Below are 72,089 nucleotides of genomic sequence, written 5' to 3' on the forward strand. Positions count from 1 at the left end.
TTTGCATTCTTGATTCTAGAAGTCATCACCCCCACCTGCTGGCTTGTGACCAGAATTGTTGCTTAGGCTGGCAGAAGTGATTAACTTGCAGCAGCTGAGGACTGTCATCAAAAGTGGTGGACAGGCCCCCAAAAGTCCTTATAAGCTGCGGAAGAGACGAAGAAAAGAGAAGTAAAGGCTGAAAGACTCTGAATTGTGCCTTTGAGAACTGTGAATGGGGATGACTGGGGGGTACTGTTCTTAGACAGTTAAGTTTTAAGAGTTAACGAAAAGGAAAAAAGTACTTAAATGTCTGACTCAGTTTATATTGATCTAAATGAAGTGAAGACTTGATGTAATGAAGCTAGTGAGGATCTCCTCTCTTGGGTTTTTAGTCAGTAGTGGGTTTCTATACTTTGCCCCATATATGTAGTCCCCCTTCCCTGTGATAGTTTTTGTAGTTTGAAAATAATAATAATAAAAAATCCCCTCCGGGGGCTCGAAAAAAAAAGAAGTAGTGGTGGACAGCTTGCAATTTAGAGAGATCTATCCTGGCAACAGCTTTCTACTGGCTCAATGGCTTTTTTATCTCTCACTGAGACCTTCAACCCCATCGGGGGGGGGGGAATTGCTCCACAAGCCACAAAACTTTGGCTACGGGCCTGCATAGACCTAAGGTGACACTTCTTGGGTTCTTCTGAAACCCCTCCTGTTCCAGTGAGGTGGAGGAATGACAGGATGGGCTGTTTGCTTTGATGAGAAGACAATTTGCAGAAAAGAGTAAGTGGGCACCAAGAAACACATTGGCACACTCCTTGGCACCCTCAGGCACTGCACTCCACTGTTTTAAGGTGCCATACGATGCACTGTTGTTCTTCAGTGCTACCAACTAAGCTTTATAGTTGAGGTGGAGAAGAAACTCTCCCCCATCCGGCTTTCATCATGATAGAACTGGGCTGTAAAGCCAGCCTAAAAAGGACACAGGGCGAAATAGCTTTTCCTTTTTCCTGTTGAGGTTTCCCAGCGCTGCAACTAACTCAAATTCTGCAAGACGGAACTGCAGACCACGGTCTGGTTTGTCAGTTCCTCCCTGCCCGATCTCTGTAATTCATTAGACCCAGAAATCAAACCCACACCCTAAATAAGCTACAGCTGCCACTGGTGGTGGCGGCAGCTGCTAATGAGGGAAAATGGAAAGCACAATCAGATTAATTGGCACGCATGGGGGGCAGCAGGATGGAGGGAGGGGGCGAGAGCAGACGGTGGCTGGGGTTTTCCAGCAGCCGACTGCAGACTCTGAACCTGAGAGCTGAAATGGATTTGCCCCCCAGAATTCCAGCTCAGAGCGAATTTGTGGCAGGGTGTGAGCTTTCGTGAGTCACTGAGCAGTTCTTTCGACACAGCTAGGATGTGAGTCCATCTGTTCATGGGTCCTTATATCACAAGGCTGATGGATTCCCACTCCACATGGCTAAACATGGTGCTTCCATTGAGACAGATCAAGATGAGTAGCCGTGTTAGTCTGTCTGTAGCCGTCAAAAAGGTCAAAAGTCCAGGAACACCGGAAAGGACTAGCAAAAATTGTGGCAGGCGAGGAGCTTTCCCGAGTCACCGCTCACTTCTTCAGATACATCTGACTCACGAAAGCTCATCCCCTGACACATATTTTGTTCGTTTGGGAGGGGCTACTGGACTCTGGCTCTTTTTGACGGCTACAGATTCTCAGGTTTGATATTCTAGTCCAATATTTATATTTGATGACCTGTCATATTTTTTTTCCCAGTTAGCCAACATCACATGGGGACAGAGCTGGCCCAAGGGTTTTTGAAGCTCAAATACTTTGGCCACCCAATGAGAATGGAGCACTCACTGGAGAAGACCCTGATGCTGGGAAAGACTGAAGGTCAAAGAAGACGGGGACGGCAAAGGATGAGATGGATAGACAGTGTCATCGATGCAACGAACATGAAACTGAGCAAACTTCAGAGGACGGCGGAAAACAGGAGGGCCTGGCAGGAGCTGGTCCATGGGGTCGCGAAGAGTCGGACTCGACTGTGTGACTGAGCAACAAGAAGGTGAACTATAGCGGTTTGATTCAGGTGGGTAGCCACGTTGGTTTGAAGCAGCAGAACAAGGTGTTAGTGGGAACAACAGGATGAATCCCACCCCTGTAGCCAGATCCGATGGAAGGTAGCCAACTGGTCCAAGAGAAGACAATGGAAAGGGCCAGTAAGTGTGTAGCAGCTGCATCCCCAGGAATCTTGTACCAGTGTGCCCCATTTCTGTACACTGCTCCCCCTCCCCAACAGCACAAACAATATTCCAATTTACATGCTGGAAATCAACTTCTGAGAGATAATGTCTGGTTCTCCAGCCTGGGTGTAGTCTGAGGCCTTGTCTGACAAATCCCAGGTCAACCCAGCATCAGCTGGTCCTTCACACCACCATCTCATTTGGCCTTAAAGCAAACTTCAGAATGTAACCTCAGAGTAGGGTAACCTTCAGAAATGGAGACACATCATAGTCCACAGTTTCAAGAGAGTCTTTCGCCCCCTATCACACCCCTTTCTCTTAAGAGCGCTGAACAAGATCAGAGTCAACAGCCCATCTGGGAAGCGGGCTCCATTTATTGGCCGAAGCAGGATAGCCACCATCGGTTCGTGCTACCTTTAAGACATTGCTCATGAAAATGCTTCCCACTGATTTACATACTTGTCTTCACTATTTACTTGGATTTGACTTGCTCAGCTCCTGCACGAAGCAGGAATCTGGCGAGGAGAAGGTTTCAGAACCAAAGGGCACCTGAAACTTGGTTTACTACACTGCTTGTAAAATGAGGAATGAACCCACAAATATCCCCCCCCCCCTTCTCTCTGGAATCTGCTACAAGAAATGCCAAGACATAGGTACCAGTGGTTTAACAGCCTGGCTATATTCTCTCTAAATTACTCTTCAGCCAAAGTCTCGATACTGGCTTCTAATTGTTTTGAGAATCACCATCCTGTTTCTAACTGATTTGCTGAAGAATCCCTACCTCCTCCTTCCCAGCCTAAAGTATAAATTCATATTTTCAGTGCATAAAAGCTTCTTGAGAAATGGTGTTTATGTTAATAACAGGAGTTTTGACACCCTTTTTGTTTCCTGAAATGTTTTACCTTTACCAAGAAGAATCTTTAAGTTCACTTTCGGGGAAATGCAAGTGAAAATCTAAGTTCATGCAAACATCAATAAGAAATTCCATTAGCTGACTCAAAAGTTTGAATATATATATATATATATATATATATAAGGAGGAATGTACTGAATTAATTTCAAATGTTGCCAAAAGTTCAGTAGCAGTATTAGTCAGAGGCAGCCTGAAATTTATGTTATTAACATGCATTTTGGCATGCCTTTTGTTTCCTGAAATGTTTTACCTTTACCACGAAGAATCTTTAATTTCACTTTCGGGGAAATGCAAGTGAAAATCTAGGTTTATGCAAACGTCAGTGAGAAATTCTATTAGCTGACTCAAAGGTGTGGGGTTGGGTGTTTTTTTTAATTATAAGGAGGATGTCTTGAATTAATTTCAAATGTTGCCAAAAGTCCAGTAGCAGTATTAGTCAGAGGAAGCCTGAAATGAAACTTTTTCGGTATAATCTAGTTGTGTATAAAATGGGTGTGGGTGGGTGGTAGGATTGCTAGCCCTACACTGGCAAACTCTGGAAGCTTCTGGAGAGTCTGGGGAGGGAGGGAGATTGTTGCTGATGCTGTGACATCACAGCCTTCCCCACCACTCTAGGAATTCCCCCAATGCTTTTTACCATAGAGATATGGGGAGATTCTTAGAGCATTGCAGATCGTCAGCGGGAAGTGACATCCCTGTGTCAGTGACATCATTGAGTGATTTTAGGCAATGGCATGTGGGATGAAAGCTTGCCCTCCATGGGTGGGCACTGACAACTCTTGGAGGAAGAGAGAGGGAATGAGGGAGGAACCTCCCAACATCGATTTTTGCATGACTTAGAGCAACTAGGGTCGAGTTCAGATGGGCAGTTTGCCCAGATATAGGCTCGTGTGAGGAACGTTTCACAACCGGATTAAATGGGCCATTCGCACAGGCACATCTGTCCGGCGTTCCCCATCCGTACTCAACCTGTCTTGTAATGCTTCGCTCCCGAGTTTAAAAGGTACCTGGTGAAACTGGTAGCAAACCCTGGAAAGCGCGATTATCCCGCGTCCATCCCACACCAACAAAGTGTGAATGCCAAAAGCCACATTTTGCTTATGCGCTCATGTGCTCATGCGCTACAGGCCAACTGTGTGAATGCTCCCTTGCGCCTCCTCCCGGTATGCTCCCGCATCAGTCGCTGCAGTGTGAACGGGAAAACCTGAAACAGTTTTTTTCCGGGTCTTTTTTGCCACGACTCCCTCCCACTTCAAACTGCCCATCTGAACTCAACCTAGGAATGTACAGAGGCATATCCCCCCCCCCCATTTCTCTCATATTTAGGCATGATCAGGCAAACATTTTCATCCCACCTATTTTCTTTGCCCAACTCCTGGCCAAGGTGATGAAGTATGCATGTGCATGAAAGCTTATATCCAGAATAAAACTATGTTGGTCTTAAAGGTGCCACTGGACTCAAACTTTGTTCTGTTGCCTCAAACCAACAGGGCTACCCACCTGGATCTATCCCCATTTCCATGCCTTTCTTTGACGTGGTTACTTTAAACAGTATATGCCATTTTTACACCACTGGATGCAAAAAGCAGGTACCAGTTTCAACAGCCACTTTTCAATCGAATGTCATTAATGTGCGTGGGGAAATTGTCAATGACGCCTGAACTTTCCAATCAAACCTGAACTACGAAATCCAATAACGAAATTCAAGCCAATGGCTCACTCGTCACTTGAGGACAAACGTGTCCCTGCCTTTAGGAAAAGTGGCAGAGGAGATAAACTTGTTAGGGAACAGTCGCACACCCCACACAAAGCAACCAAGGAGAAGACCCTCTACAAAATTAATCTGGTCCGGCGCATAAGGAAATCCTCCACTGACATTTGCCGTTCCTGTCAGGCCTAATGAAAAGCTTAAAAAAAAAACCCCACCCTGTATTTGCCTATTCAACACTTCAGCCCTTCAGCCGATTTTGGAAATTATTTCTGATTTATGGCTTTCTATCTAACAGGTGTCGTCGGGCCTGTCAATTATCCCTCAAAGCAAATGCTAAGTGAATCCTAGCTGGGTGAAATTAACAAAGGAGAGAAGGGCTGGGGGGTGGGTGAAGAAAAGAGAGGATAATTTCACTAAGGACTGGACTGAACTGCTTCTGGTGATATTTATGGGCAATGGGTGTGGGGAGGAGGCGGGAGGAGAAAGATGCTGCAGGTGGTAAAAAGGTTTAGGACCCCCTACCCCCACCATGTGCAGACCACCACACTAAAACCACAGGCCTCATTACTACCACACGGGTTCCTTCAGCCCTGCTGCCATTTGGAAGCCTTTGGCTGATTAAGGTGAGGTAGGCCGTGCTCCCAAGTGAGCTTAAACACCTTGTTCATTATTCCTCCCAATTTGACACAAGAGTGAGCTTTGATCTGGGCTCATTACAGACTCAGTATTCCCCCCCCTTTACCAGCCCCCTACTGCAAGCAGATGGGGAGAGCAATTCAGACAACAGAAACAGGACTCCCCTCCCCTCTCCCCTCACACATGCACTCCCTACTGTTTCTGTTCTGAAGGACTGGAATTGGTATTGGGCAGAATGAGGGTTTCTAGGTCCAGGTTGGAGGATTCCTGGAGATTTGTGGGAGGAGCCTGCAGAGAGGGAACATCAGCAGGGTACAATGCCATAGAGCCCACTCTCCAAATGTTATGTCGGCTGACCGCCACCAGGGGCCAGCGAATACCCCAGAGCTTGACTCTGTAGGAACAATGGGGACTAGGCTCCTAGTCTCTCCACTTGGGAACCAATAGGACCGTGGCGGGAGATTTAAACCCACCAACGGGACCTAGGGGTGTCTCCCCAGGTGTGTATATGGTTGGCCAGCCGGCCGTTAGTCTTTGTCTTTGTTGTGTACCAGTAAACCATGCTGATCACTACATTGGTCTCAGTGGCTTCTACATGCGTCTAACCCACTACACTTCATCAAAGCAGCCACTTTCTCCAGAGGAACTGTAGTCTGGAGATCTTTTGTAATTCCAGGAGGTCATCCGGCCTCCTCTGAAAGCTGGCAACCCTGGACAGAGCCAGTTTGGGGTAGTGGTTAAGAGCACAGACTCTAATCTGGGAGAACCATCAGTGGTCCATCAGTGGTCCATCAGTGGTCCATCAGTGCTCTTAGCCACAAGGTATAGATAGGGACTCCAGGGCAAGGGATGCTCTGTATTCTTGGTGCTTGGGGGGGGGCAACAGTGGGAGGGCTTCTGGAGTCCTGGCCCCACTGCTGGACCTCCTGATGGCACTTAGTACTTTTGACCACTGTGTGACAGAGTGTTGGACTAGATGGGCCACTGGCCTGATCCAACATGGGCTTCTCTTATGTTCTTATGTTCTTAACCGGGTTCGATTCCCCACTCCTCCACATGCAGCTGGTGGGGTGACCTTGGGTCAGTCACGAGTTCTTTCAGAGCTGTTCACTCAGGAGCAGTTCTCGAAAGAGCTCTCTCAGCCCCACCTACAGTGCATCTGTTGTGGGGAGGGGAAGGGGAAGGGATTGTAAGCTGCTCTGGGACTCCTTTGCGTAGTGAAGGGCGGAGTATAAATCCAATCTCCTCCTCCTCCTCTTCCTCCTCCTCCTCTAATCCCTGTCCTGTCTGTTGCTTAACAAAGTAGTCGGAGAGTGATTCAGCAAAGATTCAGTTTTATTCCACAACTCGAACACAACTCCAACACGGATCAACATCTGATAGCCAGAACAGCTTTTACATTGCAGTTTTTCCGCTTTTAAACTCTCCCGGCTAATGTAGCCATGCCTACTGTACATTTACCAACCAATAAGGTTGCATACGTAAGGACCAATCACGGACATTCCCGCTCAGGGAGCTTGTTGACAAGTGATTGGTTGGTTCTTCCTAGGCTAGCAATGCGATTGGATGGATTTGGATCCTAGCCCAGGACAAAGCTTTACATGGCAAGTCAATTATGTTGTTCACATACAGTTATGCATTCAATGGCAGCTATTTGAATACATTACACTGTCCTTCGGGATTCATCCTGTTTGAATTTGGAACAATGAACTCAAATGCATCCAGGGGTCATTTCGTAGAAAAAGAGCTAGGGGAACTCATTAGCATAACTCATTAGCATATGCCACACCCCCTGACATCAGGGGCCCGGCGGTGGACCTGCAGACCAGCAGGAGTACAAGGAAGCCCCGCCAGGGCCCTCCCTGGCCCCAGGCAGGCAGGGGTGGGGAGAGGCAGGGAGGAAGCAATTTACCCTCCCTCTTCTCCTGCCTCCACCTGGCTGAATGAGGGCCGGAAGTGGGGTGGCCAGAAGCAGGGGGCAGGGCTTTGTCATGTGCCCCGCCCCACTGCACCTCACCCGGGGGAACTGCGTCCCCCCCCCGAAATGACCTCTGTTTTCAGTGCTATCCTTAGCATGTACACTCAGCTGCAAGTACCATGGAGTTCACTGCAATCTCTCCCTCTCTTTCTGCTCTGGAACACTGTGCCTTTTACTAGCGATGAAGTTAAATGTTGTAAATAATATACCTGTTTTCCTAGCTTGATGTACACAGATGTATTGATCCCATGTGGTATAGTGGTTACAGCGCTGTATTATTGCTAGGAAGAACCGGCAAAGTTCAGATCTATGCACTGGAGTGACTTTGGTTAAAATGTAAGAATGAAGTGCCTTGCACATCAGTCTGAACTCCTTGGAGTGCAGGAGTGGAAAGAGGAAAATGTCATAATTAGGTATTGAGTATATCCCCCCCAAGTGTATTCATAATTAAAATGTAGATATATTGCAAGGATATGTACTTATTTTGCAAATCCATTATTGGCATTCATAATAAAAGCAGGTGCCCAAAGGCAGTGACCACTGTTGATATTTACTCAGAAACTGATTATTTCAACCACTTACACAAAATCCCTTAAACTGTCCTTAACTGCTGTAATTGGATAAAAGTTTTTGCAATGGCTTTTTTACTCAAGCAATCAATTTGGCTGGAAATTTCCAAAAGTAAAAAATGCATGCATCCCAGGGCAGGGCATACATAGTGCATGCAACTTTTTTTTTTTTTTTTTTAATCACAGTTGGCTGTTGGGGGGATCACCTCTGAGGCCAAATGGGGGAGGGAATCTTTGATTCAAGAACAAACCAACCACAGGAAAGGATTGCATTGATAGGCCCCTCCCCTGGCAATAGGCAGCACTCCTTGTGGGAAAAACAAACTGAGGCAAATAAGTTGCCCACACATGCCAGCAACAGGCAACCAGACATTTCCTTTCCTGCATCCACAGGAGATCAACCAACTTTGTTTTTAATATGAATTGCTTTCTCTTTCCCATGGAAGACTCACATTCTCACTAAAGGTGTAGTTACTAACCAAATAAACTCCAATATTATTCTCTGTGACCATGTGAACATTTCTGTTTAAACACCAGTAGAATTTGTTTTTAATCATGGTAGTATAATCAGGGGTCATTTTGTAAAAAAAGAGCTAGGGGGACTCATTAGCATAACTCATTAGCATATGCCACACCCCCTGACATCACCGGAAGTGTGTCCTCCCCACAGCCGGCGGCGACCTCCAGCGGGCACCAGCAGGGAGCTCCAGGCCCCGCCCTCCCGCACCTCACCCGGGGGGATGGCGTCCCCCCCACATCCCCCCCCAAATGACCCCTGAATGCATCGATGATGTTAGGGCCTCTGATGTACATGAATCTGAAGCCAGAATCATAGCTCCCACAGAGATAGAGCAGAAGTTTGGAATGTCCCTTATGCTAAGAGCTAGTTAACAGTGTAGCTAAGTCTGGAAGGCCCAAGGCAAGTTCTTAGTTCAAATGTCACCTCTGCTAGAAACGCAGTAGACTTAGAGAAGTTGCCGTTTTCATAGCACCCCATAATTACGGCTTCAGGGTTGGCTGTGGAGGAGCAGGCCCCAGAAGCATGAGGGGGCGGAAGCTGTGGAAGCGGGACAAACCCTTCCAGTGACTAGGGAGGGGCTTTTGAACACACGTGAACACATGAAGCTGCCTTATACCAAGTCAGACCATCGGTCTGCCGGGATCTCCATTGTCTGCTCGGGCTGGTAGCTGCTCTCCAAGGTCTCAGGCAGAGGTCTTTCACATCACCTACGGCCTAGTCCTTTCAACTGGAGATGTCAGAGACGGAACTTGAGACCTTCCACGTACCATGACAGCCAGCATGGTGTAGTGGTTAAGAGCAGCGGACTCTAATCTGGGGGACCGGGTTTGCTTCCCCACTCCTCCACCACGTGAAGCCAACTGGGTGACCTTGGGTCAGTCACAGCTCTTTAAGAACCCCCTCAGCCCCAGCTTCCTCACAAGGTACATGTTGCGAGGAGAGGAAGGAAAGGTGATTGCCATCTGCTTTGAGAGTCCCTAAGGTAGAGTGTCCCTAAGGAGCTGCGGTGCTCAAGTGGTTAAGACGCTGAACTGCAGGCTGTAGAAGGTCGGTAGTTCAGCAGTTCGAGACCCAAGGGTGCCGCATGACGGAGTGAGCTCCCGTCTCTAGTTCCAGCTCCTGCCAACCTAGCAGTTCGAAAGCAAGACATTGCAAGTAGATAAATAGGTACCACTTCGGTGGGAAGGGAACAGCGTTCCGTGCACCTTGGTGTTTAGTCATGCCGGCCACGTGACCACAGAAACGTCTTCGGACAGCGCTGGCTCTTCGGCTTTGAAACGGAGATGAGCACCGCAACCCTAGAGTCGGATTCGACTGGCTTTCGAGCAAGGGAACCTTTGCCTTTACTTTAAGGTAGAGACAAGTCGGATACAAAAACATCTCTTCCCCCCCTCCTCCTCCCCCCTCCTCCTCCTTCCAGATGCTCGACCACTGAGCCACAGCTATTACTTCAGCTATTAATGTATGTTAATTGGTTTCCCATTCATACAAGGGGAGTGGAGGGGACAGTTCTACCGGATATTTCTGCATAAGACAGAAAATGGATAATCCAGATCCAGCTCGGTCCTTCGATGCCCCATATGCCTTCACAAAAACGAAATTATGTGGATGACCAAATCTCAATTTGGATTAACAATTTCTAATTCCAGTGCCAATAAAATCCTGCAACAGAGCAGTCCCAATTGCCCTCGTTGGGCCAGAATGCGAATCCAGATTCCTTCCCATCTGATTGTTTATACTTTTTCCATCTGGGAAAGGAATCTCTTGTTGCAATTACATCATTACTGTGTTTTTTCTAAAAAAAAAAAGAGAGAAAAAGTCTGGTAAGGTGTCAGAAACCATATAATTAAATGGCAAACGCTCGGAGCTGTATTTGACCCACTGGTGGGATACCCTGTTTTCTGCAGCCCCTGGGCTATTGAACCACAAATAAATCCCATTTTAATGAAAGGAACCTTATTTTGTCTACAAAATGTTGAAAGTCTGGGACCATAACAAGTGTGTGGAGAACGGCAGGCTCCCAGAGTCCCGGCTGCCTGGTTTGCTCACATAACCTCATATAATCATACTTGAAACTGCATATGAACTTTTATCACAGACAGCTGGAGAGAAATGAGCGACGGGATTGCTGTGAAAACACGTCCAAGAACCACAGGCTGTGCTTTGCCTGCTGCAACGGTTCTCGAAGCAAGGACCTTTAATTTTCCATTCCTTCATCACACACACACACACAATGTGCTTATCTATTCATGTGCCCTATTCCACAAGAGAAAGCCATGCAAAAGAAGGGAGATGCATTCCCAATGCAAAAGGTTTGGAGTTATGAAACAAATCCTTTCCGCACTAGACCTTAAATCCTGGTTCAGTCCTGTCCTCGAACTTACATTTTACACTATACACGAGTTCACCCCTGTATTTTTTGTTTCCACATTACACTTAAGTCACCCTGGTTTCACCCCACACTTGTCCCGGGATAAACGGATGCTGTTATAACCAGGGATAAATGCAAGGTATTGTGTCGCAAGTTGAACTCTGATAAAACCAGGGATGAGATCCAAGTGCAGAAAGGACCAGGGTGACCAAAAGAACCAAAGCCCTTTCTCTACCTGCAGGCTGCTTCTCAGCTGCAACGTGAGAGCAGGGAAATAGCCCTGTGATCTAAGATGTAGCTGACCGCCATTTGAGAAATTTGCTAACTCAGCCTGGGCTATGTCCACTATGCGAGGATGTGCTTTTTTGCATTTATTTATTTATCCTTGCATTTATATCCCGCCCTACCCCGAAAGCTCAGGGCGGCTGACAAGGGCACAATGTGCCAAGTTTATAACAATAAAAACGCAAGTATAAAACAGTAAAATGCAGTAAAATACAATAACAAATTTACAATACAAATTTAAACAAAGATGGGTAGATCTTAAACACAGCGGTAGCTTCCTGAAATCTATCATCCACTTCATCATTCTATGATGATGTTGATGATAACAGATTCATTTAAGGTTACAGAAACCCAAGAAGGTCACAAAAAGACTGCAATCAAAACTCACTTTGACAACTGGAAGGAAAAGCACTTGTATGGGCAATATTTGAAAGGCATAGAGAACAAAGTTGAGAGTGAAAATACCGGGAAGTGGCTCCAGAGTGGTGGGCACTTGAAGAAAGAAACGGAAGGACTCCTTCTAGCTGCACAAGAGCCGGCGCTCGAAACGAATGGTATGAAAGTCAAGATTCCAAAGAGCAGTGATAACACCAAATGCCGACTTTGCCCACCCAGTGGTTCGAAAGCAATTAGTTGCAAGTAGATAAATAGGTACCCACCCTTAGTGGGGTGGGGGGCACCCTGCCTAGTGTGGTGGACAACGGCGGCGGCAGTGGCAACGAAACATTGGCCCGGAGATCGGAAGTGGCGTGGCGCAGCGGGATGGCAGTGGCGGGAGCGATCCCTGCTGGCCAGAAAGGAGGAGACATCTGAGCGGCTGCCGGTGAGACGGGCGCATGATGACGTTGGACACTGGCGTAAAGCGGAGCTGGGAGGACGTTGCTGGAACCAGAGGAAGCCGTGAATCGTGCGACCAAAGGAAGAACTGCCGCCGGATCGAAATGGAGCCCGCCGGGAACGAAGTGAAGCGCCGAGCCGAGAGTGAGCGTGTCAACCCACTACCACAGGGGTGCCGGTAGGAAACCCCACCCCCATAAAACTCTGTGGCCATAGTTAGGGTAATTTGTGTGACTAGCACCATATGTAAGCCGCTCAGAGACCCCCTGAGTAAGGGGGTTTGAGCAGGATATAAAGTCTAAAGTTAAATTAAAATAAATAAATAAATAAAAGACCAAGGATGGAACAGTTGACCGCATGGTCAGTGCCTGCAGTAAAACTGCTCAAACTGAACCTGGGCTTTTTTTCTGGGGGGACATGCCAGAACGAAGTTCCAGAATCTCTTCGACAAAATTATTTTTTAAATGTTTAAAAGTTCATGAGTTTTCAGTTTTACAGATTGAAAAGTTCATTTCCCTCTTGAGAATTCCAGCACCTCTTCCCCCCCCCCTTTTCTTTAAAGGCCCTGGACTAACTATAAAGAACATCACAATATAATTGCAGCTATGTTCCACTGGAATCTTTGTAAGAAGTATGGCTCCTGCCAGAAATTCATGGGAGCACAAATTAGACAAGATCACAGAGAATGATGAAAAGATTCCTTGGGATTTCCGACTACAGATACACACCTGGAGCTTAACACCCCTGATATCACAATTGTAGATAAAATGAGACCCAGGATTTGAATCATTGACATTGCTATCCCAGAGGACAGCAAAATAGGAAAGAAAGAACAGGAGAAGATCAGAAATACCAAGACCTACAAATAGAGTTAGAGCCCCCCTGGGAGAACAAAGTTATCATGGCGCCGGTTGTCATTGGAGCCCTTGGAGCTGTGCCTAGAAGTCTCAAGAAACACCTGGACATTCTGGGCATTGAGCAAATAACACCAGCTCAGCTCTAGAAGACAATGTTGCTTGGGCGAGCAAGAATCCTGCAAAGATACCTCTGCAGTTTTCAAGCATTTGGCCAGATTTCAAATTGCAGAACACCCTCTACCAGGCCAATATCTGACTGCCAAAATTCATGATGACACTATATGGCTTTTATAAGAAAGCCCTCCTGAACATTGCTGTTCTGTACATTTTGCAGAATGACTCCCATCCTCTTCAGGCTGGTCAGTCAACAAGTTGGGCATAGAGTTGCTACATCCTTACTGTGTTCCAGCAGGGTGTTTATTTCCTTCCTGGACTTCCTGGTAACCATAGAGGTGTGTTGTTTTTTTTCAAATTCTAGAGTGCCCCCCACAACATGTCTTGCATGACACTTTGGCATGGATGGGGCTGCTTGGGGGTGGGGGGTGGGGCCCTCCCTGCCAGCCAGTTTGGAGGTGGTAGATTGGGGGACCCAAAATTGGGGGGGAACCACCCATCAGGGGGATGGCAACCCTAGTTGTGTGCCACAACAAAGGAAACACAGGTACATTGATCTTTCCCAGTTGTCAGGTGGGACCTGCAGAAAGCCCTGCTCAGATGAGTGAAGCCGTCATAGTTGGGTATAGGTGGAGAGACGGGTTTGCAGGCATGAGGGTCCAAGGCCCAGAAGTGCTTTTAATTTGATAGCCAGAACACTGCCACCATCACTGACTTTGTGCCTGTGAAGTGCTTTTGTAATGTATTCAATAGCTGCCATTGAATGCATAACGATATGTGAACTACATAATTGACGTGCCATGTAAAGCTTCATCCTGGGCTAGGATCCAAATCCCTCCAATCACATTGCTAGCCCAGGAAGAACCAACCAATCACTGGTCAGCAAGCTCCCTGAGCGGGAACGTCCGTGATTGGTCCTTATGTATACAACCTTATAGGTTGATAATTGTATAGTAGGCGTGGCTACATTAGCCGGGAGAGTTTAAAAAGGGAACAGCTTTAATGCGAAAGCTGTTCTGGCTATCAGATGTTGATCCGTGTTGGGAGTTGTGTTAGAGTTGTTGAATAAAGTTGAACCTTTGCTGAATCACTCTCCGACTACTTTGTTAAGCGAGCGACTTAACAGCTTTCAAATGTGGTGTGGGATTGCTAGGTATTATTACTGTGATGCCGATAATTGATAGCAACTTACCTGGGTGAGCAACGGATGCATCTCTCCCCGCATCTGCTCTTGTTCTGGGATGCCCTTTAAATGAAACAGCATCAATAACACCAATGGTCATTTCCTTTTCCTTTTCCTTTTTCTTCTTTGGTCTCTTGCAAGAATATGATACCCATTCATCTGTTCCACCTGAGCAGAGCATATAGTTAGCTGCCTGGAATACCACTGAAGGTAGGTTTCAATTTCCCGGGAGGTTGCAGTGATGTATTGACGTTCCTCGTGACCACTAACCTCTGGGTTTTATCACCCGAGCCCTATCATTAGTGTGTTGCTCAATCTCGACATCCCACTGTAGCTCTCCTGGTGTGGCAGTGATTGTACGGCCTGTAATGGCAGGCCTTCTTTGGGAAATAACGGGTATCAACTCATGGACAGGTTACTGTAGACCCCCAAACACCTTCAGCCTAGACGTCTCAGTTTTTACATTACTTCGCAGCTCACCTATTTCCTCTGAGAGGAGAGCTTGAACATCCCCAGTGCATCTCAAAGAATTTTTCAGAGCCAGCATGGTACAGTGGTTGGAAAGTCAGACTAGGATTTGACAGTAGGATTGACAGGCCTAGAAACAGCAGGAACTTTTTAAGTAAGGGCATGGGGAAAGCTATGCCATGCAATGTGGCGATATCCACTCCAGTTGAAAACCAGGAAGTCACCTCACCATGTTGAGTGATGCTCTAGGAATTTCTCCAATCTCTATGATAAATACCATAGAGATCAGGGGAACTGCTTGAATGGTACTCAACAGGAGGGACATCCCTTCTGGGTGAAAACCGGGAAGTGCTGTCAATGCATCAAGAGGCGCTCTATGAATTTTTCCATTTTCTGTGATAAAGACCATAGAGGAGGAAGAGGGGGAGATTGGATTTATACCCTGCCCTTCACTCGGAGTCTCATAGTGGTTTACAATCTCCTTCCCTTCCTCTCCCCACAACAGACACCCTGTGAGGTAAGTGGGGCTGAGAGAGCTCTTTTGAGAACTGCTCTTGAGAGAACAGATCTCAGAGAACTTGTGACTGACCCAAGGTTATGCCAGCAGCTGCAAGTGGAGGAGTGGGGAAGCAGACCCGGTTCTCCATATTAGAGTCTGCCGTTCTTAACCACTACACCAACTTCTGGGTGCTCATCTGGAAATAATGGTTGCTGCATCACACAATGTCACCCCCCATTTCCCCACCACCACCACTCCATTAAATAGCAGGCAAATGACAACCCTATCTGAACAGATTCATGGTGGATAATGCTCACTCTAAGCTGTGGAGTCTTGTGAGCAAAAATCTACTTTGTGAGCTACTGGCATTAAAGTTGTGAGCGAGCGATTTGGCTGCTGCATAGATTAGTTTGCTCTGGAGCCCTCCTTGAGCCAAGACAAAAACGTGTGAGCCAGAGGCTAAAAAATTGTGAGCTAGCTCACACTGACTCAGCTTAGAGGGAACACTGCCTGTCGGTGGCTATTCCCCATGGTGATAGAGGGGAACCTCTACTACAGTAACACACAGCAGATCTCTGAATACCATTGCTAGGAGGTAACACCAGGGGAAAGTCTTTATCTCTGTGTCCTCTTTTTTGTCCTTTCAAGGAAACTGATCGACTGCCGGGTGAAACAGGCTGCTGGACCAGATGGTCCCTCACTGGTCTCATCCTGCAGAGTTCTTTTCTTCCCCTGGAGTTCTTATGATGAAGACTAGGGCTATTTTTGGGCAGGAACGCACAGGAACGGAGTTCCAGCTGGCTCCTGAGTTGGCCGTGCCCAGCAGGAACTCATTAGCATAATAGGCCACACCCAACAGCAGAAACTCATTCGGATTGGCTACATTTGGGGTGTGTGGCCTAACATGCAAAGGAGTTCCTGCTACAAAAAAAGCCCTGGGTTTTGACAACAAACAAGGTAAACAGAATAAGAAGGGAAAGGTGGGTGTGGCTGGATGAGCACACTTCTGGTAACATGGGGGTGTGGCCTAATGTGCTAATGAGCAGTGCTGTCAGGGTGTGGCCTAATGTGCTAATGAATTTTGCTGTTGGGTGTGGTCTATTATGCAAATGAGTTCCTGCTGGGCTTTTTCTACAAAAAGAGCCCTGAATGAAGACTAAATACACAGAATGTTGAGTTCGGCTTGTCCAAGCTAGACAGGGTGTAGAGAGCATCCTCGAGGGAGGGATTGGAGGAGAGCTTTCCCCATTTCCCCCTTCCCGTCTCACAGGGCCCTTCTTATTCCTGTAAAACTGATGTTCGTGGTTGAGTACTTATCCAGAAGGCGACGGTCCGCAGCCAGTCCCGTTTATGGCTGCCTGAAGAGGACTGAGAGTCTGTTAAAGAAAGGAAAATTAGTAAAAAGAAACGGGAAAATTCAGTTTCTTCAGCCCTTATAAGTGCATACTATCTTTATTGCATTTTTTAAAAAAACTATCCTGGGGGGATAGATTTGAGGAGATGTGAATTCCCGAATGATATATTCCTCCCATGTAGAGAATTCATATATCACTAGTTGGTAGAGCCCAAAGTAAATATGGAGGTTCTTGGGAAACTATTGTGAGGAAACAGGTTTCCTAACATTGCCTCAGCAAATGCTGGGAGATTTCTGGTACAGTACTCGGGGAGGGAATAGTTTGGGGAGGATGCAATGTCACTTCCGGGTGACACTCTAGGCTGCCTCTCCTAGTCTCTCTGGTCCTTACTATCAAAACTGAAGTGAATTCCTAGTTCCTAGAGTGTTGCTATGTGGAGGTCACGCCCCCCCCTCAATTCCTCCGGGATGGGGAATTTGAGCTGGGACTGGTAATTCCCCAAATGGAAGTCCTATGAGGGAAGCAAAAGTGAGCTTGTACACATTTGGAACATCAGTGCTTACCTGTTGTTCACTTCAGTATTTGGGGGTTTGGAGGCATCTGCACTGGCCATTCTTCAGGGGCCGCATGTGTTCAATAAAGTGTTTGAACGCCTGCAAAAAACAAAAAAAGGGAAAAGGATGCCAGAAAGATTTCCATGGATCACATCAGCATTTCAGATTAGCAAACGGTGCGATTAAGTAGGTGTAGAGCATATATTAGTTCTGGAGAGACGTGTGTAGCGCACACGCACGCACACACACACGCACACACAAACACACTCTCCTCTTTAAGCACAAACAGGAAATCATGTGTTTACAATTAACTAGCATCAGGGGTCATTTCCTGCAGGAGCGCACAGGAGCGGAGCTCTGGCAGTAAAGAGCCCAGGGGCGGGCACATGCAACAAGCCCCACCCCCTGCTCCCAGCAGCTCTCAGTCAGAGCAAGAAGCAGCCAGGTAAGTTGCAGAGCTCCCCCCGGCCCCCCTGTCCAAGACAGTCCAGTGGCACCTTTAAGACCAAATTTTATTCAGGTACAAGCTCTTTCTCCTCTGCGAGGACAGATCTGCACGTTCGACCCCCCCCCCACTAGCTAGCAATCCAAAACAGTCCAGTGGAGCCTGAGCGGTGGGTGTTGTCTTCTGACACACTTCTGGTGATGTCAGGGTGTGTGGCATATGCTAATGAGTTATGCTAATGAGCTCCTGCACCTTTTTATCTACGAAATGACCCCTGACTAGCATGGTTCATAATTCTATAGCTTCTATATTGGGGAGAATTCTAACAGATTCAGGTTTCATGAACTGCAGGGTTGGGGTTATCAACATCCAGGTGGAGTCTGAAGACCCCCCCCCCCAAATACAAGTGATCTCCAGGCTACACAGAGCAGTCTCCCTACAGTGGATGGCATCTTCAGAGGGTAGGCTCTGTAGCATCACATCCCCACTGAACCTCTTCCCCCGGAAGTTACTCAAACTCCATCCTCCCCAAGAAGCACCCTCACATCTCCAGGAATTTCCTAAGCTGCAGTTGGCATGTCTAGTGCCTAGACCAGGGGTGTCAAACATGTGGCCCAGGGGCCAGATCAGGCCTGCGGAGGACTTCTATCAGGCCCGCAGTGGAACTGGCTGTCTTCTGCTTCTTCTTCCAGTTCTGCTGCTGCTGCGTCTTCGTAGGTTTGCAGCTTACAGATACACCCCTGAACAGCATACTCAAGACAGCTACAGCACAGACATTTTGGTGCAATAATTCAGAGCCAAGAGGTGTCAGTTATCAGACACTGTTAAATAAACAAGATATTCCAAGAGTGCTGATGTTTTACGCATGTTTGTATTTTAAGTAAAAAAACCACCTTTGTGTTTGTGTCCTTTATAAAGTTTATCTCTCCACTACCTGGCATTACATTTTATGGCACACGTGGCCCGGCCCAACAAGGTTGTGTTTATGTCAGATCAGGCCCTCATAACAAATGAGTTTGACACCCCTAGCTGAGTTTGGATTTGGCTTCTCCTTTCAAATAGAAAACAACAACAACAGTGGAGGCTGGGTTAATAAACCAATTTAAAAAAACCCTTCTGCTGCTTAGATCACCTGCACTAGCCGTGTGTGTGTGTGTGTGCACATGCCAGTGAGTGAGTGAGTGAGTGGGGGAGGGAGGAAGAGGGAGAGATAGTAAAGGGTTGTCAAGTTGCAGCAGACTTGTGGCAACCCCATAGGGTATTCAAGGCAAGACACTAGCAGAGGCAGTTTGCCATTGCCTGCTTTGTTGTAACAACCAGTGTTCCCTCTAAGCTGAGTTCGTGTGAGCTAGCTCACAGTTTTTTAGCCTCCAGCTCACAGATTTCTGTCTTCGCTCAGGAAGGAGGGCTCCAGAGCAAACTAATTTATGCAGCAGCCCAATCGCTCGCTCACAACTTGAATGCCAGGAGCTCACAAAGCAGAACTTTTGCTCACAAGACTCCACAGCTTAGAGGGAGCATTGGTAACAACCCTGGGCTTTCTCGGTGGTCTCCCATCCAAGGACTAATCAGGGCTGACCCTGCTTGGAAAGGAAGCCGGGTCGGCCATCCAAGATGTGACAAGGCCTTCCAGGTCAGGGCCCCGCTCCAGAGCAAAGATAAGGTGGAGCGGCGCTGTAGCAATGGTTGCAAATTTCGCATCCCTGAGGTTTTGAGCCAGGGAGGGGGGATCCCTGTTCCTATTTTGCTTCTCTCTCTTGTGAACGAAACCCTCCGTTCTTCCACTCTGGCACCGTTTTCTCTTTCTCTGCACTGCATCTTGATGCCGATGGCCAGTGTTCCCTCTAAACTAAGTTAGTGTGAGCTAGCTCACAGAATTTGAGCCTCCAGCTCACAGCTTTCTGTCTCAGCTCAGGGAGCATGGCTCCAGAGCAAGCTAATTTATGCAGGAGCCAAATCATTCGCTCACAACTTTAATGCCAGCAGCTCACAAAGTAGAAATTTTGCTCACAAGACTCCACAGCTTAAAGGGAACATTGCCGATGGCACATATTCTGGGACACTGTGCAATGATAAATCGGCATGATACCCAGGCTTAGAAATATTGTACAAATGGTATATAAAACCCATGAGATGTGCATAGGCCAATCAAACATGTCTATAAAACCAACAAGCAAAACTTGGTAGACAGAAGCCGAGGGAAGATCATCCTGTTTTCACTGGATCTTTAGGGGTTAATAACACAATTTTGTGCACACTTTCCTGGGAGTGTCTTGTTGAAGTCACTGACTTCCCAGGAAGCCCACACAGGGCTGGGTTAGACATTTTCCTCTTTTTTGCTGAATGAATATCATCCATTTTGTGTGATTTGGGAATAGGTTTTTATTATGATTTTATGTTACATTTTTAGGGCCATTAGTTGCTTTGTGAGCCAAGGACTGGTTGCTAAAGACGGTTGTGCATGTGTATTAAACAAGACAACTGCCAGCGCACCTTGGTAAGTAAAAGGCCCTTACAATTTAGCTAAGCAATGCAGATTTCATTGTTGGGTTGCCTACCTCCAGGTGAGACCCGGAGTTCTCCCGGGATTACAACAATGCTTGCGAGGCTGGGAAGGGGAGGAAGTATGGTTGCCAACATCCAGGTGGGTCAAACAACAAATATATACCCTGCAAAAACCTTATTTATAAATTAAAGTGTTCTGTAAGCTCCATCTTATAAAGTGCATTGTGTATTATTCATAATATTCTAAAACAGGTATATATTCATTACATGCAATATCAACAATAATAATCAGTTTGTACAATCTAATCACTACCAGTCAATTTACATCCTTTTTACACAATCAACCCCAACGGGAGTTTCTAGAATTGTACACCCGCTTCTCCTTGCTTGAAAGTCTTCTAAAGGGGGAAGTTTCCTTTTGTGGTTACATTGAAGTTTAAATTGATGTTTGTTGCTGGTCCTACAAAAGGCCCATTAAGCAGCTGACAATCATAGACGAAGCGCTCCTGTTTTTTAATATTATGAATAATACACAATGCACTTTATAAGATGGAACATACAGAGCACTTTAACTTATAAATAAGGTTTTTGCAGTGTATATATTTGTTGTTTGACTCTTCTAACACTGCAGCTCGAGTTTCCACAACATCCAGGTGGGGGCATGGAGGTCTCTCCTAATTTCAACTGATCTCCAAATAGGGTTGCCAGGTCTGATTTAGCCCCCAGTGAGGGACTTTGGGGGGTGTCTCAACCAGTGTTCCCTCTAAGCTGAGTTAGTGTGAGCTAGCTCACAGTTTTTTAGCCTCTGGCTCACACATTTTTGTCTCAGCTCAGGAAGGATGGCTCCGGAGCAAACTAATTTATGCAGTAGCCAAATCGCTCGCTCACCGCTTGAATGCCCGTAGCTCACAAAGTAGAATTTTTGCTCACAAGACTCCATAGCTTAGAGGGAACATTGGTCTCAACCTGATGATGTCCCCTTGGAGACATCCCACTCCAAACCTCACCCCCAGGAAAAATCACCAGCAGCCCCTCTCCCAAACCTCCTGCAAGATTTAATGGGCCGATCGACCAGGTGGTGCAGCTTAGAGATCAGGTGTTGGGGCCCCGCCAGCTGGAAGCACTTAAAGGGGCTCTTTAAGAGCCATGATCCTTTATGACGGAATCTACCAGCTTCTGTATGTGCTTCTACTGAGATTGGGTCCCACTGTAGCCTATTGGTTTTGAAAAAGAACTATTCGAAACATTGCAGCTTGCATCCAGACTATGCGTCTCTATGGCTTACAACAGGGGTCATTTCGTAGAAAAAGAGGTGCGGGAGCACATTAGCATAACTTATTTGCATATGCCACACCCCCTGACATCACCTGAAGTGTGTCAGAAGGAAACACCCACCGCTCAGGCTCCACTGGACTGTTTTGGATTGCTAGCTATTGGGGGGGGGGAATGTGCAGATCTGTCCTTGCAGAGGAGGAGAGCTTGTACCTGAATAAAACCTGGTCTTAAAGGTGCCACTGGACTGTTTTGGACCGGGGGTGGGCTGGGGGGGGCTGTGCAGCTTACCTGGCTGCTTCTTGCTCTGACTGAGGGCTTCTGGGAGCAGGGGGTGGGGCTTGTTGCATGTGCCCGCCCCCTGGGCTCTTTATTGCCAGAGCTCCGCTCCTGTGCGGTCCTGCAGGAAATGACCCCTGGCTTACGGATTTCAAGATTGTTTGGATTTTCCAGGAACTATATGAGTCCACTCTATGATGAATGTGTGTTAAACTGGACTATGGAATTACAATACAACAGGAGTGAGACACACTGAAATTTTGGGGACTTTATTTTTCTATTTGTCTGTATTACTGTTGTTTCTTGCAAGAACACCTTGGCTTTATATAGTTATATGACTGTATTACTGAACCTGGCATTAAATATTATTTTTAGACATTTTTGTTTATCTTTAGTCAGCAGTTTTTTGTGCTTTGTACCCACCTGGAAGTTGGCAACCCTAGTGGCTATGTGCCTGCCCAGGTTAGTGTACAAGGCTCCGTGGTAGGGTTGCCAGGTCTGAGCTGAAAAATACCTGGAGACTTTGGGGGTGGATCCAGGAGAGGGTGGGGTTTGGGGAGGGGAGTGGCCTCAGCATGGTCCAGTGCCACAGAGTCCACCCTTCAAAGCAGCCATTTTCTCCAGGGGAGCTGATCTCTGTCAGCTGGAGACAAAATTGTAAAAGCGGGAGATCTCCAGGCCCCACCTGGAGGCTGGCACCCCTGCTCCGTGGTGCATAGATACGGGCATGGAATTATTTTCTGCTCATATTGGACTGGCTATGAGATTTCACTGGGCCGTTCATGTACGCAGCCTTTAATTTCATTCTGCATTAGTTCCCTGGGACTCCCATGTGACTATTTTCTGATCCAGAGACAAAGGAGCCATTTGTAATTCAGATGGGCCCGGTTTATATTGGGGAGATTTTTTTAAAAAAAATTGGCTTTTCAGATAGTCTCTGTCATATATATGTATATCAAGGTTGGAAGTTATGATTTCTTCTACAAAAAATAAAATAAAAGCCATGCTTCTTTCAGATCTGGATGGTTCAAATGCAGGAAGGAATATTTAAATGAAATCTGGAAGATCAAGATTATTGAATTATTGGTTTGCATTTCAGGTCAGGCGAGACTCGGAAAAGAGGCCCCTTTTTTATTTAAATAGAGAGTTTAGTGGTTGAATGACTTTTCAAAGTCAGTTTGGGTTCCCTGTAGATGTGGCTGTGCTTTTCCTTAAAACTTCAGCCAGGGGAGGTGTGGAGGAGTTGAGGCAGTTTCAAAAAGTTTGAGATGCACCTGCTCTTCACTATTTTATTCAGCAATGTTTCCTCCAAGAGCAGCCTTTCATCCCCCATGTAAAGTCAGAGCAAGTTCTATGTACTACATACACTGAGGCGGCGGGGTAATTCATTTGTGGGGAGCCAAGATTTCTTGTGGAACTGCCCCAAGACGTGCAGTTGAGGGTGGAGGTTGGAAGTTGCCAACCCCCCAAATGCTACAACATGGGGGGGTCGCTCTAGCATTTCGGTGAAAACTCTATGATGACCATAGAGTTTTTTACCCAAATGCTGGAACACCTCCTGCAGGACGTGCCCGGTTCGATGATGTCACTTCTGTGGTGATGTCACTTCTAGTGAGCACTGTAAGTGATGCCGGCAGGATGCTCTGGTATTTGGGCAAAACTCCATGATAGAAGCCATCTTTACCACAGAGTTTTTGCCCAAATACCAGAGCTTCCTGCGTCACCAGCAACATAACTGCATCACTTATAGTTCTCATTAGAAGCAGGCTCGTAGCTATACTGAAGCATTCTGGGGCCTCCCCCCCCCCCGGACTTCCTACCAAGGACCCACAACTTCCCCACCTGTCAGCAGCCCCACAGGCTCCATCCTGGACTGGTGGCTGAATCGGGCAGAATCAATTTCGGCCCTGCAGAAAGACTCCCGCGTGTCAATTTCGGCAGTAGGAGCTGATTGGGGAGTCTTTCCGTCAGCCGGATGTCAATTTCGGCCCCATTATATCCTATGGGCCATTGAAGTCAATGGCAAAAGCATAGGGTATGTTCTAGGGGGCTGGAGGGAACGTGGTTTGAGGGAGAGGCTCCAAACTTGCGGAATAGATGCTGTAGCCTCTCCCCAAGATACCCACCAAGTTTCAAGAGGGATGGGGGCAACCTGTTTGGGGGACCATAGAATTGGACCCCCTGGTCCAATGTTCTTGAAACATGGTGGGTATCTTGGGGAGGGGCTCCAGCAGCTATCCTGCAAGTTAGGAGTCTCTCCCTCAAACCACCTCCCTTCCAGACTCCAGAATATACCCTTCAATGGCCCATAGGATATAATGGGGCCGATTCAGATCAGAGAATCTGAATTGGCCCACAGCAGCCCGAAAGGGGCCCGAATGGGCCATTTTTGGGGGTGCATTCAGCTCAGACAAACCGAATGCACATCCCTAAGTCACAGCATGAAGTGGTGCAAGCCAGCCAGGCGAGAGGGCTTACAGGTAAGATGCGGCCAGGGGGCTGTGAATCCTGTAGCTGAACCTGCAACTTCAGAGATTTCTCCCCTTTTCCTTTCAGTGCAAGACTGCAGACCTTGCTCACTTGCATGTGCCTGTGCCCTCATCGCCGAGGAAGCCGGCCACCAAGAGAGAGAAACGCAGCGCTCCCTCAACTTCCGCTCCTGGGTTTTTCCTTCAGCTCCCGCCTTCTCAGTCCAGCCCTGTTGCACCAACGCAGGGCGCACACAAGCCACCAGCGGCAGCAGAGCAGCCATCTCCATCCCGTCTGCTCGCCCACCTCTCCTCCTTTGGCTTGTCTCCCCAGCGGGCTGGCTGCCACTTCTAAGTCTGAGAAGTGTCGCAGCAGAAAGCCCCCCTGCGGGGTGGTGGGTGGGGGTGTGACTGAGGCAAAGTCACAGTGGAAGCAGGAAGTCAGACAGGAAGAAAGAAATAAGGAACCAAACAGCAGCCCGCCACTTTCGCTGTAGTTCCCTGCACTCCACACAGCCAATGCGGTTGCGGGGGGAAATGAGAGGAGGAGGGGATCCTTCTCACGTTACTCGGAGTCAGTGACTGTCTTCCAGTTTGGTGTAGAGAGCCAGTTTGGTGTGGTGGTTAAGTATGCGGACTCTAATCTGGGAGAACCGGGTTTGATTCCCCACTCCTCCGCTTGCACCTGCTGATGTGACCTTGGGTCAGTCACAAGCTCTGGCACAGCTGTCCTTGAAAAAGAGCAGTTTGTGTCAGAGTTCTCTCAGCCCCGCCTACCTCACAGGGCGCCTGTTGTGGGGAGGCGAAGGGAAAGGAGTTTGTAAGCCGCTCTGAGACTCCAAGTGAAGGGCGGGGTATAAATCCAATCTCCTCCTCTCTTCTCTTCCACTTACACCCACCCTCCACGATGGGGGAAATAACCCTGCTCCTGCCTACGAGTGTGAGTTTATTTTATTTTATTTTTATCAGTGCCCCCTGACTTATTTAAAGGCCCCCTGAATTAAGAAATCCTGGCTACGGGCCTGACTAGAACTGAGATCACCACAGAAGAGACATCCTCATGCCGGGCACGTCGTGCAGGGGATCTTCTAGCATTTGGGTAAAAAATTCTATGGTCACGAGATGGCACTACTACTGGTGCATGTTGGAAAGGATGTCGTAAATCCAATCTCCTCCTCTCTTCTCTTCCACTTACACCCACCCTCCACGATGGGGGAAATAACCCTGCTCCTGCCTACGAGTGTGAGTTTATTTTATTTTATTTTTATCAGTGCCCCCTGACTTATTTAAAGGCCCCCTGAATTAAGAAATCCTGGCTACGGGCCTGACCAGAACTGAGATCACCACAGAAGAGACATCCTCATGCCGGGCACGTCGTGCAGGGGATCTTCTAGCATTTGGGTAAAAAATTCTATGGTCACGAGATGGCACTACTACTGGTGCATGTTGGAAAGGATGTCGTGTCAGGACCCACAGCCAAACAATGAAGTACACACTTCCAGGAAGGTTTTACTTTTATTGAAAAGCCATACATGCGATAACACGGACACTGTTAGGAATGGCGGGATACCTATGCGCATAATAGGATATAGGGCATTCGTATGTGCCCCCCCCAGCAAGAACCAATTAGGTGGCCTCCCGCGTGCGGCAGTTTGCCGGACTCTCTAATGGTTGCGAAGCTGGGGACGAAGAAGCTCCCACGGACGATGGACACCACAAACTCTACCAGTACAACATCAAAAATAAGTGTTCCAGCTCAGAAGCAATTCAGCGCATGGGAAGGAATGCAAAGCGATTAAAAGACACCTCCTTACTCATGGCAGCTTAGCTGACATGTCACCGTGTTGCCAGTGATGTCACTTCTACTCCAGGCGAGGCCTCCCCGCCTCTGCTGGGAAGTCCCCCTCTCAGGGTGGTGGCTGCAGGTGGGGGAGGGGCTTGGTAGCAATATCCCCGTCTCAGTTGTCAAATCCTGTGAACTTCCCAAAGCCAGAACTGGCAAGCCCACCTACTGGGTTGGCGCAAGGATTCTTGTACATGAAGAACTTTGAGCAATGAACCCTGTTGTGTTCTTATTTTGAAACGTTAAAAATAAATAAATCACAAGCTTTATGGCAGAGAAGAGTGCACCCGGCTTTGGACTAAAGAAATTGGCTCTGGTCCTTCCGATAAACCATCCAGCAGGGAGTTTAGGGGACTTAGTCTCTGAAATAGTTAACGCCACCAACAAAACTCAGTCCCCGGAGGGAATAAAGTGGGAAGAATCTGTCCATCAGCTGCAACCCCCCCTCCTCAGAGCTTTCAGTGAGACGTTTAATCATATTATGGTTCCCCAAGCCATCCGAGCCAATTTAATCAAATTCTATCATGGACATGGCGGTATTGTTTTCCCAGCCTATTAGCAAAATAAAAAGTTGCCACTTATTAAATGAGGGTCCTCTTGCATGCTGATTGCCTTGCTAATTTGGGGATGATTGTTCCCTTATTTTGTTCTCCCTCGCAGCAAGAGGAGGACTCCCACACCATTGAGAAGTGAATTTATGATGCTTCTTGCAGGGCTCTTTTTGTAGCCCCTGTAAGAAGAGCTCTGTAAGCTCTTGGAGGATTGGCTACATTAGGGGTCTGTCGCCTACTATGCAAAGGAGTTCCTGCTACAAAAAGAGCCCCGGTTTTGGGGACTGCTGCAGGAAGGAAAATGCAGGGGCCCATCTCGTGGTCCCCAACTTCCTTTCTTGGATGGCTTTTGAAGCCATTCTGTATCTCTCATTCTGCTCTTAGCACTTCGCCGCAACTTGTAGGCAGGCCCATAGCTAACGTGGGCCCCTCCCCCAATCTTCAGCTCCCCCTCCCTCCCTCCTGCCCCCTCACCCCCTGATCGATCTGAGCTGGCATCTCCCTGTTTGAGCTCATCTGAGATGAGTATCTTTAGGACCCAGCAGCGACCGGTGGTTGACATAGGCTGTGGTCACATGGAGCATTAGGCACGCTAGAGAGACGGAAGATAGGCAGATTTTCCGGGCGAGATCTCACTGCCACATCTGGGAAGTGTAGAGCTCCCGTGGCGAACCCGAGGCTTCCCGCCGAAGATGCGCGGTTAAAAACTAGTACCTCGGAGGTACTATTTTCCGGTAACCGTGGGGCAAGAGCGGGCATCTGATCCTGTTTCCGGTGGTAGTTCCGGCGCCCGCCCATGCCCCCTCATATAAAGGTTTCTCTTTTTTTCAACTGCGCACGAGCACCCAACAGGGCATGCGCACACTTTGGTGTCCGGAGAAAAAAACACCCGTTTGCCACGCCGTGCCGCTTTTTTGCCGCGGCGCAGGATTGTGGTGTGCTCAGCACCTACCCCCTACCACGGGACCTCCACAGGACCTTCACGGTACATCTGCTGGCGCAACCGCACGTTATTTTGCCCCAGGGCAAACAGCCACGCTTCCCCCTCGCATTTTCCTGCCCGTGTGCCCACGGCCTGAGTCATACACACATTGCCACAGTTAGCATCTCCTGTTGGATTTTCTGCTCCAGGCTTCAGAAAAGATCGTCGGCTCAGGGAAGGAGTGAGGGAGGAAACTTGATCCCCACTCTCCTTTTTTTAAAAAAACACCACAGCTTTCCTGGACCTTTTGGTGTCTATTAACATTGGGATTCTGGCTCGCCTAAGAGGAAGGCTCTAGTGGGGGCCGTATGGGTACATGCCAAGCAGACCCCCCCCCTTGCCCTGGAGCCTTTGACAGCCCAGGGTCCTCATGATAGGTCAAGTGACTTGCTAAGAAGGGCTACCAGTTCTGGCTTGGGAAATTCCTGAAGCCATTTCCTACTGAGGAGTTTTTGCCTAAATACCAGGGCATATTCACCTTACTGATAGCGTGATGATGTCACTCCCAGTGTGCCCCAGAAGTGGCATAGCTGAGAGACACCAGGCTAGGCATCCCCTGCTGCCAACAAGTCCCCCCAACTATCTTCACCTCACCACCACCAGTGGAAGCCTGGCATCCCTGGGTTGCCAGATGCCCACTAGTCGTTGGGGATCCCTGGATGGTATTCCCAACCCCTTGCTTGGTGCTCAGTGGAGCAGTGGAGGAACAAATGGGGAGGAAATGGCATTGTTAAAAACCTGGAAGTGATATCGTTCTGACACTCTAGGGCAGGGGTGTCAAACACGCGGCCCGGGGACCAGATCAGGCCCCCGGAGGGCTTCTATCAGGCCCACAGTGGAACTGGCTGTCTTTTGCTTCTTCTTCCCATTCTGCTGCTGCTGCGTCATCGTAGGTTTGCAGCTTACAGATACACACCTGCACAGCGTACTCAAGTTTGCAAAAGCACAGACATTTTGATGCAGCAATTCAGAGCAAGAGGTGTCAGTTATCAGACACTGTTAAATAAACACAATATTGCAAGAGTGCTGATGTTTTAAGCATGCTTTTATTTTAAGTAAAAAAAAAAACCTTTGCGTTTATGTCCTTTATAAAGTTTATATCTCCGCTACCTGGCATTACATTTTATGACACAGGACTCAGCCCAACAAGGTCTTATTTATGTCAGATCCGGCCCTCATAACCAATGGGTTCGACACCCCTGCCCGAGGGATTTCCTCAGTCTCTATGGTTATGCACATACAGCAAAGGGGGGGGGGGATGGCACTGAACATAAGACCATAAGAACATAAGAGATGCCAATGTTGGATCAGGCCAAAGGCCCATCCAGTCCAACACTCTGTATCCCACAGTGGCCATGCTTGTAGCCGCCACCACTTCCTGTGGCAGTGAATTCCATGTGTGAATCACTCTTTGGGTGAAGAAGGACTTCCTTTTATCCGTTCTAACCCGACCGCTCAGCAATTTCATGGAGTGCCCACGGGTTCTTGTATTGTGAGAAAGGGAGAAAAGTACCTCTTTCTCTACCTGCTCTTTCCCATGCATAATCTTATAAACCTCAATCATGTCATCCCTCAGTCGTCGTTTCTCCAAGCTAAAGAGCCCTAAGCGCCTTAACCTTTCCTCATAGGGAAAGTGTTCCAACCCTTTTATCATTCGAGTTGCTCTTTTCTGCACTTTTTCCAAAGCTATAATATCCTTTTTAAGGTGTGGTGACCAGAATTGCACACAGTATTCCAGATGAGGTCGCACCATTGATTTATATAGCAACATTATGATATTGGCTGATCTGTTTACAATACCCTTCCTAATAATCCCCAGCATAGCATTGGCCTTCTTTATTGCAGTCACACACTGTCTCGACATTTTCAGTGAGTTATCTACTACAACTCCAAGATCTCTCTCTTGATCAGTCTCTGCCAGTTCAGACCCCATCAACGTGTATTTATAGTTAGAATTTTTGGCTCCAATGTGCATCACCTTGCACTTGGCCACATTGAACCCCATTTGCCATGTTGACGCCCACTTGCCCATCTTTGACAGATCCCTTTGGAGTGCCTCACAATCCGCACTGGTTTTCACCACCCTGAACAACTTCGTATCATCCGCAAATTTAGCCACTTCACTGCTTACTCCCAACTCCAAATCATTAATGAACAAGTTAAAAAGTAGTGGACCAAGTACTGATCCCTGTGGTACCCCACTGCTTACCCCCCTCCACTGGGAGAACTGCCCATTTATACTCACTCTCTGTTTTCTATTAATTAGCCAGTTTTTGATCTGGAATGGAATGATCAGATCATCCTAATGACGTGAGAGCGTGCTTGAGTGATCAGACAGGGGAAAATCTGTTCATGGCCCGTTGGAAGTAGTGAGAGCTGGACTTTCTGCGGTGTCTTTTAACTCCACTTCTGTGGTGGAGCACCGTGGGTTGCCGACAACTGTGGAACATTTCCCAGATGTTACTGTCTGACCATGCCCATTAGATCCATCAGGCATTCGCAGCTATGCTGGATCTAAAGGCCTGTGTGATCGCAGCCCTAGTCTGAATGCGTCCTCAAGGCAACTGGAACCCACTCTCCCCATATACACAAATATGAATTTATTTAATGAATAGGAGCCAAAAAACATGGCTGTTTATCATTATTATTATTACTCTCAAATGTGAGAAACCCTGTGCTTTTTGATGACGCTGAGAAAAAAAAAGGCACACACATAAACACAAACTGCTACATGGATTCTCCTCTCTCCGGGAACGTAATGATTCATCTTATCACACAGTGCCCCTTAGTTGAAATACTTTGTTAAACGGGTACGGCGGAGCTGAAATACATCTCAGATATTTCTGAATGAGCAACTAGGAAACATATGTTTCCAACCTGCAGTCGCGAGTACTGTAAAATATGATTGAAACCACATGATTTCTTTTCTGCGCTCTCTTTTTTGAAAAAATAAAAAAACGGACGGATGTGAAGTAAATGCAGAGAGTCACAGTGAGGCCTGAAGTACTCATAGTTTATCGTTAATATTTTTTTCCAAAAAAACAATGAATTGGGCCATATGGCACCCAAATTATATTGCTCCTCTCTGGAACTTAAAGGGGGCAACTCTTTAATATTTGGGGGTAATTTGGAAGGCCCTCCGGCTATCCTCGCTACCAGCTGGCTAACAGGCCTCAAAGCCAATTTAACCAGTTAGTGAAATCCCTTCACTCATCTGTGGGGTGTGTTTTGTGTGGAGTTGCCAACTCTGTGTTAGGAAATTCCTGGAGCTTTTGAGGGTGGAGCCTGGGAAGGGCGGGGTTTTGGGGAGGGGAGGAGCCTCGGCAGGGTAGAATGCCATAGAGGCCACCCTCCAAAGCAGCCATTTTCTCCAGAAGAACTGATCTCTGTAGGCTGGAGGTCAGCTGTAATTACGGGAGATCTCCAGGCCCCATCTGGAGGCCAGGTGACCTAGTTTTGGGATTGTGGTATATGTAAGATTCGAGGCCACCTAATACCCATTATAGCTTTGGATATTATAGCTTTGGAAAAAGTGCAGAAAAGGGCAACTCGAATGATAAAGGGGTTGGAACACTTTCCCTATGAGGAAAGGTTAAGGCGCTTAGGGCTCTTTAGCTTGGAGAAACGACGACTGAGGGGTGACATGATCGAGGTTTATAAGATTATGCATGGGAAAGAGCAGGTAGAGAAGGAGGTACTTTTCTCCCTTTCTCACAATACAAGAACTCCTTGTGGGCACTCCATGAAATTGCTGAGCGGTTGGGTTAGAACGGATAAGAGGAAGTCCTTCTTCACCCAAAGAGTGATTAACACTTGGAATTCACTGCCACAGGAAGTGGTGGAAGCTACAAGCATGGACGGCTTCAAAAGGGAATTAGATAAGCATATGGAGCAGAGGTCCATCAATGGCTATTAGCCACAAGGTATAGATAGGGGCTCTGGGGCAAGGGATGCTCTGTCATCTGGGTGCTTGGGGGGGTCAACAGTGGGAGGGCTTCTAATGTCCTGGCCCCACTGGTGGACCTCCTGATGGCACTGGTATTTCTGGCCACTGTGTGATACAGAGGGTTGGACTGATCCAACATTGGCATCTCTTATGTTCTTATGTTCACCAATAGCAGAATGATTCAAAGATGGTCCAGAAGGCTTCATGTGGAGTTCAGGTGCATGGGTGGGGCCAGTCCCTTCCGGCCAGAAGTGTTTAAAGAGGTCCCTTTAAGCTCTTCTGGCCAGCGGGCCCCATGTGCCCGATCTTCAAGCGGCATGAAGGGACCCCTTTGCTTCTAGCTGGTGGGGACCGGCCCCACCCGTGCACCCGGGTGTAAAGCCCGCAGTCGCCCCTCTCCCTCCTGTCTACAAAATTTAAGGGGCCTTCCAGCTGTCTGCTGGAAGGCCCTTTAAATCTATCTCAAGAGAAGGGAGAGGTGTGTCTGTGGGTGTTCAGCCTTGGGGTCAGGGCTTCCCCACAGGCCAGCTGGCTGGTGGCAGGCTGAAGCCCAAGAAATCTGGTAGACCCCTGCCAGGCCGGTGGGTCTGGCAACCCTACCCCCAGGTCCTGTTTCCTGCCACCACTAGAAGTGGCTGCAGGAGAAAAAAGAAAAAAGGACTTGTCTGCTTATAGGGAATTCCTAGAACTACCTATGAATGAAAATGAGAAGCTCTAGGAACTGACTGAGTCTCTATGGTAAGAGCTTCCAATTTTACCATGGGGTTTCTGGTGGTTTCCAGAGCTACCCCTTTCACTTCAGATTAGCTGTAGGAATCGCCAGGAACTCTTTGATATGATAAGAACTTCCTGTAAGTAGATAAGTTCTTGTTTTTCTTTTTGATTTTTTCTCCTTTGATGCCCCCACCTCCCACACACACACACACACACACAACTTTTCTGGTGGTTGCCAGGCCTGGCAATGCTGCATCAATAGCCACTGTTGCTCCCCAGGGCTCTGAGCGACAATGAGAGAAAATCAAAAATAAAAATGCTGCCCAGCCTCTTTGCTGGTACATCACATCTCGAAGTGACAATGGGCAGCTTTCGCGTTTTCAGCAGGGTTCTCTCCAGATTTGAGGGAAAAGAATGTCACTTTGTAAAAAAAGGAAAAATAAAACAAAAATGGCCCATGGAGGAAGCTTAAGAGCCAGTTTGGTGTAGTGGTTAAAGTGTGCGGACTCTAATCTAGGAGAACCGGGTTTGATTCCCCACTCCTCCACTTGCACCTGGCTGGATGACCTTGGGCAAGCCGTAGTTCTGATAAGAGCTGTTCTTGAAAAAGAGCAGTTTCTGTCAGAGCTCTCTCAGCCCCACCTTCCTCACAGGGTGTCTGTTGTGGGGAGGGAAAGGGAAAGGAGTCTCCTCCTCCTCCTCCTCCTCTTCTTCTTCTTAAGGAGACATGAGATTATAAAAGCATCTAAGATTCAGTTACAAGAAAACAAGCATGGAAGGGGGAAGTCAATCTGGGTCGTGGTCACACACACCAGAAAAAACGGGGGTGGGGGAAGTGAGGCTATTTCCTCTGGAGGAATTTGACCCACGGTTGCATGCTCACCCCTCCCTTTGATGCTGCGGGCGCAGTCCGTCAGTGTGTGATCAGACACAACTGTGGGTGAGCCGGGGTGTGTGTGTGCCATTTTTTCCCCATGCGCTTAACCGAGGAATCGATGAATTGCACCTCCACACCGGGGGCTCCCTATGGAGTTTGCGATTATGCGCATACTGAAAAAGGTGAAAAAACAACGGCATGGAGTCGGGATGGCCTGATCAGACCACCCCGACACCATGAGAGCGCACTGGAGCGATCAGACACGGGGAAGTCCATCCGTGGCCTGTTGCAACCCATTAACTACCGGATTTCCCCCGGTGTCCTTTCACTCTGCTTCTGTGGTGGAGCAGAACGGGTTGCCGACGGCTGCGGGGCGCTTCCCAGATGTTGTTGTCTGATTGCACCCTTTAAATCCACCCGGCATTGGCACCTAGGTTGGGTCTAATTGCCAGGGCTCTTTTTGTAGAAAAAGCCCAGCAGGAACTCATTAGCATAATAGACCACACCCACCAGCAAACCCCATTAGCATGTTAGGCCACACCCTGACCACACCACTCATTAGCACATTAGGCCACACCCCCATGTTACCAGAAGTGTGCTCATCCAGCCACACCCACCTTTCCCTTCTTATCCTGTTGACCTTGTTTGTGGTCAAAACCCAGGGCTTTTTTTGTAGCAGGAACTCCTTTGCATGTTAGGCCACACACCCCTAATGTAGCCAATCCTAATGAGTTTCTGATGTTGGGTGTGGCCTATTATGCTAATGAGTTCCTGATGGGCGTGGCCAACTCAGGAGCCAGCCGGAACTCCGTTCCTGTGCGTTCCTGCCCAAAAATAGCCCTGATTGTGCCCATGATCACAGCCCTGGCTCAAGTTTCCAAGACTTTATAGAATCCTGAAGGGGATCTTGGAGTTGGCAAGGTTTCAGTTGTTCTCCCCTCCGGTCATTCCTCGTGTGCCACCAACTTTTCATACTCTACTGCTTTTATATTGGCAGTATTATTACTCGTGGTAGTAATATATATTTTTTAAACTGTGTGGCAAAGTGTCATTTCTTTGGATAGCAGTAATCATGTATCGATTGTGACCAGAACTGAATCTAGCTTCAATTTGTCTTTGATTTATGGGCAAGGTCAGGCAAAATCCCCCAGTATTTCTCATTTAACAAAAAATCATTTCCTAGTAGTCTTTGCATTGATTTGCACGAAAAAAAAGCTACCGCCTCCGAGAGACAAAACCCACATCCAACATGTGAAGTGTGAGAGCTGGAGGCAGAACTATGACATCCCAGAATTCCCTGTTTACAGTGACTTCCCTTTTGGGTAGTGCCAGGGGAAGGACAGAATCCATCCACATGGGATCTGCTTGGACTAGAACGCTCCATTCCATGTGGACGGTGGGGAGAAAGAACAGGAAATGGCATCTAATCTCCCCTCTTGCTCACCCACCCCCCATTACTCTTGGTGAACTCCACGGCGTTGTTTATATTTGAGGTGACAAGACAGAAACCAGAAGTGGGAATGTTGGAAAGAAAGAAGCATGGATGTGCGAGGGTGGGGGGGGGAGTTCACTCTGGCCTCAAAGAGCCATCTCTGGAAGCCGATTGCTCTCCTTCTGAGAGTGCACATTTGGCTTCTCACAGCCGACCACACTTCAACCCATGTCATGTGCGGAGATTCCAGGGCTGTGATTCATCCTGACATCGGAGACCACGGTCGTCCTCCTTGCCAAACATTCACTTTGCAGAATGTGAGAGAAAAGGCCCCCGTTTCATTCAGACACCATCGTGATATATTTTTCTCCCTCCTTCCCCCATCCTGCATAGTTCAGAAGGGATATTTCCTATGAGAAACTTTCCTCTCTCTCTGCAGTGATGATGGAACAATTCTAGGATCCTCGATCTATATATACATATTTTCTTTCCCGAAGTTCCTTCTCACAATTCATGGCAGGCGAGCGGAGATTACCACCACAATGGGGGTGCCAGGAAGAAGGAGAACATGGCTACAAAGCCATCGATAACCTCGCAAGGTCAGGCACTAATAAAGAAGGAAAGGGCACACTTGAAATATGGCTTCCAATTTTAGTTTTGGTGACAACGATAATCATAATAAAAAGGATCAAAGAAATGCAGGGGGAAAAGATACGGGATCCGAACGGTGACTCTGAACAACCAGATATGTTTGTCTAGGATCTTTAGTTTCACTGGCAAGATGTCTATCCTCCCTATAGTGTTTTTTTTTTCTTCCTCCCCTTATCTCCTTCTTTGGAGAATGGCCCTTATCTAATATCTCAGTACGTTTTACAACCCCATTTTGGAAAGGTCTCCCTGGTCACACGCACCTTAGGCTAAAAGGAAGGCCTGTTGATTGTATGTTTTGCTTTAACATGAATGCCCATCAGAGAACAATGCAGAATTTAATTACACGATTATTTCCAAAGAAGGGGGGGGGGGATATAACAGGGCCTGTGGCAGCTACAGGCCCCTTTGTCTGTGTGCCAGGGAAATCCAGACATTTTTCTCATCAAAAGGAGAGCAAAAAAGGATCTCTTCCCTTAAAAGGGGGATATAATTTTAAAGTTAAATTAAAAAGAAAACACAAGTTCCACTGGTAATTGTCTAAATATAATACCTGCATTCATGGGGCCTCGTGCAGAGCGATAAGCAATTTGAGGCCCCGGTCACACGTAGGGCTGCCAAGTCCCCCCAGGGGGCGGAAAACCCCCTGCTCCCGAGGCCCGTTCCCTGATGCCGGGGAATTGGGCCCCGGGGGGAACCCCGCCCCAGCCTGCTCGTCACAGGGAAGTGACGTTATGACGCTGGGCACGCTGGGGGCGGGGCCACGGCCATACATGGGAAAACTGGGGGCATGCTGGGGGCAATTCCCGCACGTGCCGGGATTCACCCAGGAGTCCCCCGCCGGCAAGGTAAGTCCAACTTGGCAACCCTAGTCACACGGGCTGGAAAATGCGGCGGGGGGGGGGGAACATGGCTGTTAGCCCTGGAGCAAAGTAAGCCGCGGCAGCCCAATCACACGTCCCATCGAGGTCCCGTGGTTAGGCCGTGAGGTGCCAATCACATGGCTATCCTGCAGCCCGGGAGAGTTTAAAAGGAGCTATGCTCCACTGTTGTCGTGTGTTGTCGTGTCGTCTGATGCTGTGTGATCTTTGGAAGTCCTCGTTCTCAATAAAAGCTGATTCACTTTGTACTGACTTCGTTGTCGAGTTGCATACTTAACAGGACCTGAGTTTGCCTTGGCATGACATGGTGCTGGAAACGGCTATCGAGTCGCGGCCAACTTCCGGCAGTCCCGCAGGGTTTTCGAGGCAAGAACAGAGGTGGTTTGCCATTGCCTTACTCTGCGTAGCCGAGGGTTGCAAGATCCAGGTTGGGAAATACCTGGAAATTTGAGGGGTGGAGCCTGAGGAGAGTAGGACTTGGGGAGGGGAGGGACCTCAATGGGGTATAATGACATAGAGTCTGGCCGCGGTCACACACATAAGAACATAAGAACATAAGAGACACCAATGTTGGATCAGGCCAAAGGCCCATCCAGTCCAACACTGTATCCCACAGTGGCCAGAAATACCAGGTGCCATCAGGAGGTCCACCATTGGGGCCAGGACATTAGAAGCCCTCCCACTGTTGACCCCCCCAAGCACCAAGATGACAGAGCATCACTTGCCCCAGAGCCCCTATCTATACCTTGTGGCTAATAGCCACTGATGGACTTCTGCTCCATATGCTTATCTAATTCCCTCTTGAAGCCGTCCATGCTTGTAGCCGCCACCACTTCCTGTGGCAGTGAATTCCATGTGTAAATCACTCTTTGGGTGAAGAAGTACTTCCTTTTATCCGTTCTAACCCGACCGTTCAGCAATTTCATGGAGTGCCCACAAGTTCTTGTATTGTGAGAAAGGGAGAAAAGTACCTCTTTCTCTACCTGCTCTTTCCCATGCATAATCTTATAAACCTCAATCATGTCACCCCTGGTGCACTTTCCAACTGGATTTTATGATGTGAACTGTCAAAATGCATCTGGGAAGCATACCACAGTCATCAGCAACCCGTGCTGCTTCACTATGGAAGCGGAATTAAAAGACGCCAGGGACAGTCTGGTAGTAAATGGGTTCCGACGGGCCACAGACAGACTCTCCCCTGTCTGATCAGTTCAGCGTGCTCTCAAGCCATCGGTATGGTCTGATCAGGCCATCCCAGCTTGGTACTGGGCCCCCTCCCTTTGCAGTATGCGCATCATTGCATATTCCATAGGGGGCCCTTCAGTGTGGAAGTGCGATTCCTCGTTAATGCGCATGGGGAACAAACGGCCCAAAAAAAGAGAGGCTCACCTGCAGTTGCATCTGGTCACACAGGGATGGGCTGTGCCCATAGTTACAAAGGGAGGTGTGAACTCACAACTGTGTGTCAAATCCCTACAGAGGGAACAGCCTTGATTCCCCTCCACTTCAACTGGCGCATGCGACTGTAGCCTGAATCATCTGCTTTCAATCCACTTCCGGTGCACTTTCCAACTGGATTTTACGATGTGAACTGGCAAAATGCAGCTGGAAAGTGCATTGAGCGTGGATTAAAAGTGGATTATTTAGTGTGTGTGACGGCAGCCTCCTCATCTTCCAAAGCTGCCCTTTTCTCCAGGTGCACTGATTCCTGTCTCCTGGAGATCAGTTGTAATAGTGGCAGATCTCCAGCTACTACCTGGAGTTGTATGTAGAAACAACAGAGAGATCACGGGTAGGATGAAGACAAAACAGCCGTGATGTATAATGAAAATATATATTTAGACTGCTGTGTTGCAGTGAGTGGTATTTCGTCAACAAGTAGTCAAGATGTACGCATCCACACTAACGGAATTTGCATATACTCCGGCCCCGGTCACACGAGAGGGTTTGGGCCGGTAAAGGGACGGATCGGGGCTGCAGCAAACGGGCGCGATCCCACCGCAACATCTGGGAAGCGTTGTGCGCCCGTTCCCGATCCGCCCCTTCCACCCAAAACCCCACAGCAAAAAAGAACCACCTACCGAGGTGGTTCTTTCCGATAGGTTGCATCAATGCCGGCCGTCGGATCGCCGGCGCGTCTTTCTGCCGGTGCATCCCCAGCCCCCCGGTCGAACTGTGCATGCTCAGACATGCGCAGTTCGGCAGCCTCCCCCTCCCGATCGTCTCTTCCTCCCTGGCATCTGATCGTGCTGGGGAGCAACGGCGCCACGGCTCAGGGGATCTGTGGGATCCCGCCGCGGCGTCTCTATTTTGGTGCGGCTTTTAAAAGCCACACTTTGGCCCGTTTTTTTCCCTGCTGTGTGGCAGGGACCTCCCGTTTCACATGACTGCTTTATCTAAGTGTGCTGCATGAATAACATTATGTTACACGTCAACAATTGTAATCCGTGAATTTAACACAAAACATTCTTCCCTCTTCAGTGAAACAAAACATTAACGTGCTCATAGTCTCAGCATATAAAGATTTTGGCCGAGTTCAGACTGGCAATTTGAAGTGCTAGGGAGTTGTGGCAAAGAAAACCCGGAACAGACCTGGAACGGCTAGGTCACGGTATTCCCGTTCACACCACAGCGAATGAAACGGGAGGATACTGTGGAGGAAGCGCAAGGGAGCGTTCACACTGTTGGGCTGCCCTGGTGGGCTGTTTCCACGCTGGGCTGCATGGGCACAGCAGCAAATAGGGCAGGGTCACGCAGGCGCCAACGGCACCTGGCCGCAGAAACAGTCGGTGCCTATTATCAATTACTGTGGGTTGTTCCCGCCTTAGCAGCGCTTGTGTTCACACTCAGGGAACCGGAATCAACCCTCTCTACACACAGTTTGCTACCACTTTCACCTGGTATCTTTTAAACTCGGGAGGGAAGCGGCACAAAATGGCTTGAGTACGGCTGGGGGACGCCTGAAAGGCGTGTCTGTGTGAACCCACCCCTTTAATCCACTACTGAAACGCTCCTGAAACGTTTGGCTGCCGGGCCAAACTGCCAGTCTGAACGCGGCCTTTGTTTCATTGAAGAGGGAAGAATGTTTTGTGACAAGTTCACGGATGACAATTGTTGACGCAGCACACTTAGATAAAGCGGTCTTGTGAAACGGGAGTATATGCAAATTCCATTAGTGTGGATGCGTACATCTTGACTACTTGTTGGCAAAATACTACTCACTGCAACACAGCAGCCTAAATATATATTTTCATTATACATCGCGGCTGTTTTCTTCATTGTTTACTACCTGGAGGTTGGCAACCCTAGCAAACCTGGACTTCCTCCGCGGTCTCCCATCCGAGTGCGAATCAGGGGCAGCCCTGCTTAGCTTCTGAGATCTGAGGAAGTCACTTTTTTTTTAGGAAGTGGGCTGTGACACATGAAAGCTCATACTGAAAGAAATATTGTGAGTCTTCAAGGCGCCACTAGATTTTTTATTTCTTTTGCTGTATAAGACTAAGACAGCCTCTGAAATCATCTTAAGCTACACGTTAGAACCCTGACCTGGATGACGCAAGCTAGACTGATCTCATCAGATCTCGGAAGCTAAGCAGGGTCGGCCCTGGCTAGTACTTAGATGGAAAACCACCAAGGAAGCCCAGGCTTGCTACACAGAGGAAGGCCATGGCAAACCACCTCTGAATGTCTCTTTCCTTGAAAACCCTCTCACTATAAACTGGCTGTGACTTGATAGCACATTACACACACAAGAGGAAGGAAAAGGAGGCCTTGCTGGTGGTGGGAAGGCCTTGGAACGGAGTCTGCCATCTTTTTTTGTTGTTCAGTCTCACAGTTGAGTCCGACTCTTCGCGACCCCATGGACCAGATCCCGCCAGGCCCTCCTGTCTTCCGCCGTCCTCTGAAGTTTGCTCAATTTCATGTTCGTTGCATCTATGACACTGTCTGACCATCTCATCCTTTGCCGTCCCCGTCTTCTTTGACCTTCAATCTTTCCCAGCATCAGGGTCTTCTCCAGTGAGTGCTCCCTTCTCATTGGGTGGCCAAAGTATTGGAGCTTCCGTTTCATTATCTGGCCTTCCAGGGAACAGTCAGGATTGATTTCTTTTAGGATTGACTGTATTATTTTCATTTGTACCGCCTTTCTCCTTAATGAGGTTCCAAAGTGTCTCACCTCATTCTCTTCTCCATTTTATTCTTAAAACAACCCTGTGAGGTAGATTAGGCTGAGGATTTGTGACTGCCTCAAGGTCATTCAGCAAGCACCCACAACAGAACGGGATTCGAACCCGTGTCCTCTGGATCATAGTCTGATACTCTAACCACACACTGATTGGTGTTTCATTTTGTTTCATTGGCTGCCCTGTATTGACAGTTGAAAGACAGCCACCGCAAGCACCGAAGGGGAAAAATAAGGATCGCCTCTGAGTTAGAGATGAGACAGAATATCGAAAGCTGTCTGGTCCTATTTGAATATCCCCGTTTTGGTGTTATTGCTTCCTCCTGAGTCTTTTATTTTCATGCTAGTTCCTTTCTTCATTCAGAATGTTTCTCCCCCCCCCCTGCCAAAATGTAATGCATTTTTCAATGTTATTGGTCAATGGTCAATTGTGTGTAAATGGTGTATGATGTATAAATGGCGTGAAATGTAAAAACGATGTGCGCGGATGAAAAGTCCCCAAGAAAGAGAAGAATCAGCAGCAGCAGTGACAACAAGGGGAAACAAAATATGATGACAACGCACAGAATCGTGTCAGTTCACCTTTGTTGTTGTTGTTCAGTCGCACAGTCGAGTCCGACTCTTCGCGACCCCATGGACCAGCTCCCACCAGGCCCTCCTGTCTTCTGCCGTTCACCTTACCCTGATTTTTATTCAAAACTGAGGGAAATACATTTTTAGGGCTCTACTCAGGTGAATCATTTGTAGGATCACCGAGGGAAGTTCACATTGGCTGCTGTTTGTTACGAGCCAATGTTGTGCTAGAGGGCTCGTGAGCTGATTAAGTTGTCGGTTGATTGAGCTGAACAAAGTTGGAGTCCAGTGGCATCTTAAGACCAACAAAGGCCCCTGCCACACAGGGGGGGAAAGTACGGCCAAAGTGCGGCTTTAAGCCGCAACCAAAAGAAACACGTGGCAGCGGGATCACATAGATCCCCTGAGCCACCGCGCAGTTCCTCCCCAATCAGATGCTGGGGGGAAGCTGCTGAAGAGGGAGCGAGGCAGCCGAACTGCGCATGTGTGCGCGTGCGCAGTTTGGCCGGGAGCCTGAATTGCTCCAGACGATGAGCGTGCCGGTGATCCCACGGCCGTGCTTGCTGCGGTACTGCAGGTAAGTCCTCCTCTAAAGGAGGTTCTTTTTTGCAGTGGGTTTTCCGGGTGTAGGGACAGATCGGGGACGGGTGCGCGCCACTTCCCAGATGTTGCGGTGAGATTGCGGCCATTTGCTGCGCCCCCGATCCGTCCCTCTCCCGGGCCAAAATCTCCCGTCTGACCGGGGACAAAGTTTGATTCAAGGCATAAGCTTTCATGTGCACGGACACCTCTTCAGATACATGGAAATGGAAGTTACCGGTCCATACATATAGGTAGAAGGTGAGCAGCAAATTAGCATAAGCATAGTAAAGGGTGTTTAACAGATGCAAGGGCCAAACTGGATTCACAAGCTTCATTTATATGGTCACCATTTGTTAGGGTTTAATTCTGAGGGGAAACATAGTGAAGGAAATAAATATATCAAAATCGGAGCTAGAGGGGCAGATCTACCCTTCTTAATTGTGGCTTGCTGAGAGTAATTAACTGAGACCTTGCTGCTACGCTCTATCCAGCTCCTCTCAAGCACGGAGGTAACTTTATAGCACCCTTTTCTTTGAGGTGAGATGACCAGCTGTGCAGTATATATCTCCTCTACCCCCAGACCAGAGAAACACATTTCAGTCTACCATTCCAAACAACATTACATTCAAAGCTTATTTTGTAGAAAAAGCCCAGCAGGAACTCATTAGCATAATAGGCCACACCCAATATCAGAAACTTATTAGCATATTAGACCACAGCCCTGACAACACAGCTCATTAGCATATTAGGCCACACACCTATGTTACCAGAAGTGTGGTAATCCAGCCATGCCCACCTTTTGCTTCTTATTCTGTTGACCTTGTTTGTTGTCAAAACCCAGAGCTTTTTTTGTAGCAGGAACTCCTTTGCATGTTAGGCTACACACCCCTAATGTAGCCAATCCTAATGAGTTTCTGCTCTTGGGTGTGGCCTATTATGCTAATGTGTTCCTGATGGGTGTGGCCAACTTTGGAGCCAGCCGGAACTCCGTTCCTGTGCGTTCCTGCCCAAAAATAACCCTGATTACATTGAACTATTTATTACATTACATCACATTACAATCACTATTCCAATCTACCCTTCCAAATAAGAAATGAAATGAAATGAAGAGGGTATATAGCCCTTCTTGGCGAAAATTTATATGTAAGCACTGAATGAGGTTAGCATATGTAGTGAGATAAGAAATCAATATCCCTGTTAAGTCCTGGGGGGTTCCATTGTTCCGAGTGCTGTAATAACTTGTAACTCAGCCGTTTCCCATTCTAGTCTGTTCTTGAAGTTCCTTAAAGCAGCTACTTTGAGGTCACCCTCAAAGGTTTATGAAGTTGTCAGTGATGCTACATGCCCTTTGGTCTCTCCCTGCTGCCACTGGTGAACTCTGTCTCCCAGGATCAGCCATTGACTCATCTTCAGTGCATTCATGGAATATTTGCAAATACTGTAACTCCTCTAATGGAATGCCAAGAATTGCAGCTTCTCAGAAGTAATAGGGACAGAAGAGACACAAATACATATTTGGAGCATTAACAAGATCCGTTTCTGTCACTGGAACTCATAGCAGTGATACAGTTTTGAAAATTTGCTCAAGCCCCCCCCCCCAAAAAAAGTGCCAGTATGGTACAGAGGGTAGAGTGTCAGACCAGGTTCTAGGAGTTCCAGGTTCGAATCCCCATTCGGCTCACTCGGTGACCCTGAGCCATTCATTCTCTTTCATACCTTCCTCACAAGCTTGTTGTGAGGATAAAATGGAGGAGGGGGAGGAAATAATGTTGTAAGCTGCTTTGGGTCTCCTTTGGGGACCAAAGCCAGGTATCCATGTCTAAATAAATAAGTGTCTGATGTGCTGTTCTTCTACTATTTCGTAATCTTTACTTGATGCAAAGTCAGGTGGTTTCCAAATATGAAAATAATGACTGCAGCAGAACGAGACTCAGTGCGAGGAACGAAAACAATAAATACGCAATTGGTGGAATCATTAAGAGATAAAAATGTTGGTGGGTGGGGAAAGGGGAGATAACTTGGATGAACTCCGTGTTCATCCATAATGGGCTACTGCATAGTTGAGCCTGTCCTTCTAGAAAACAAAAATTAATTTGCTTTGGCCAAATTAAAATTAATTAAAATTATGCAATGTTGCCCTTGTGTTAATTTTAATGGCGAGGTTGTTGTGATTTAAGGCTACAATTAGTTCTAGTGTTTGAAAGAGAAGCACTGTAATCGAGACAGGACATTTTAATAATCCTGGTTATAAACATTTAATACATCATCTTTAGGGACTCACAAACACATTGTAATTAACTTTTACAACTGAAATAAATCAGATTGCATTAGCATATTGCAAAAGGAAAAAAAAAATCATTTGCATGATTGAAAACAGCTTTGGAAAATTATGTGTAACAGGGCTTTCATGTAAACATCAATGTGAACGGCTCTGAAACTTGTACCGTTTTATTACCGGGTGTTGTGTTTTCTCTCTTTTGAAGAAAAAAAGTTTAAAAGAACAGAACTAAGAGTATTGTCTTTCCTCCTCGGAGAATGCTTCCTCCTCTGCTATCATCACTGACATATAAATCACCTCCTACTAACAAAGGCAGAAAGTGTCCATAATGACCAGGCCAATTTAACAGCTTTTAACCACGGGATTAAGACTTTTCTCATGAAGACACACAGAATTTAGGGGTCATCTAATAATAACTGACTTTTGTTAGGATCACTATAACCCCCAGAGACCCCCAGACTGATCAGTGCTATTCACAGGGGTGGGGGCCCCTGAATCCTACAAGATATTGGCATGAGTGAGTCTTGAACTGGTGACCTTCCAGTGGTCTGCATGTAAGTGGAGGGAATCCTTCATGACCCCATCCTCAGGCAGACAATTGGCTGACTTAGGTCAGGTTGGCTTTCTAACCTGGCTGTAATGTCTTCTAAGAGAGATTTATATGTAGGGCGACCAGCCACTGCCTCCAATCAGATAGAGGCCAGAGGAACAGGAACATGGGGGCACCGTCGCCGATGACATGACGTCACTTCCAGCGAAAACCCAGAAGTGATGTTACACCACTCTAGGAAATGCTGGAATCTCTATGGTCTTACCACAGAATTCCCAGCGATTCCTAGAGCACCAGTTCCCCAGAAGTAAAATCACGCCCTCCCGTGATGGCAGTTCTCCCCCCCCCTCTTCCTTTTTCTCCAACTGGCCATAGAAGTGGTAGCAGGAAATGGGACCCGGGTTGGGGAATCCCCCACCTCTGACAGGAAGATGCCAAGCCTGCCGGTGTGAATTAATATTCCACAGTCCAGTTTATGTCTTCTCTCTGTTGCTTTCTTGCGCTCTCTCTCTCCGGCTTCTGTCAGTTACCATCTCCCTGTATCACACTTCACTCTGCATGCTACTGTGTTATTTCAGACATATAGTCACAAGCAGAAATGGCTTTCAACGGGGGTTCGTGGAATATAGATGCAGCTATGACTACGGGCCAATATGATTCAAGGGAACCTCCATGTTCAGAGGCAGTATACCTCTAAATATCAGTGCTCAAGGAAGCCTAGGCCTATTTTTTTATTTATTTATTTACTTTATTAGGTTCATGTCCCGTCCTATCCTAACAATGGGCTCAGGGCAGCCTGCTTTGTGGGGAGGGCGGGGTATAAATTTGACTATAAATAAAAAACAACAACAACAATTAGGCTTGAAATAAATAACAGTACCATATGATAAAACCAAGTTTAAACAATTAGACAATAAAACGAGATGGCAACAAAAACAAGACAAAAACTCCAGGGAAGTCCTTAATGCCTTAGGTCCTTAATTCTGGGGCAAGTGATGCTCTGTCTTCTTGGTGCTTGAGGGGGTCAACAATGGGAGGGCTTCTAGTGTCCTGGCCCCACTGGTGGATCTCCTGATGGCCCCTGGTATTTTTGGCCATTGTGTGACAGAGTGTTGGACTGGATGGGCCATTGGCCTGATCCAACATTGGCTTCTCTTATGTTCTTATAAGAGGGAATTGGATAAGCATATGGAGCAGAGGTCCATGAGTAGCTATTAGCCACAAGGTATAGATAGGGACACTGGGGCAAGTGATGCTCTGTCTTTTTGGTGCTTGGGGGGGGGTCAACAGTGGGAGGGCTTCTTATGTCCTGGCCCCATTGCTGGACCTCCTGATGGCCCCTGGTATTTTTGGCCACTGTGTGACAGAGTGTTGGACTGGATGGGCCATTGGCCTGATCCAACATTGGCTTCTCTTATGTTCTTATAAGAGGGAATTGGATAAGCATATGGAGCAGAGGTCCATCAGTGGCTATTAGCCACAAGGTATAGCTAGGGACACTGGGGCAAGTGATGCTCTGTCTTTTTGGTGCTTGGGGGGGGGTCAACAGTGGGAGGGCTTCTTATGTCCTGGCCCCATTGCTGGACCTCCTGATGGCCCCTGGTATTTTTGGCCACTGTGTGACAGAGTGTTGGACTGGATGGGCCTTTGGTCTGATCCAACATTGGCGTCTCTTATGTTCTTATGCCTCCTGTTGGATGAATTAGTTTGATGATGTATTTCTCTGGGCAGAGGAGGCTGAGATGGATTGGACATCCTCTGTCTCAGCCAAAGGCCTGGCGGGACAGCTTCGGGTTGCAGGCCCTGCGGAACTGTGACAAGTTCCACAGAGCCCTGATCTCACACTGGGGCCTGGGGTTCTCCTGCTTTTGCAAAATCTCCAGCTGACCGAGATCAGCTCCCCTGGAGAAAATGGCTGCTTTGGAGGGTCTACTCTATGGCATTGTGCCGTACTGAGGCCCCTCCCCTCCCCAAACCCCGCCCTCTCCTGGATCCACCCTTAAAGTCTCCAGATATTTTCCAATCCAGACCTGGCAACCTATCTCACATGGAAGCATGTTTCACCTGGCTGTGATTGAGGCTAAGTGGACGTCTTTTGGCCATGGCTTACCAGCAGGTGTTGGTCAACAGAGTGCGAGGCTCTATGGGGCACATATGTGGAGACATGGTCTGGTAGGTAGCTTGGTCCCAGTCTGCATAAGGCTTTAAAGGTCAGCACCATGACCTTGAACTGGATCCAGTACTTGATTGGCAGCCGGTGCCACCACCAGTGGCACTCAATTGGCAGCCAGTAGCACCAGCTCCTTGGAGCTGTGGTGGCTCAAGTGGTTAAGATGCTGAACTGCAGGCTGTGGAAGGTCAGTAGTTCAGCAGTTCGAGACCCGAGTGCCGCATGACTGAGTGAGCTCCCGTCTCTAGTCCCAGCTCCTGCCACCCTAGCAGTTCGAAAGCAAGAAATTGCAAGTAGATAAATAGGTACCACTTCGGTGGGAAGGTAACAGCGTTCCGTGCGCCTTGGTGTTTAGTCATGCTGGCCACATGACCACGGAACCGTCTTCGGACAGCGCTGGCTTTTCGGCTTTGAAACGGAGATGAGCACCGCGACCCTAGAGTCGGATTCGACTGGCTTTCGAGCAAGGGAACCTTTACCTTTACTAGCACCAGCTGAATGTGGGCCTGTACAGACATCGCCATAAGTGCACCGCCACATTCTGCACGAACTGTAGTTTCCAGGTCAAGTTCAAGAGCAGTCCAGTGTAGAGTGAGTTACAGTAATCCAGCCTGGAAGTGACCCATTGCATGGATCACTGTAGCTAAGTCCCGGGAGGTGAGATAGGGAACCAGCTACCTGACCAGCCAATGATAAAAGGCTGACCTGGCAACCGGTCACCACCCAAGAGGAGGCCTTGCCTTGAAGTGTCAGTTTGGTGTAGTAGTTAAGTGTATGGACTCTAATCTGGGAGAACCGGGTTTGATTCCCCACGCCTCCACTTGCAGCTGCTGGATGACCTTTGGCCAGCCATAGTTCTGTCAAAGCTGTTCTCTCAAGGACATTTCTGAAAAGAGCTCTCTCAGCTCCACCTACCTCACAGGGTCTCTGTTGTAGGGAGGGGAAGGGAAAGGAGTTTGTAAGCCACTCTGAGACTCTGCGTGAAGGGCGGCGTATAAATCCAAATTCTTCTTCTTGAAGTGTAACGTACTCTTCTGTAGCCAGTCTTCATCTTTTCTTGAAATCCCTCAGTTTAATGAGAAAAGTCTTCACTTCAGATTTCCCTGTGGACAACATTTCTTTGGTGACTTTAAAATGGGTTGTCTTTCCTTTTGGAGTGAGTAGCCTGTATCTGATATGGCCATACACTCAAGGTGATAATAGTAGTGACAAAACTCAACCATAAAATACTGGTCTGTGCTGTATCTTTGCAAAAAAATCAAACGGTTGGGAGATCCATCAAAGATCTCCTCTAGCTTTACAAAGCAAGTCTTCAGGGCTGATCGTAATGTCAACTGCTTATTTCATTTGCTTGGAGCTAAAATTGCAGCATAATGAAGATCTTCATTACCAGTTATCATTCAGTTTCCTGAAACAGAGCATTTGCCAAATTTCTGAAGTGAGCGCTGAAAGATATCCTAGACATTTTCTCCCTGTGGTCCCGATGCCCACGGGGAGCGTGTCATTTCCTCCTGTGGGCCGTTCCTTATTGATTTCAGAAAGCAGTAAGTTAATTAATGTGTGAAGTGAAGCCTATTGCATAATTAACAGGACATTTACCTAAAATCAATAACCTAATTGCCACACCTACTGTACATCAGGGATATTGTTGATCGTATTGAGAAAAACTCATTTGTATCTCTGTGTTAACGCAACGATTGGTGGCTTTGTTCAGGAGGCCAACCAGATCTGTAAAGTGATACTTTATTGAGCAACCAATTGAACTTTTTCAGCCCTGCAAAGTATAAATGGCAACTGTAGGGCCGAGGCAACCAGTTGGCGTATTTATAATACCCTTTATCCCTTGCCATTTTCTTAGTAACTCACTGGACAGTGAAATGTGGACAGAAAGATTTCAGAAGACGTTTTCATGGTCTTCACAGTCAAAAGGAGGTCCTCTAGTTTTCTCTTGGATTCGATGTAAGTTGGTGTAGAGAGTCCGGCTATCTCTGTTGTAGTGTGCAAGCAGGCTGCAAGCTGAACTGCCAGGTGAGCGAGTATCCCTGTAGGAATACCAGAGTTGCCAACCTCCAGGTGGTGTCTGGACATCTCCTGCTATTACAGCTGTCCAGGTAACAAAAAAAAACAAAAAACAGTTCACGCGGAGAAAACTTTTGTTGTTGTTGTGCAGTCATACAGTCGAGTCCGACACTTCACGATCCCATGGACCACATCACGCCAGGCCATCCTGTCTTCCACCATCCTATAGCCCCTTTGAAAGTTGGACTCTATGGCATTATGCCCCAAACTCTGCCCTTCTGAGGCTCAACCTCCAAAATCTCCAGGTGTTTCCCAACTCAAACCTGGCAACCCTAAGGAATACTCAAAAGTACTATATTACTACTAGTATACTACTATGACTACTACTTTAAGGCTATGACTACTACTTTATTTCCCAACAGAGCTGGCAACACTAAGGGATACTCAAAAGTACTATATTATTACTAGAGTACTACTATGGCTACTACTTTAAGGCTATGATGACTACTTTATTTCCCAACTCAGAGCTGGCAATCTTAAGGGATACTCAAAAGTACTATATTACAACTAGTATACTACTATGACTACAACTTTAAGGCTATGACTACTACTTTATTTCCCAACTCAGAGCTGGCAATCTTAAGGGATACTCAAAAGTACTATATTACTACTAGTATACTACTATGACTACTACTTTAAGGCTATGACTACTACTTTATTTCCCAACTCAGAGCTGGCAACCCTAAGGGATACTCAAAAGTACTATATTACTACTGGTATACTACTATGACTACTACTTTAAGGCTATGGTCACACACACTAAACAGTCCATTTTCAATGCACTTTCCAACTGGATTTTGGCAATTCACACAGTAAAAATCCACTGAAAGTGGATTGAAAGTGGATTATTTAGTGTGTGGCCTTCGTGTGTTAAGTGCTGTCAAGTGTCTTCCAACTTCTGGCGACTCTATGAATCGATGACCTCCAAAACGTCTTATCGGTAACAGCCTTGCTCAGGGATTGCAAACTGAGGGCCATGGCTTCCTTGACAAAGTCCATCCATCTCCTTTTGGGTCTTCCTCTTTTCCCGCTGCCGTCAACTTTCCCTGACATTCTTGTCTTTTCCAGTGACTCTTGTCTTCTCATAATGTGGCCAAAGTAGGATGCTTTATTATTATAAATGATTTCACTTGGTTGGTGGTCCTGTGCACATTTAAGCCAATACAATATTTTGCTTTGTTCCTGGGACAATAAGCACAACTTCCCTTTTGCCGTACATAGAATAATATATTGTATGACCCCGTCTCATTTATTTTCTGACTTCCCCCAATGCATTGTGGTTTTCCTTCCAGTATCTGTGCGAGTTTTATCAGTGAATCTTATTTTCTCTCTTCCTCACCCTGGTGGAATGTCTGCCTTGGGTCCGCTGGACTTTTCAGAGAGACTGGGGGGTGGGGGAAAGAAAAGCACAGCTAATCTTTCCAAATTAGCGCAGCTCTGAATCTGGAGCGTCTCATTAGATGCGTGTCTAAGATTTATCAGCTTTCATTTGCCTAATATTGGGCCTAACTTTCGGCTCCTGGCCCTTCCAGCAGGGGGTAAGTGCGAATGGGAAGGGGTCTTTTGTCACTGCCAGGCGGCCTCGCTAATTTGCTCCGCCTAATAAAATTACAAATGAACGCAGCTTTACTTGTGCTGCCTTTATAAGTTATAATAACCTTGGCCCCCCATAACCTCCTGCCAGCTGAATTAATCAGATCGTATTAATATTTCTTCTTACTTTCTTTTAACTGGTTCTTCTCTTAATTAAAGGGGCCAAAGATGTAAACAGGGTAGGTGACTGGAATGTTGGCGTCGGGGATATAAACAAGGCTCATTAATAAGATGGATGTCCCAGCAGACGGCAAAAATTGCTTAGTCGGCAAGCGTGCATTTTGCAATTTCCTTACGACTAAAAGGACTAATGCCAGATCTTTACCTTTTCTCCCTCCCCCCTTGTACCCACCTTTTTTAATGTATAAAAGATGGTAATTTGGGTGAGCTAAGTAAAGTGGAAGCTGATCTATCAATCAGCTCAGATAAAAATAGTTTGGGGTTATTAAATCTTGTCTCCCTCATCAAAACGATTATCATGCCAAACTGGGATACAAGAACATCCTCAAAGGGGGGGGGGGGAATTAAGAATACTGCTATGGTGAAATATGAAATATTTTGGGTATTCATATGTTTGTTCATTAAAATGGGGATTTTTTTTTTAAAAAAAAGAAGTTATTTGAGTGAGTTTCTAGCGGTGCTGTAGTAAGAAGACTTTCCTGGGTGTAATCCCACAGAATATATGTAAGATTCTGAGTAGACCTTCTTAGAGTGGCTCCCTCAGGCAAGTGAGTTCCTTATACATATGAACAAGCTGTACAAATGTCTCTTAAAATATGTATGAGGCCAAGAAACATCTAAAATTAGTTAGTCAGAGCTCCCAGTAGACCAGAGTTCAATGGGAGATACCAGTTCTGTTTAAAGAGGTATCTGAAATTACAGAGAAGTATGCTATTCATTGAAAATGTAACTCATTCAAATGTATATTTCAATATCTGGGGGGAAAGACTTTAGCTAGCTTCCTCGGTCAATTCTCTGACCACTGTTTCTTTCCTAGAAAAGAAGAATGGTCCCCACTTCATCCTGGATGGATGGATGGACGGACGGATGGTTGGATGGATGAATGGATAGACTGAATGATGGTGAACCCAATAGAGAATTTGGATCACCAGCACCATCCTAAACAGTGTTAATCCCTTCTAAACCCACTGAAACCAATGCATTTAGAAGGGTACAAGAGGGGGACCCGCGATACTCGCGGGGAGGGGGCCCAATATGCTACTGAGGAAGAGCAGAGGACAAGTACAAGTAACCCCAGAAAGAGTGAAGCGGCTGGGCCAAAGCCGAAAGGACGCTCAGTTGTGGATGTGTCTGATGGTGAAAGGAAAGTCCAATGCTGCAAAGAACAATACTACATAGGAACCTGGAATGTAAGATCTATGAATCAAGGTAAGCTTGACGTGGTCAAAAATGAGATGGCAAGACTGAACATCGATATCCTAGGAATCAGTGAACTAAAGTGGACAGGAATGGGCGAATTTAACTCAGAAGACCATTATATCTACTACTGTGGCCAGGAATCTCGTAGAAAAAATGGTGTGGCCTTTATAGTCAACAAGAGAGTGCAAAAGGCAGTACTGGGATACAATCTCAAAAATGACAGAATGATTTCTGTCCGATTCCAAGGCAAACCATTCAACATCACAGTAATCCAAGTCTATGCCCCAACCACTGATGCAGAAGAGGCTGAAGTGGACCGGTTCTATGAAGACCTACAACACCTCCTAGAACTAACACCAAAAAATGATGTCCTCATCATCATAGGGGACTGGAATGCTAAAGTAGGAAGTCAAAAGGTAACTGGAATAACAGACAAGTTTGGCCTTGGAAAGCAAAATGAAGCAGGGCAAAGGTTAACAGAGTTTTGTCAAGAGAACACACTGGTCATAGCGAACACCCTTTTCCAACAACCTAAGAGGCGACTCTACACATGGACATCACCAGATGGGCAACACCGAAATCAGATTGACTATATAATTTGCAGTCAAAGATGGAGAAGCTCTATCCAGTCAGTAAAAACAAGACCTGGAGCTGACTGTGGTTCAGATCATGAGCTACTCATTGCAAAATTCAGACTTAAACTGAAGAAAATTGGGAAAACCACGAGGCCATTCAGGTTTGACCTAGATCGCATCCCTGATGAATATACAGTAGAGGTGAAGAATAGATTCAAGGGTCTGGATTTGATAGATAGAGTGCCTGAAGAACTATGGACAGAGGTTCGTGACATCGTACAGGAGGCAGCAATCACCACCATCCCAAAGAAAAAGAAATGTAAGAAAGCAAAGTGGCTTTCTGATGAGGCTTTACAAATAGCAGAGGAAAGAAGGAAAGCGAAAGGCAAAGGCGAAAAGGAAAGATTTACCCAACTGAACGCAGATTTCCAGAGAACAGCAAGGAGAGATAAGGAGGCCTTCCTGAATGAACAGTGCAAAGTAATAGAAGAAAACAATAGAATGGGAAGGACTAGAGATCTCTTCAAGAAAGTTGGAGAAATCAAGGGAGCGTTCCATGCAAAGCTGGCCATGATAAAGGACAAAAACGGTAGGGACCTAACAGAAGCAGAAGAGATTAGGAAAAGATGGCAAGAATACACAGAAGAACTATACAAGAAAGACCTCGATGTCCTTGACAACCACGACGGTATAATCACTGACCTCGAGCCAGACATCCTGGAATGTGAAGTTAAATGGGCCTTAGAAAGCATTGCTAACAACAAAGCTAGTGGAGGTGATGGTATTCCAGCTGAGCTATTCAAAGTCTTAGAAGATGATGCTGTTAAAGTGCTGCACTCCATTTGCCAGCAAATTTGGAAAACGCAACAGTGGCCACAGGATTGGAAAAGATCAGTATACATTCCAATCCCAAAGAAGGGCAATGCCAAGGAATGTTCAAACTATCGCACAATTGCACTCATATCACACGCTAGCAAGGTCATGCTCAAGATCCTACAAGCTAGGCTTCAACAGTACGTGGATAGAGAACTACCAGAAGTACAAGCTGGGTTTCGAAGAGGTAGAGGAACTAGAGATCAAATTGCCAACATTCGCTGGATTATGGAGAAAGCAAGAGAGTACCAGAAAAATATCTACTTCTGCTTCATTGACTATGCTAAAGCTTTTGACTGTGTGGATCACAACAAACTATGGCAGGTCCTTAAAGAGATGGGAGTACCAGACCACCTCACATGTCTCTTGAGAAACCTGTATAAGGGCCAAGAAGCGACAGTTAGAACCGGATATGGAACAACTGATTGGTTCAGCATAGGAAAAGGAGTACGACAAGGATGTATATTGTCGCCTTGCTTATTTAATATATATGCAGAGTACATCATGCGAAATGCTGGCCTGGATGAATCACAAGCGGGAATTAAGATTGCTGGGGAAAAGATCAACAACCTCAGATATGCAGATGATACCACTCTAATGGCTGAAAGTGAAAAGGATCTAAAGAGCCTCTTGCTCAGAGTAAAAGAGGAGAGCGCAAAAGTGGGCTTGAAGCTCAACATCAAAAAAACTAAGATCATGGCATCCGGCCCCATCACTCCTTGGCAAATAGAAGGGGAAGTCGTGGAAGTAGTGACAGACTTCACGTTCCTGGGATCCCAGATCACCGCAGACTGTGACTGCAGCCATGAAATTAAAAGACGCCTGCTCCTTGGGAGGAAAGCGATGGCGAACCTAAACAGCATGATAAAAAGTAGAGACATCACCCTGCCAACAAAAGTCCGCATGGTCAAAGCAATGGTATTCCCAGTAGTCATGTATGGATGTGAGAGTTGGACTATAAGGAAGGCCGAGCGCCGAAGAATAGATTCTTTTGAACTATGGTGCTGGAGAAGACTCTTGAGAGTCCCTTGGACTGCAAGAAGAACAAATCAGTCAATCCTCAAAGAAATCAACCCTGACTGTTCCCTGGAAGGCCAGATAATGAAACTGAAGCTCAAATACTTTGGCCACCAAATGAGAAGGGAGCACTCACTGGAAAAGACCCTGATGCTGGGAAAGATTGAAGGTCAAAGAAGACGGGGACGGCAAAGGATGAGATGGTTAGACAGTGTCAGCGATGCAACGAACATGAAATTGAGCCAACTTCGGAGGACGGCGGAAGACAGGAGAGCCTGGCGGGAGATTGTCCATGGGGTCGCGAAGAGTCGGACTCGACTGTGCGACTGAACAACAACAACACAATCCTTCTGCAGTTTAATGTGTGGATAGAAAAACCCTTGTAGTCAAGTCAAGTGAGCCTTTATTGGCATAAATTATCAGAACCATTTATACATTTTAGAACCAGTTAAAAGCACATATATAAGAATTCTAAAAGAACCTTTGGCGCAGCTTTAAAGCCAAACAGAGAAACTTAGCCACTTTCTCTGTAATATCCGGGCAGAGATATCTTAAAAGTCTATTTACCTTAAGAGCATCAGAACAAACACCCGTACTGGTTAAAAGAGATTGTAAATATGTGATCCTCATGTCCATGTACAGGTTACAATGCAGGAGAACATGAGCGATAGATTCCACACATTTCTTTCTGCATGGGCAGTATCTGGCCAGCTGAGGAACCTTATTGAATCTGTCAAATAAGATGGCGGACGGCATGGCATTGCATCTGGCCAGGGTGAACGCTCTACATTGTTGAGGGACCTGCAGAGAGGATAGTATCCTCTCCTCTCCCTTGTAAAAACTGGGTGCTCAGTTTGCTGCCTTGTATACTGATGACACTTATCCTTCTTGTCTTTTCTTATAATTATTATTACTATTAATAGATTGGATACCATGGGTCTTTTCTACGAATGGAAGTGGCATTCCTTCTGTGGAAAGAGCCTCTTGTAACAGGGAAGCCTCTTTTGGTTATAGGAAAGCACGCCCCCCCCCCCACTAGCAGAAAGGATCCAGACCACCATTAATAATTACTACAGTTGGCAATCATTACAATTAGCAGCGATTAATACAGTTAACAATAGCAACAGGCATCCACACTGGGGACAGATTCTCTGGTTGCATCTTGATTTCCCTGGCAATCTTTCTGCGGAAGGACGAGTGGACCTCTGGGTTCGAGCCCTCCGCTTCTTTTACAACCGTGCTCTTCTGCTGTTGCATGGGGTATCTATCGCCGCCGATCGAAAGGACACGGAGGAGAAAAATAAACCCAAACAGACAAGGAGGGAGGTCAAGCTGTTTTCTTGAAAAGTATATATCGTCCTGAAGCTACACTTCGACCGCTTGAGATATCCCTAAGCTTTTAATAACTCCTTGTTAATCCTACCGGACAGAGAAGAGCGCATCAGACTGATGAATAGTTATAACTCCAATCAAAACTGTAATATGCCGTCATGATATATGGATCTCCCAAGATTTTTGGCAAACCTGTCTGTGGCTTACTACTCCGCTGATGAAGTTTGCAAGTAATTGTGTATGCATTTCTCTGCAAGATAAATGGTCATTCTTCCCAAGGACGCTCAACCTCTGCGAATGTGAATGTGTGTATATCTGGGCTTCGCTCTCTTTAAAAAACAAAAAACAAAAAAGCCTGACAAGGCATCTTGATCATTTCCTCATTCAGAGGCCTACCCACGGCCGAGCGCGCGGCCCCCCTCTCTGAAATGTTATTATACTGTCGTGAGCCTTTCTCCGCTCAGGATGTTACTTCATTTCCACCTTTTGTCTTAGCCTGAATGTGAATGATGCTCTTTCAGCAATATACGGGCGCTTAAACTCCCTGCTGTAGCCTAACATAAATATACAACACCCGTCTCGGCCAATAATTCACTTCAGGCCTGGAAAAACAGTGACTTCCTTTATTGGTCAGAATCTCTGGCAATTCCCAACAGCTGTATGTTTTCACCTCAGAGGATCCTTATCTTCAAGTTTCCATTTGTCTCAGCAGTATTCCAGTGGATTGCCAATAAAAATGATTCCCATTTTTATAACCCTTGAGAATGCAGGAAGCTAGCTTTCCAGAAAAACACCACCACAAATAGATGGTGCTTTATATATATATATATAAAACTTGGCCAACACAAAAGAATTACAAAAGATTATAGGAGTTGGAAGAAGGTGTAGTTCTCCAAACACATCATCCCATGAATATTCGGGTTCAAAAAGCAACGAAAGTTATTTTGGATATAGGTAAGCCCAAGTGCACATCATTCTACCACATTCAGGAACTTGAGGCAACAAGGTTCTTTGAGAAACAAGCAAACCCAAGGTAACATTGTCTTATGAATATATGGGAACATAGGAAAGCAAAGTTGTCCATGAAACAAGCAAGCCCAAGGGAACATCCTCTTACAAATATTCAAGAATACGAGACAAGCAAAGCCGTTTGCAAAACAGCAAACCAAAGTGAATTATTTCCACGAGCTGCATTTCAGATGTGCGCAAGAACAACAACGGGACTGGAACGTAGATTGAGACAAGCAGATAGCAAGAGTGCCTGCTGTTCTGCCAAGAATTAAACTGGAGATTGTAAAATCCCTTTGCAAGCCATCTGACTGAGATATACTTAAGGAGATGTAAACAGGAGGGTCAGGGAAATTTGCCAGGTTAAAGCCAGCTGTGCCACTTGGTTTTATGATTGAGCAACTGTTTTTTTTTGGGGGGGGGCATGGATAGCTGTGATATACCAGGTATCTTTATTATATTCTTTTTTTGAATTCACAATTGTTGCAATATGAAGGGATTCTTTAATTCCTCTCTCTGGTTTCCTTCCCGGCATGCAGTTTCCTCCCGCCCCCACCCCCATGTTTGAAAAAGTGTTTTAGAAGTTTTATAAAATTTGGACCATATGCTAACAAACCCCCTATTTCACTTTTCCAGTAAATTAAGAAGCCAAGGGATTGGTCTTTCCCCTGCAACTGGCATAGACAACTCATGAAGGAAATACTCATTCTGTGTAGTTTGGTGGCGATTTCCTCCAACTCCCTTAAATAGTATGCAGCTGAAGGGGGAGGACTGCATTTTCAAGGGGGTGAACAGTGTAGGGGAAGAGGAGTTATTCTTCTATCCCCCCCAAAAAAAAATCATGGGTTTTTTTTTACTTGTTTGGGGAAACATGCTTTTGTTGTTGTTGTTCAGTCGCACAGTCAAGTCCGACTCTTCGCGACCCCATGGACCAGATCATGCCAGGCCTTCCGGTCTTCCGCTGTCCTCTGAAGCTGGCTCAATTTCATGTTTGTTGCATCTATGACACTGTCTAACCATCTCATCCTTTGCCGTCCCAGTCTTCTTTGACCTTCAGTCTTTCCCAGCATCAGGGTCTCCTTCTCCAGTGAGTGCTCCCTTCTCATTGAGTGGCCATAGTATTTGAACTTCAGTTTCAGTATCTGGCCTTCCAGGGAACAGTCAGGGTTGATTTCTTTTAGGATGGACTGATTTGATCTTCTTGCAGTCCAAGGGACTCTCAAGAGTCTTCTCCAGCACCATAGCTCAAAAGAATCTATTCTTCGGCCCTCGGCCTTCCTTGCTTGGATATCTGTAAATATTCCCCTACTGCGATAAACATGGTGATGGGGGGGGGGATATTTGGCAGGAAAGATGGGTGTGAGGGGAAAGTCTACCTGCACTACTCTTCCCAGTTAAAAAGAAGTCCATGGCACTTCGTTCGGTTGGGGAAAAATAACATAGCAGCTAAACAGCGTGAAGGTCTTCTGCCAGTGACCACAAGGACCACACAAATATGATCTCCTCATGAATGGTTGGGCGCCAGGAGAAAACTGGTGTCATTTAGATACGATTTTAAATTTCTCATCCCTGCTGGTTCGATCACAAAGTCCCAATTATGCTTCTCCATTTTTATTTACTTGCTTTGTTTTTAACCTGCCTTTTTCACCAGAGGGGGCCTCTCCTCCACTTTATCCTCCCAACAACTCTGTGGGGCAGGTTAGGCTGCGAGCGTGTGACTGGCCCAAGGTCACCCAGCAAGTTCCCACGGCAGGGATTGAACCTGTGGTCTCCAAGATCCTAGTCCAAGAGTCTAACTGCTACACCACGCTAGTGTCAAAATAAACTCTTGACACAAAGTCAAAATGGCAGCAATATGCCGTTCATAGAAATACCCTCTTGAAAAGTTCAATTCTACATATTCTCTGGAATGAAAATAGTGTGGGGGATTTCATGATCTTGTCAGGCGAGTTATTCCACTAGGTGGGGTGGGGTCCACAAGACAGAATGTTCAGATACAGGCAACAACTGGCGAAAGACTGACTGGCTGGGGGCCTGATGTCGCTGATGAAGTGACGATGTTAATTCTGACACAACCTGGAAATGGCATCAACAGGTAAGGCTAAACCATAGAGTTTGGAATGAACGCTAGATTACTGTCCTTATGTGGTAAAGTGGCATGGCCCAGAAGTTACATCATTACATAAGGGTCCCTCCAAAGAGATTTGGGCAAATGTTAGATCATCAACCCTAGTCAGTAACATCACTTCCAAGTTGTGCTAGAAAGAACATCACTGCATCTCCAGTGATGGAGATTCCACCCTACTAAGCCGTGATGGCAGATGAAGGCTCCCATCAGGAGGTTTTCTGCTAATCCAGGAGATCTAATAGAACAAACACCATATAATAGTTCAATATAAGTTCAAATTATTGAAAACAGTACATAACAACTGTAATGACAACACACACCACAACAATAAAGTACAGTGCTATCTTAATACATTATTGCTGCAGTGTGTGTTGTCATTACAGTTGTTATGTACTGTTGTTTAGTCATGCCGGCCACATGACCACGGAAACATCTTCGGACAGCGCTGGCTCTTCGGCTTTGAAACGGAGATGAGCACCGCAACCCTAGAGTCGGATTCGACTGGCTTTCGAGCAAGGGAACCTTTACCTTTACCTTTATCTCAGTACAACTTGTTTCACAAGTGTGGTAAAATCCCCAGTTGGTACAAAAAGACCCAAAAATCCTTTGTAACAGAAGTTCAAGAAGATTCCTGTGGTCAACATCCTAGTGGCAGGAGTTTCCTCAGTCTTCATCAGGACCACATAAATCATCAACGGCACCAAAGCTTTAAACAGTTCAGTGTAACAGAACACAGTCACTTATTGACGAGTGTGACCACTGTCTAGTCAATTACAGATCAGCCAAATGGTTCTAGAAGCCAGGATCTTACCCATTTGCAGGACAGCACTGTCAATAAACCTGATGAGTGAAACTGTCACGGTGGAGGATATCGGCAGAGGTTGTCTTGTTAGGGCCACCCAGGACTGGATAACACTTCTGAAAGGAGCTCTTAGGCCACAAGTTGTCCATCATCCATCTATCAGTGGCATCCCCCAAAATAGCAAGACAATTGCCCAAAATATTTCCACTGAAAACTCTTTTCGTGTGCCGAGTGCCCACTGGGGCCACAGTGCCCTTTAAAATGGCAATAATAATAATAATAACACTGTAGGCTAAAACTGGCACAATTTATTTAAAACAACACAAAAACAAAAGTTTCTGGCTTTCCCCGAGCTCCTGATCAAAATGAATTATTGCCAAGTGTTTTAGTTGGAGAGGGGGGAAAAAAAGAAAACCCTAAATGGGATTTGAGGCTATTGTATTTATCTGACCATTATGAGAGCCGTAAAACATGCTGTTTCACATTGAAACGTAAGCTCTTTCCCCCCTCTTTTTAATGTTTGCTCAGAGTATTTGTAATTGTTAGCGGGCCCAGATGTATCCGAATGTCAGCGTGAAGCAAGCGAGACTTGGCGCGAGCTCACAGAAGGTAATTAGCTCAAAGCCCCCAGTGCTAAGTTGGTAGTGGAAACGCAGATGCGGAATGAAGCAGGGACAGCCGAAAAGGAAAGCGGCAAAGGTTAAAATCTATTGTTTGCAGCACTAAAGCTGCTCGGGGTAAAAGCGGGAACTCGGGCTGATGGAGTGCTAAAGGCTGGGAAGATGATTCACTGGGAATTTCTCCTGTGTAAAGTTCCGTTGATGAACGGACCCGTGGAATTCTATTATTGGAGCTAAGTCCATTCTCTGTGGCATCCCGCCAAAGGTTTGACACACCCCTGGTTGGGGGGGGGGGGAAGGTGTATTTTCCCCTTAACGGTCCCCTTGTGCAGCTAGTGGTTTGTGTTGGGTTTGTTGGGTTTCTTTGTTGTGGGTTTCTCAAAAGCTTATCTGTTATACCCCACTTATCTTCCTAAAGCAGCATTCGGGGGAGTGGGAGGTCTTACTCCCCCCCTCCATTTTATCCTCACAACAACCCTGCGAGGTAGATTAGGCCACAAGGGAATTCCTTCCCCCAAGTTCACCCAGCAAGTTTCCATGGAAGAGTGGAGATTGGAACCCGGGCCTCCCAGCTCCATGTCTGATGCTTTAACCGCCGTACCATGCTGAGGATACAGTGTCCACGGTTCTAGACTTCAACCACTGTATCCCAACTATGGTATTCCATGTTTGGTATTCCATCCATTGTATTCCAAAGATGAACTTGGAGTTCAATGTAACTTGTGAACAGGGCTCCTAAGGGGGGGGGGGCGCGGTCTGGCTGCCAGATCATCATTGGCTTCCTCATTCAAGCTGTCTGCCTTTACCGGCATGATAGTCTTTGACAAGGTCCCCTTTAGCCAGCCGGCCCCCTACCCCCCTCCCTTCCTGTGCTTCGACTGATGAGCCAGCACCCCCGGCTGAGTCTCCTCCTACACCCCAATAATACTATCTTAAACATCGGCCCGTTGAAATCAATGGGTTTAGAAGGGGGTTAAGTTTGCTCAGGATAGCCCCTCGTGAGTCTCATTGCCCACCGGCTGACTGCCATAATTGTGCTTCCCTTAAAGTAAAAGGTAAAGGTTCCCTTGCTCGAAAGCCAGTCGAGTCCGACTCTAGGGTTGCGGTGCTCATCTCCGTTTCAAAGCCGAAGAGCCAGCACTGTCCGAAGACGTTTCTGTGGTCATGTGGCCGGCATGACTAAACATCAAGGCGCACGGAGCGCTGTTACCTTCCCACCGAAGTGGTACCTATTTATCTACTTGCAATTTCTTGCTTTCGAACTGCTAGGTTGGCAGGAGCTCACTCCGTCATGCGGCAACTCGGGTCTTGAACCGCTGAACTACTGACCTTCCACAGCCTGCAGTTCAGCGTCTTAACCACTTGAGCCACCACAGCTCCTGTGCTTCCCTTACAGCTGTGGTAATGTCAGCATTGGAGGAGAACCCTGGCCCAAAGGGGGACATATTCTTAGACCCCCCCAGGAGAGGGCTGTGGAACGTCTGACTCAAATTGGCCATAGAGCTGATGGGGGGGGGGAGACACCCTTGCATTTACATACAGACATGTCTGTACTTATTCCCAATGTGCAAAGAGACTTTCGGAGACAATAAACACCATGTGATAGCTGTGATCGAGTTGACAAAGATTCCTGAGCAGGAGGGAGGCGGCAATATGTCAGGTGAGGGACTAATCTTACCCCCCGTTGGGGAATGATATGACAGAAAACTCTGGAGGAAGGACAGATGCCGCCATTTGCTGATTTCTGCAGGTTTCGTTCATAGCCTTCATCTTTTTGGACAGATCTGTTTGGTTTTCATTTCCTGTGGAGAAGGGGGGAGGCAGTCCGTGCCCTAGACAGCTGGGTGTTCTATCCCGGTTGTTTCTATGCTTGCCTGTTTCTATCGGGCAGCTTCGCTCACCCAAGCAGGGTTCATTGTCTGTGTTCCCTCTGCCCAGCTCTGCTGTCCCAACTACACGGGCTCTGTTTTGATTGGTTGGTTGGTTTTGGTTGCTGCCCGATATTTATGGACCTGCCTCCTGGAAGAGGACAGGAAGTTGTCCACCCCTCCTGGCATTTTGACACAGAGTTATTTTGAAAAACCTCGAGGGCCGTTTGAGCCGTTTGAGCCCGTTTGAGCCCAGGCAGAAAAGAATAAAAATCGAATGTTTCCTCGCTGCCTGTTAGTACAGTGTTCTGTACTTGGAATTCACTGCCACAGGAAGCATGGACGGCTTCAAAAGGGAATTAGATAAGCATATGGAGCAGAGGTCCACCAGTGGCTATTAGCCACAAGGTATAGATAGGGACTCTAGGGCAAGTGATGCTCTGTCATCTTGGTGCTTGGGGGGGGGGGGCAACAGTGGGATGGCTTCTAATGTCCTGGCCCCACTGGTGGACCTCCTGATGGCACTGGTATTTCTGGCCACTGTGTGATACAGAGTGTTGGACTGGATGGGCCTTTGGCCTGATCCAACATTGGCATCTCTTATGTTCTTATAGGGGCTATTTAGAGGGTCACCAGGCCAAGCAGTGGGGGGGGGCAGTGGAGGCAGTGTCACCAGCACAGTGACATCACGTCCGGGAAATACCTGGAAGGGATGGCGGTGGCTCTAGAAACTGCCAAAAAAAAACTTTATGGTTTTACCATAGAATTTCTGACAATTCCTAGAGCTATCACTGTCACTTCCAGGTAGTCCCTGGAAGTGATGTCATCAAGCGGGTGACATGGGTGAGTTTTTAATTTTTATAATTTATTTTAATTCTTAGTCTCCCCCAACTGCTTTACATGGCTGTAGGAAACAGGAATTCAGTGCAGGCGATTCCCCACCCCGACCAGCTCTATTCACCGGTATTTGTGATAACAAATGTGTGCTTTATCTGATTGTTGCCGGAGTGGAGTCCTGACTTGTTGGGGGGAGGGGGGAAATAAACTTACATTTAAAATAAAAAATAAATAAATTTCATTTACGTATTTCAGAGAAATGGACGATTCACATGAACTGATATTGTCAGTGACGGTGAAGTTTAAACTGGAGGGGGGGCTGATGCTCTGTGTTCTTGATGCTCGGGGGGCAACAGTGGGAAGGCTTCTGGAGTTCTGGCCCCACTGATGGACCTCCTGATGGCACCTGGAAGAAGAAGAGAGGAGGTGGAGGAGGAGGAGGAGGAGATCGGATTTATACCCCACCCTTCACTCGTAGTTTCAGAGCAGCTTACAAACTCCTTTCCCTTCCCCTCCCCACAACAGACACCCTGTGAGGTAGGTGGGGCTAAGAGAGCTCTGACAGAAACTGCCCTTTTTTCAAGAACAGCTCTTATCAGAACTACGGCTTGCCCAAGGTCATCCAGCAGGTGCAAGTGGAGGAGTGGGGAATCAAACCTGGTTCTCCCAGATTAGAGTCTGTGCACTTAACCACTACACCGAACTGGCTCCTAACTACTACACCAAACTGAGTAATGTATCCTCAGCTCCTCCTCCTCCTTCACTTCAAAAGTTGATCTCAACAACTTAATATTCCCTAAACTATTTTGGTTGGGGGTAAGGATTTAAGGGATGTGCACACAGAGAGAGAGTTGACAGAAAGGAGAATGAAATAGTATCAGTGTGGTATTCTGGGAAATACTTCCCAGCAGCAGGAGATAATGGGTGGAGTCTTTCAAAAAAAAAAAAAAGGCGCTGCGGTGGCTCAAGTGGTTAAGATACTGAACTGCAGGCTGTGGAAGGGCAGTAGTTCAGCAGTTTGAGACCCGAGTTGCCGCATGACGGAGTGAGCTCCCGTCTCTAGTTCCAGCTCCTGCCAACCTAGCAGTTCGAAAGCAAGAAATTGCAAGTAGATAAATAGGTACCGCTTTGGTGGGAAGGTAACAGCATTCCGTGCGCCTTGGTGTTGAGTCATGCCGGCCACATGACCACGGAAACGTCTTCGGACAGCACTGGCTCTTCGGCTTTGAAACGGAGATGAGCACCGCAACCCTAGAGTCAGATTCGACTGGCTTTCTAGCAAGGGAACCTTTACCTTTCAAAAGAGACGTTTGGGTGGTTTACAGTGCAGCCTTAAACACAGTTACTCCTGTCTAAGGCTGGCGTGATGAATGAGACCCAAACATGCTAGATTATCTCCTTCCACTAAAATTTCAGTGTGCGGAAGGGTCCATTGAAAACTACTGATCTTACTTAAGCAGATGTTTCCACGGGAGAGAAATCTCATTCTGCAGCATGGCCTGTCTAACGCACATGGAACTCATATTGGGGATTCAGTCCCAAGTCTACTGAAAGTGAGTTCAGATTGGGGTAACTTTGAAAAGGACTGCATAATTCGTGTAGTGGAAGTTGTTCAATGCTTTCATTGCAGTCTTCCTTTCTTAGTGAGGCTCAAGGCAGATGAACAAGTTAGAAAACAATGGAATAAAACAGTATAATGCACACAAAAAACCCCAGTGCAATAAAGCAGTATAGCACATGCGGCAAAGATGGAATAAAAATATAGAGTGTGCAGCAAACGATGCAATGAAAACAGCATAGACTGTAGTGGAATGACTTGCTGACCTATGGACCCTGCTGCATTTTGGATCTCCAAGGAAACTAAGCGCGCAAGAGGTCAACCCAAGTCTTTGCCCTGTCACACTGTTCTTGTGGCATGCCTGGATTCTGGAGGGGTTCTTTTGCACTTTTTTGGTACACTGCCACCAGCTGGTCAATTTTAGAATTAACCACTAAGAGGACCGGCACTCTCAGCTTCTCTTCTGTGTGTCTGATTAAAGACTCCATTTAGAGCTTGAGTCTTTTGCTACCCAGCGACTAGTTACCACAGGGATGGCTAATTGGACTTGCACACTCCCATTTTGAATAATGTGTTCAAACAGTGGAGGTGTAAGTGGTATGGAGAACAACTGCCAGCCATGACAATAGAAACAAATTTATTAAAAGGAATAAGTACACACACGTACCCGTCACAGGAACAAACTGAGCAAGGATACAAAAGAAAGGAGAACAATGCAACGAACAGTGCAGTAAAGACAGTGCTGTGCTTGTAGCAAACAATGCAAGAACACATAATGTCACCAACCAGGAATATGGTAATTGTAAGGTTTGGACCAGACATCTGGTAGTGAGCCTGAGACAACGGGGATACATAGACTACAGGGAGTAATAGATTGAAATATCAGTGCAGAAAAAGCATCAAAGCCTATGTAAGAACATTAACACTCACATTGCCAATTTTGTGTTAAAACTTTTCTCCACTCTCCCCCCCCCAGCATCAATTTTCAGTTTTGCCAAGTCAACATAGCTTATGAAAATCAAGTAACATCCTGTATATTTAATAGCCTCGTCTCCAAGAATAATCATTCTGGAATCAGCACGGCTTTCTTCCCTCTCTCCCCGGGCTTGACAATGATTTATGAAGCAGAAAACAAGACAGCTTCATTTTCATAAGGCAGCTCGAACCCGCTGGACAGCAGGAAGAGCTCTGAAAGTTGTTTTGACTGGGAGGCCGAAACAAACATGACATAAAAGTCAATACATCTGCAGTGTCAGGCACTCCTTTTACGGAAAGTAACTTTTCTCCGCAAGAACTGGGTGACGGCCAAAAAAACCCCGGGTTGATTCAACAATGCCTGGCACCTTTGTTGATAACAAGAGCTGTTTGTTTTCTAGCTTGGACACCCATGAATTGCACAACCGTCATTCACGATGCTCACCTTGGTGTGGTGATGAGAAGGACCGTGTTGCTGCCTTCCCTGTTTGTATTTTAAAGTCTGACTTTGTGCTTAGTCATTCGTTTAAAAGGATTATTATTAGAACAACAATTATACACCTTATGTGCACATTATTGTTGTTGTTGTTGTTGTTGTTGTTGTTGACGAAACTGATTGATCTGTGTGTATGCCCAGGATAAGATTCTCCAGTAAAATGGATGAGGATACATTCTAGTATTTGAAATCATGGCATGGAATATCATGTGAAGACACTATGGAATAGTAGGTTTTCAAGGGAGACTACCACGGTGCTTCAGTATGTTCGGATGAAGTTGTGAATGAAATGAAAATCAACTCCGGGGAGTTTCGTCAACCCACTTTTTTCCTGTACTTTTGAACCCACTTTTTCCCTGTATTTTGGGTGTGCATACGAAAGACAGAATATGTAACAGTGTGGATGTGTTATTAGCTATTATCAAATAACATTGTTAAATACAGTGGAGAAATTGTATATCATTTCATCCTAAGCGCTGAGTGTCAGCCTGTTTTCCAGTTTACTAGTGGTCTTGGGCTGTTACCATTTATATTACTGTGGACCTGCAAAATGGAGCTGTTCCGCCAGGCCTTTGGCTGATGAGATGGCTGCCCAATAAAATCTCAGCCCCCTCTGTTGAAGCTGGAGCTACCATCTCACATGGCCCAGGTAAAGAAGATTGAGAGACCTGTGGCGCCAGCTGGAAACATCTGTATGAAGATAAATAGTGTGTTCAGTTTTAATTTATGTTGCCTTAAATTATTTTAATTTTTAATATCTATACTTTATATGTTTAACATTTTGATATGTTTTGGCAATGTGCTGCTTGTGGGGAGGGTGGGATATAAATTTGAATAATAAATAAATGGCCACTATGCATTCATTTTGCAATCAAAACCTCGGACTAGTACCTGAGTAAACGTGTAAAAGTAAAAAGTAAAAGACGCCTGCTCCTTGGGAGAAAAGCAATGGTAAAAGCATGATAAAAGTGAGACATCACCCTGCCAACAAAAGTACGCATGGTCAAAGCAATGGTATTCCCAGTAGTCATGTATGGCTGCAAGAGTTGGACTATAAGGAAGGCCGAGCGCCGAAGAATAGATTCTTTTGAACTATGGTGCTGGAGAAGACTCTTGAGAGTCCCTTGGACTGCAAGAAGATCAAATCAGTCAATCCTAAAAGAAATCAACCCTGACTGTTCCCAGGAAGGCCAGATAATGAAATTGAAGCTCCAATACTTTGGCCACCCAATGAGAAGGGAGCACTCACTGGAGAAGAAGACCCTGATGTTGGGAAAGATTGAAGGTCAAAGAAGACGGGGACAGCAAAGGATGAGATGGTTAGACAGTGTCATAGATGCAACGAACATGAAATTGAGCCAACTTCAGAGGATGGCGGAAGACAGGAAGGCCTGGCGTGATCTGGTCCATGGGCTTGCAAAGAGTTGGACTTGACTGTGCAACTGAACAACAACAACAACAACAAAAACGTGGAGCTGGTATTGCCCGATCAGGTCTACATTGTCAAGGGTAACTTGAGCATTTCTCAATATACATGTCTTTAAAAAATCAAGTGTACTATGTACATGGATGGTGCATGCATTCACCGTCACTTGTGACCAGGGCTCACAAGGATCCTTTTAAGAACTGTCCCGTTTTAAACTGTAAAGCTGCACTGCCACTAGAAAGCCATGGAGCCCAAACGTTTGAGTGCAACAGCCCCAACAGAAGGGTCAGATCAATTGCAGGACATCCATTAAAACAGCCGATACAATCAAAATGCACAGCGGGGCCGAATCAAAATATTATTGTCTCTGGATGACGCTCGACTGTCTCCAGTGTGAAGTCAGACATTGACGGATACAGTAGATTATTTTTGTAGGCAGGAATGAGCCCAGGGCAGTTACTAATGCAAGGGACTCAGAAAGCTTGCATTGTTCAAGAAAACCAAACTTTTTTTTTAATGAAATGTCCGTTCTCCCTTTGAAAGTAAAGCCAAGGGTGAGTTCACACCTTAGATGGGTTCCACTTAATTAAATCCTTTGATGCTGGTGCTGGAAACCAGCAGTATGGTTCTCGGGCCAGTTATAACAGTGGCCCTCAGCTCTTTTGTTATCCTAAGCCATTCTCCCACAAACTACCTTCAAGGAGGTGGTGGTTGCTAGGAGCTGTAGCCCAGTGAGATCCCTCTGAACCAGGTCCAAAGAGGGATAGGCCAGACAGCCCACTGGCCTGACCTATTCCAAAACATAAACGTGATCAGGGGTGAATCCATGGGTTAAGTGGCAGGGCATCTGCTTGGCATGCAGAAAGTCCCAGTTCCAATCGCCCACATGTCCCATTAAAAATATCAAGTAGGAGGTGATATGAAACATCTCTGCCTGAGACCTTGGAGAACAGCCGTCCATTTGAGTAGACAATACTGACTTTGATAAATCAACAGTGTGGCAGCTTCACTTAGAGAGGGTCCATGACTCTAGCTGAGCATCTGCCTGGCATACAGAAGGTTCCAAGTTGAATCCCCGAAAACTCCATAAGAACATAAGAGATGCCAATGTTGGATGCCAAAGACCCATCCAGTCCAACACTCTGTATCACACAGTGGCCAGAAATACCAGTGCCATCAGGAGGTCCACCAGTAGGGCCAGGACATTAGAAGCCCTCCCACTGTTGACTCCCCCAAGCACCCAAGCATCACTTGCCCCAGAGGCCAAAGGCCCATCCAGTCCAACACTCTGTATCACACAGTGGCCAGAAATACCAGTGCCATCAGGAGGTCCACCAGTAGGGCCAGGACATTAGAAGCCCTCCCACTGTTGACTCCCCCAAGCCCCAAGCATCACTTGTCCCAGAGTCTTTATCTATACCTTGTGGCCAAGTAATCAGATAATAGGTGATGTGAAAGACCTCTGCCTAAGACCCTGGAGAGCTGCTGCCTGAGTAAACAGTATTGACCTTGATGTACCAGTGAAGTGGTTCAGTATAGGGCAGCTTCATCTGTGTTCACCCACCTGTGTCCCAATGCAGAAATCAGTGGGTGGGTTATCTAGTCACTTCTGTGCCAGAAACTGGTATTATTTGAAGCTTCAAGAGAAGTCAGCATACCTAACAAGGGAGACATTTCAGAACTATTCCCTGGGTGATTTTTGTTGTTGTTGTATTTCTCATATTTGCATGTCTGTGTGTGTCCATGTGTGCATGTGGGTTTGTGTGCACCTGGAAGTCATGGCGACCTGTGGTGAATGACCCCTACTGGTGGCCTGGAGGATATTCAGAGAGGTGGCTGAATAAAGCCTGCCCCCGCCTCCCGCCTCTGGTATTCCAAGGAGGCCTCCCATCCATGTACTTGCCAGAGTCGACCCTGCTTAGCTTCCGAGATATGATGAGACCAGGCTTGCCTGGGCTATCTAGGTCAGCCCCCCTGGGTTAATTTTTAAATAAGCCCTGCCAGATCAAAGGAAAGGTTCCTGTAGCCCAGCTTCCTGTTCCCAATAGTGGCCTGCCAGATATTTTTGTGATCTCATGAGTGAAGTATGAAGGTGACTGCCCTCCATTTCCTCTGTCCCCCCAGCAACTGCTATTCAGAGGTATACTGCCTTTGAACAGGGAAGTTCCACTTAGCTATCAGAGAGGAATTTCACATTACTCTTTTTAACCCGTTTTGAAGCCGTTTTTGATCCGTCGTGGAGTAAACCGGTATAGGGCTGCCATTTCACACATGGCTTTCCCCTTCCGGTAAAGAGCTGGATCTGAAGCGTTTGCCCATTTCAGACTGGGCGGGAGGAAAGCGGTGCAGTCTGAAATGGCAAACCGCTTCAGATCCAGCTCTTTTAAATGTTCACTATAGCACTATAAACAGAGCTGCGGTGGCTCAAGTGGTTAAGACGCTGAACTGCAGGCTGTGGAAGGTCAGTAGTTCAGCAGTTCGAGACCCGAGTGTGCCGCATGACGGAGTGAGCTCCCGTCTCTAGTTCCAGCGCCTGCCAACCTAGCAGTTCGAAAGCAAGACATTGCAACTAGATAAATAGGTACCGCTTCGGTGGGAAGGTAACAGCATTCCGTGCACCTTGGTGTTTAGTCATGCCGGCCACATGACCACGGAAACGTCTTCGGACAGCGCTGGCTCTTCGGCTTTGAAACGGAGATGAGCACCGCAGCCCTAGAGTCGGATTCGACTGGCTTTCGAGCAAGGGAACCTTTACCTTTACCTTTATAGCACTATAAGAAAACACTCCAGGCATTTCAATGGGGTTGATTATATAATGTTGATATAAAGCCCCGTTTCCTAAACGGGACAGAAGCGTTTGTGTCTGAAATTACAAATATATTCCGGTAGGGAACTGGTTCTAAAATGGTTCTGTCTGATATGACAGACCAGAAACCATTTGGGAACTGTTCCTCTTCCAGATTATATCGTTTGTCTGAAATTCCTCAGAGTTCAATAGCCTTTTCAGGGAGGACCAAGGTGGATCCATCTGACCTAGCATCCCATGTCCAATAGCAGCCAGCCAGTTATCCCAAGAAAGTCTAAGAGCAAAGTATAATGAGAATAGCCCTCTTTGTTGGTTGTTCCTATCTTCTGATACTCAAGGTGTATTTCCTCAGTACTAAACAGGGGTCCAATACACCTCGGGTTGTGGGCAGGGTTATGGAGAGGCAGAATGCTGACTGCACTGGCACACCATTTCTGGTAAAAAACAAAATAACCCCATATCACTAGGAATCTCTGGAAATGCTATGGAACACCATAACATTTCCATCAATTCCTTGAGCTTTCCTATGTCACTTATGGGTTGTTACCAGAAGTAATGGAGCAACCCTGCAGGGTTGTTGCTTCCCCCACCACCACCACTGCTCTGAGCAACAGGAGCCCCCAGAGGGGGAATGGGACCCCTAAATATGAAATGCAATGGTATAATCAGGGCTATTTTTGGGCAGGAACGCACAGGAACGGAGTTCCGGCTGGCTTCCAAGTTGGCCACGCCCAGCAGGAACTCATTAGCATAATGAGACACACCCAACAGCAGAAACTCATTAGGGGTGTGTGGCCTAGAATGCAAAGGAGTTCCTGCTACAAAAAAGCACTTTTGACAACAAACAAGGTAAGCAGAATAAGAAGAGAAAGGTGGGTGTGGCTGGATGACCACACTTCTGGTAGCATGGGTGTGTGGCCTAATATGATAATGAGGTGTGTTGTCAGGGGTGTGGTGTAATATGCTAATGAGTTTCTGCTGTTGGGTGTGGCCTATTATGCTAATGAGTTCCTGCTGGACTTTTTCTACAAAAAAAAGCCCTGGGTATAGTTAGGGCCAGACCTTGTAGTAGAAGGCAAAGACCCTGAATCATGGGCTCAGTGTGCCCCCCCCCCCAAGCAGGCTGTAGCTTTGCATATCAAGTATACCCCACAATCTAAAGAGGTTTAATACACCATTACATCTGGAGACAAAAATGACCTAAATGTACCACCGATTCCATGTGCTTCTTGAGTTACTCTTGCACGCCACACTTTCCATTTGTCTCCTGCATCCAATTTCCTCTTCTTCTATTTGCAGCTTTTTCTTCTGAGCTTTGTCTTCATTGTACTGTTTATTCAGGAGGGCCCTTGTTTCCTTTGTTTGGTTTCTACTGGGTGGGCTAGATTGGAGCAAAAAGCCCAGCCTAGTCCTCTCAGTGCTGGGAATCAAAGCAGGCTTGGCCATGATTACTACTTGGATGGGAGGCCACCAAGGAAGTCCAAGGTTACTACGCAGAGGCAGGAAATAGCAAACTATCTCTTCTCATGTCTTGCCTTGAAAACACCATGAGATGGAACATCATTGGGTTGACATAAGTGGGTTGCTGTTCTATGACATGCCGTATCTTTTAGAGAAGAAGAAGAGGAGAAGAGATTGGATTTATACCCCGCCCTTCACTTGGAGTCTCAGAGCGGCTTGCAAATTCCTTTCCCTTCCCCTCCCCACAACAGACACCCTGTGAGGTGGGTGGGGCTGAGAGAACTCTGACACAAACTGCTCTTTTTCAAGGACAGCTGTGCCAGAGCTTGTGACTGACCCCAGGTCACATCAGCAGGTGCAAGTGGAGGAGTGGGGAATCAAACCCGGTTCTCCCAGATTAGAGTCTGCACACTTAACCACAACACCAAACTGGCTCTCCACACCAAACTAGAGGGGAACAGAGTGGCCGGTACATGCCTTGGACCAACTCTTATTTATCTAGCTAGCTTTGGTTTGGTCTGGCCCTAACTATACTACTGCATTTCATATTTAGGGATCCCATTCCCCCACTGGGGGCTCCTGTTTATCTAGAAGTCTCTAAGGATACTCAAACATCCACCAGGTCAGCTCGGTTCTGCTCACCAGTCTCAAGCAGAGAGCCAGTTTTCTTTTCAAGGAGTTTGGCTGTTCCTGAGTTGAAAACAGAGGGCAGCAAACTTGGGAGATCTGGGGCTTAGCTTATGAGTGGTCTTGGCTGATAAAATGGCATATTTGCCTGCCAAATATATTTGCTGCCATGTTCAGAGCACCTCTAGGTATCTGTCATGCTTTAATACCACTTGTCCCCCTAGGAACACAAAGTGGTGTACATCTTCCCACTCACTACCCTTTTTTATCCACAAAACAACCCTGTGAAGTTGGTTAAGCTGAAAGGCAATGTCTGACCAAAAGTCCACTTTATGGATGAAGAAGGATTCGAAACTGGGTCTCCCAGTTT

The sequence above is a fragment of the Gekko japonicus genome, unplaced genomic scaffold (assembly GCF_001447785.1).
Source record: "Gekko japonicus isolate JY-2015 unplaced genomic scaffold, Gekko_japonicus_V1.1 scaffold41, whole genome shotgun sequence".
Classification (NCBI taxonomy): Eukaryota; Metazoa; Chordata; class Lepidosauria; order Squamata; family Gekkonidae; genus Gekko; species Gekko japonicus.